This window comes from Bufo bufo, chromosome 1 (assembly GCF_905171765.1).
Source record: "Bufo bufo chromosome 1, aBufBuf1.1, whole genome shotgun sequence".
In the NCBI taxonomy this organism is placed as follows: Eukaryota; Metazoa; Chordata; class Amphibia; order Anura; family Bufonidae; genus Bufo; species Bufo bufo.
The window spans coordinates 771,094,586-771,166,674 of NC_053389.1; the positions used below are offsets into that span (position 1 = coordinate 771,094,586).

Consider the following 72,089-nt stretch of genomic DNA (forward strand, 5'->3'; position numbering starts at 1 on the left):
CCCTGCTTCACCATTCAGCCTGCATGCACAGATCGCTCTGCTGACCTGTGTGGAAGGAGCCTGCAGCCCAGGAATCTGCCTGTGCTCCTCCCAAACAGTGCTGTACAGCGATCTGTGTCTGCAGGGGGATAGCTGTAGGGGGGCATCAGGAACAGGACAAGGAGAATAGTTACTGTGAAGTGGGCACAGAGGGCATTTCTACTATGGAGGGGGCACAGAGGACGTTACTACTACAAAGGGGGCACAGAGGGCATTATTATTATTTAGGGGCACAATGGCATTATAACTGTGAAGGAAACACAGAGGGCATTACTACTATAAAGGGACACAGAGGGCATTACTACTGTGAAGGGGGCACAGAGGGCATTATTACTATAAAGGGACACAGAGGGCATTACTACTGTGAAGGGGGCACAATGGGCATTACTACTGTGAAGGGGCACAGAGGGCATTAGTACTGTGATGGGGCATAATTGTTATGGGGGCACAAAGAGACCATTACTACTGTGAAAGGGGCACAATGAGGGCATAACTACTGTGAGGGGGGCACAATGAGGGCATAACTACTGTGAAGGGGGCACAATGAAGGAATAAGTACTTTAAGGGTGCACAATGTGGGAATAACTACTGTGAAAGTTGTACTGTGAGGGGGGCACAGTGTGGGCATAACTACCATGAGGGGGCACATATCTGGACAAAACTACTGTAAAGGTTGTACAATGAGGTCAATACTACTGTTAGCGCTGTCCACACGGCTCCAAAAGCCTAACGCACCCATGCAGAGGGCCCAAAAGGTGGCCGGCAACATGAGAAAAGCTAAAACTGCGGGAACACCAGCCCCATCGCAGGCATTGCCAGAGATATTTCGGACCACGCGACAGGCTATAATGGTGGACCCTGCGTCTCCTTCACCCAGCCCGGCCTCCTCCGCTGAAAGTTGGCTCCTACCCGATGCGGCCGTAACTAACCCAGGTAAGGCTGATCTACAGTGGGATGCGAAAGTTTGGGCAACCTTGTTAACCGTCATGATTTTCCTGTATAAATCGTTGGTTGTTACGATAAAAAATGTCAGTTAAATATATCATATAGGAGACACACACAGTAATATTTGAGAAGTGAAATGAAGTTTATTGGATTTACAGAAAGTGTGCTATAATTGTTTTAACAAAATTAGGCAGGTGCATAAATTTGGGCACCACAAAAAAGAAATGAAATCAATATTTAGTAGATCCTCCTTTTGCAGATATTACAGCCTCTAAACGCTTCCTGTAGGTTCCAATGAGAGTCTGGATTCTGGTTGAAGGTATTTTGGACCATTCCTCTTTACAAAACATCTTTAGTTCATTCAGGTTTGATGGCTTCCGAGCATGGACAGCTCTCTTTAAGTCACACCACAGATTTTCAATTATATTCAGGTCTGGGGACTGAGATGGCCATTCCAGAACGTTGTACTTGTTCCTCTGCATAAATGCCTTAGTGGATTTTGAGCAGTGTTTAGGGTCGTTGTCTTGTTGAAAGATCCAGCCCCGGCACAGCTTCAGCTTTGTCACTGATTCCTGGACATTGGTCTCCAGAATCTGCTGATACTGAGTGGAATCCATGCGTCCCTCAACTTTGACAAGATTCCCAGTCCCTGCACTGGCCACACAGCCCCACAGCATGATTATATACTGGGGGCTGCTATATGAGATTATATATTGGGGGTGCTGTATACTGTGGGGTGCTGTATACTGTGGGGTGCTATACTGCTCTACTGTATACTATGGGGTGCTGTATACTATAGGGTGCTATACTGCATACTGTGGGGTGCTGGGGTGCACTGTAACGCTAGGGTGAGCCGAGCCTGAACTGCAGAGCGGTGCCCACTTCCAGCCCTGAGCACTGATCCAGAGCCTGCTGGAGTCTTCAGAACTGTAAGTATCTACAGTAATTCACTGTAAGCTATATTATATATAGTGGTGGAGTACGTGATGGTCTGCTAGGGTGTGGGAAGGCAGGATCCAGGGGGCCCAAGTAAATTCTCGCCCAGGGTCCAATCAAAATTAAAGATGGCCCTGCCCAAGCAGACCTACTACAGGCGCGCCGCGAGTCCGCACGCGCGCCCCCCTTCATCCCGCCGGCGGCAGCGCAATTTATTCACCGATACAATTTATTCACCAGAACGCCCGCTTACCACTGCAGGGTCAGGGTGACAGGGTTCTTTAAGGCTAGCGCAGAGGCTGCCTGGGTAGCGGACGTGCGTGACACACGTCTGCTACGTTACGTGACCCTCCCAGCGGGATTAATGTAGGGGAGCAAGCGTCGGCCTGTGTGACTCTGCTGCCTAAGTTCCTTTAGTGCCTTTCTGCCCTCAGTGCCCGCCCTGGTAATATATTGTATATAATTTAAAGTCCAGGAACAAATCAAGTATGCAAAGGAACAATAGTTGTAGTGCTTTGTCCCTTTGCATACTGGGGGTTGTAGTGCTTTGCCTCTTTGCATATTAGAGTCTGTAGAGTCTTGTAATGACATCACTCATTTTACCATAATATGTACGGTGAAACCAAAAAAGTTATATTAGTGGATTCTGTTGTGTTTACAATGACAGTATCAAAGAATTCATGGAGAACAAGGTAGGACTTCTAGAAAAGTAAGCTTCATGGTACAAACATTTTTTGAAATTATGACAAGTGCCCTTTTTTTTGTTAACTTAAGCCCCTGCCATTCAAAATGTCTGTGCACGTCCCTGTAGAGTCCTGTCCTCTATGGGCATTAGGAGGCGCTTTCTTCAAGCTATCCAATCTCTTTATTCCGCTCCTGAAGCTCCCTGCCTCACATACCTCTCCCATTCCGATACAAAGAGGCACACGTCAGGGATGCCCCCTATCCCCAGCTTTATTCGCTCTAGCGATGGGACCTCTCGCTACTCACATCAGAGCTCACCCAGACATTAAAGGCCTCACTGTGGGTGATAAAGAATATAAGCTAAACTTATTCGCAGATGATCTCTTACTGTCTATTACTAACCCTATTATTTCCTTCCCATCACTACTGAAAGTGTTGAATTCCTTCTCTCTAGCCTGAGGTCTACAAATTAATCATACTAAATCGGAACTTCTTCTATGTAATACTCTGTCCCAAACAAGATGCCTCCTACTACAAAAACTCCCATTTCAATATAGACCCCATCGCATCCCATACTTGGGAATCTCACTACCTACAAAAATGCATGTGGTTTATAAAACGAACTATCTCCCCCTATATCGCCAAATTAGAGAAAATCTTTTGGCTTGGAGCACCCTCCCAGTATCCTGGGTTGGGAGGATTCATATTGTTAGAATGGTCGCCCTCCCAAAACTTCTTTATTTATTTAGGACTCTCCCAGTTCCGGTTCCCAACAGTGACCTAAAATCCCTGCAAGCAGACGTGTTAAAGTTCATCTGGGCAAATAAGCGCCCCCGCATATCCAAAATAGTAATGTGTAGACATAAGTCCCAAGGAGGCCTTTCGGTCCCTGAATAAATATTACAAGGCGGCTAGACTGGCTCAGCTTTTCCTAACTGACTTAGAACCCAAAACACATCCGTTATGGGTATCACCTGGAGGGCCCTGACCTGGTCTACTCTCCACTTGCCACCTGCTATTCGCAACATCTCCCTTTTATCTTATTACTCTCTGCCTGAGGAGGTGGTGATGGTGAGTACAATAAAGGAATTCAAGAGGGGCCTGGATGTGTTTCTGGAGTGTAATAATATTACAGGCTATAGCTACTAGAGAGGGGTCGTTGATCCAGGGAGTTATTCTGATTGCCTGATTGGAGTCGGGAAGGAATTTTTTATTCAACTAAAGTGAGGAAAATTGGCTTCTACTTAACAGTTTTTTTTTGCCTTCCTCTGGATCAACTTGCAGGATAATAGGCCGAACTGGATGGACAAATGTCTTTTTTCGGCCTTATGTACTATGTTACTATGTTACTATGTTACTCCCTTCTCCTACGGATTGCTGCTAGATTTAAGTCCTCACTGCAATCCAAACACTCCCCGCTGACATATTTGCTGGGAAATCCAGCATTCCTCTGTGGGTTGCGGGCGAATGCTTTTAGGTGGTGGACATCCAACAAACTATAAAGAAAAAGGGGGTCAGTCATATAATTCAGAAAGTGCAGGTTCCACATGCAAATTCAGGCGGATCCAGCATGCATGTGGAACCTGCACTTTCTGAATTATATGGTAGCCGTCATGGCACATAACAGGTAAAATTTAGTGTTAGGAACCCGTCTAACTAGAGATCGCCTTGACGTGCGGCAGAAGGGCTCAAATAATTTTGTACAAAACGATTTGCCAAGCATCTCTAACTTATTAGTATAGCATTTGCAATTATGTACTTTACTTTGTACTTTATTTGGTTTGCAGTGAGCTGTTGCATTGCATGTTTTGTTTAACAATCCAACAAACTATGTTCTCTCCATTAATTCCTGGTAAGAGGTAAATTGACTTCCCTAGCTGACTTTAAAGACAAACATGATCTCCCCAAGATGGAGATGTTTAACGCCAATCAGATTTTCTCTTTTCTACACTCTCTAAAAATTGCAAACTACACTCTAGAATTCACGCCCTTCGAGCGTTCGGTCACCCATTCTTTATACAAACAGGGTTTACTATCCAGGATTTATGGTTTACTCAATGCTCCACCAGAAGGAACCAAATTGTCGTATATGAAATCATGGGAGGAGGACACGCATACAGAATATACACTTTCCAGATGGTACCAGCTTTCCCAGACTCTCTCTAGGGGTTCTTGGCAAATTACCTTAGCAGAGACATCAATAAAAATATTACATAGGACATATATGGTCCCGACTAAGCTGCACCGTATTTACCCTGAAGTCTCTCCCAAATGCTTCCGTGGATGTGATGAAGAGGGAACAATGTTCCACATCTGGTGGTCCTGTCCACTGGTGCGGACGTTTCGGAACAAAATCAGTAACCTATTGTTATCAGTCCTGGGATGTACCTATCCTACGTTCCCCATCTTTATGTCTTCTAGGGGACAAACCCCCTTGGTTAACCTTTGCTAGATTTAAACTATCGCAATATATACTCCACATAGCATTCAAGTGGCGTTCACATTCACTTAGCTATCAAGCAGTACTGGACAGGATTAACAGAATTCTCTTATATGAGAGAATTTTGGCGATCTGCCTGGACACATATGACATTTTTGAGAGATTCTTCGAGCCCTGGTTGTCCTTCTCTTATTCCATAGACCTCCGTTACTGTATGACATGATGATATATGAAAGATTATATATATTACAAGGACCTGGCATTATATAAGGTGACAGGATTAACCAGTGAATACCACGGCTACTTGACCCCGAAGCTGTTATTACTCTAAACTGTACCAATGTTGATACTTTACCTGTATGATCACCCAGCATTGTTGTAAAATTTACTTTATTTAATTTCCATATTTCCTTTTTTTTTGTGTGTGTGTGTGTGTGTTTTTTTCCATCACTTCTTCTGATATTTTATGCTACTACAATTTAGTACTGTATAACCTCAATAAATGAACCTTTAAAACTAAAGTATTGGGGTGGGTGCCAGAGAAATGACCCGCCCCGGGTGCCAAACACATTAGGCACGCCACTGATGCTGTTACAATGCTGTTCTAACACTTCTCCCAAGGCAGTTTATTCACACCCAATAGTGTCAGTCATGCAAATTGCAATCAACATCTTGTGTCAATTATGATAAACAGATTATACTGACTGAAGCGTCACCAGTATTTAATGCCAGAGTTTTCTTGTACAAGTCTGTATGTGGGTAAGTAACTGGCTCAATGATAGAGAACAGAGGGTGGTTATTAACGGTACATACTCAGATTGGGTCACTGTCACTAGTGGGGTACCTCAGGGGTCAGTATTGGGCCCTATTCTCTTCAATATATTTATTAATGATCTTGTAGAAGGCTTGCATAGTAAAATATCAATTTTCGCAGATGACACTAAACTGTGTAAAGTAATTAACACTGAAGAGGACAGTATACTACTGCAGAGGGATCTGGATAGATTGGAGGCTTGGGCAGATAAGTGGCAGATGAGGTTTAACACTGACAAATGTAAGGTTATGCACATGGGAAGGAATAATGCAAGTCACCCGTACATACTAAATGGTGAAACACTCGGTAACACTGACATGGAAAAGGACCTAGGAATTTTAATAAACAGCAAACTAAGCAGCAAAAACCAGTGTCAGGCAGCTGCTGCAAAGGCCAATAAGATAAGGGTTGCATCAGAAGGGGCATAGATGCCCGTGATAAGAACATAGTCCTACCACTTTACAAATCACTGGTCAGACCACACATGGAGTACTGTGTACAGTTCTGGGCTCCTGTAAACAAGGCAGAGATAGCAGAGCTGGAGAGGGTCCAGAGGAGGGCAACTAAAGTAATAACTGGAATGGGGCAACTACAGTACCCTGAAAGATTATCAGAATTAGGGTTATTCACTTTAGAAAAAAGACGACTGAGGGGAGATCTAATTACTATGTATAAATATATCAGGGGTCAGTACAGAGATCTCTCCCATCATCTATTTATCCCCAGGACTGTAACTGTGACGAGGGGACATCCTCTGCGTCTGGAGGAAAGAAGGTTTGTACACAAACATAGAAGAGGATTCTTTACGGTAAGAGCAGTGAGACTATGGAACTGTCTGCCTGAGGAGGTGGTGATGGTGAGTACAATAAAGGAATTCAAGAGGGGCCTGGATGTATTTCTGGAGTGTAATAATATTACAGGCTATAGCTACTAGAGAGGGGTCGTTGATCCAGGGAGTTATTCTGATTGCCTGATTGGAGTCGAGAAGGAATTTTTTATTCCCCTAAAGTGGGGGAAATTGGCTTCTACCACAGTTTTTTTTTTGCCTTCCTCTGGATCAACTTGCAGGATAACAGGCCGAACTGGATGGACAAATGTCTTTTTTCGGCCTTATGTACTATGTTACTATGTTACTATGTTTAAGTCATTCTAATTGAGAATTCCAGTCCAAGGACTAGCAAAATATCTTCAAGAAAAAAAATACAAGAAGTCCAGTTGCTCTGACTTACTACTGACTTCCGTACATTCTTTGCATATACGTAAAAATGTCATGTGCAAGAAGGATTACGCTTTGCAGCACATTGAAAAATGCCAGTATCACTGGACAATCGGGCAGTGTATGATTTGTTTCAGTTACACAAACACATTCACACAGATCAATGACACTGAGACAAGTTACTGGGTCTTATTTTTTTTTATTCTATAAAAAGATATTTACAATATTTACAATAATAAATAATCTTCAGTCTTGAATTGAAGTCTCAAGCCATCCATCTCCTTTCAATTTCTCAGTTATCCTTTGCGCCACTTCCCCCATTCGAATATTATACAGTTTGCTTAACCAGATGTTCACATCAAATTTTCTATCCTGCTGCAGTTTAAGCAACATGGCGTATTGCTGGTTGTAAGTGCCTATGTTGTCATGTTTTGCCCAGTCAATCTCGTTGTTTGTCAGCCCCAGCTCTCGCACAAATTTCTCAAATTCATTTGTCGGGACCAGTTCCAGAAAGTGATTGCAAGTCTTATGAATGGCTGTAAAGATTTTAAAAAAGTGTTATAAGATAGTAGCTATATTGGTAGGAGGAGGACAGAGCAATATCATCAGCTGTTTTACCAGAGAAACTCTGTGCATTATGGGGACTGATCATTGGGAACTGTGTAATACTTAATTTCTCCTCTAGAGGTGCTGCAGGAAAACTGTACATTTACTGCAGAGTGTCCTCACAGATTACAGTAGATTACTATGGGTCACAACAGTGGACATCCAGTGATCGGCTTATCATTGGTGCCGCCTTTTAACAGAATTCAGAAAACTTGTTTCATACACCCTGTTAGAAAACTTTGAGTTAGGGCTCATGCACACGATAGTGTGCCGGCCGGGCCCATGCTGTGGACTGCAAATTGCGGTCTGCAATGCACGGGCACTGACGGTAGGGCCGCCGCATGCGAATGCTGACCCATTCACTTGAACGGGGTCCGCACCACAGAAAAATAGTGCATGCACTACTTTTTTGCCGAGGTACGGATAGAAACATCACGTTCCGTGCCTCCGGGGTACGCACTGCACCTTCCGGATTGGGCCCATATTTTGAGGACCCGCTGTTTGCTGGCTTCAATACGGGTCCAGCCGGCACACGGTCGTGTGCATGAGCCCTTAAAGGGAGTCTGTCGCCAGGAAATTCACTGTTTAACCAATTAGAATCCCTTGTAGGGAGAGCTAGCTGAATGTAATGATACCTTTCACGTAGCGATCCTTTGCTTCTTTTTGGAGAAAAAGTACTGTTAATCCATATGCAAATGAACAGCTAAGTGCACCGAGGGCGGGTCCCCTTGCTCCAGATGACTGTACAGGAACGAGATGACTGTACAGGAACTTGATCCTGTCAATCTAGAAGGAGAGGAAAGCAGGCAGAGCAAGGGCGCACAGAGTGGCTTGGCTCTGCTCTCTGTGCACTTAACTGCTCATTTGTAGAGACAAGTGAATTGATTCCTTATTTGTCTTATCGAGCTCCTCGTCCTGCACCTGCGACAGGTTGTCCCCAAAGCTGAGGATGTTCCCCCCCAAAGCTTGATTGACACGGCCAGACATTTTGGCCAGACCTGACAATTTTGCAACTGCATCGCTGCTTCCAGTACTGGCGTAAGTGCAGAGGTCCTGCTTCCAGTACTGGCGTAAGTGCAGAGGTCCTGCTTCCGTTACTGGAGCAGCAACTGCACACACACCTCTACAGTTCTGGGAGATGTCCAACCCTGTCAATCAAGCATCAGGGCAGCGTACTCAGCGTTTCTTTTTTACTGATGATCTATCCTCTGGATAGATCATCAGCTTCTGATCGGCGAGGGTCCGACTCCCGAGCTGTTTGAGAAGGCGGAGGCCTTTTCTCTGTTTCCCTCAGGCCCAGTGACGTCATGACTAGTATCACTGGCCTGGGCATGGATGAGCTCTATTCAAGTGAACGCGGGCTTAGGCTACTTTCACACTCGCGTTTGGTGCGGATCCGTCATGGATCTGCACAGACGGATCCGTTCAGATAATACAACCGTCTGCATCTGTTCAGAACGGATCCGTATGTTTTATCTGTAACATAGCCATGAAGGATCCGTCTTGAACACTATTGAAAGTCAATGGAGGACGGATCCGTTTTGTATTGTGCCCGATTGTGTCATAGAAAACGGATCCGTCCCCATTGACTTAAATTGTGTGCCAGGACGGATCCGTTTGGCTTAGTTTCATCAGACGGACACCAAAACGCTGCATGCAGGGGAATGGCGACTGAACGGAGGCAAACTGATGCATTCTGAGCCGATCCTTTTCCATTCAGAATGCATTAGGGCAAAAGTGATCCGACGGATCTCACAAACGGAGAGCCAAAACGCCAGTGTGAAAGTAGCCTAGACGCGCCCAGGCCGGTGATGTCACTGGGCCTGTGGTAAACAGCGAGAAGGCCGCACCGCTCCTGGAGCGCGGATACCTTCTCAAATAGCTGATCAGCGGCGGTCAGACCCCCATCAATCAGATACTAATGATCTATCGAGAGGATAGATCATCAGTAAAAAAATAAAATGCAGAACCCCTTTAGGTGAAAGTATCATTACATTCAGCTGAACTCGCCCTACAAGGCATGGTTCCTGGTTTATTAGTGAATTTCCTGCTGACAGAATCCCTTTAATAGAAGGGGGTCCTCTGTTCAGGATCATCTCTTGGTCAGATTGTAGCTACTAAAAGTGCTCTTGCTCTGGAGGACCTGTCCTATCCTGCATTACACAGGCAACCCATTGATGTGAATGGACACTGTGTAATACCAAGTTTATCCTGTAGTGGCGCTGCAGGGAAACTGAACAGTAATAGTCGGCTTTTCCTACAGAATACAGCCGATCACTGGGGGTGTTTATTTTCGATGAACCCTTTCTAGCAAGTACGGACTGGATGTTTCTGGAAATCAAATTATTGGGATTAAAGACTCTAAGTAGGCCTCAATAAGTCGTTCATTTGTGAGAAGGGATCAAATTACGGGCGAGATCTGAAATGCAGGAAGAAGGGGTGAAATACGGGCGAGATTTTAATATTGAGCATACCTTCATTCTTCTCATTTTCCGTGGTGTTTTCCTTCCAGTGAAGCTGGGGTCTTGGCCGAGGTAGAAATGGCCTTTCTATGTCTTGTGCTGGGGCCTCATCACAATTGAAAGACACAGTTAATATCTGTCAGCAAAATACAGTTCATATCAGTGCACACACGTATGAGCTTATATCCATGGGCAGGTAAAAAATACATAATGAACTAGGCTCTTCATATCGATGACCTATCCTCAGCATAGGTCATTAATATTTAACCGGCGAGGGTCCGACACCCGGCGGCCTCCAGTGCTGACAATAGCTCTTGAATGGAACAGGAAGCTGAGCTCCGTGGCCGTGCTGGGTTACTGCGGCTTCCATTCACTTCCGTGGTAACTGAGTGGCAGTAAACCAGCGTGGCCACTTCGACCAGAGCTGATCAGTCGGGGTGCAGGGTGTCGGACCATCACCAATCAGATATTAATAACTTATACTGAGGATAGGTCATCAATATCTGGAGCATGGAAAACAATATAAAACTTATACAATAAGAAGAGGGAGGTGGCAGAGGATAGCAATGAAGTCATGCATTGAGGGAAATTTTTGAACATGCTGAAAGATAAAAAAAAATGTATCGTAGAGCAATTTTAGCAGAAATGATTGGTGTACATATAGGCCAGCCATTACGTGGTGTAAAGAAGGGAGTTGTGAGTAAGGGTACTTTCACACAAGCGTTTTTGTTTTTCTGGTATTGAGTTCCGTCACCGGAAAAGAACTGATCAGTTTTATCCTAATGCATTCTGAATGGAGAGCAATCCGTTCAGGATGCATCAGTTCAGTCCCTCTTATGTTTTTTTGGACGGAGAAAATACCGCAGCATGCTGCAGTCTTCTCTCCGGCCAAAAATACTGAACACTTGCCGGCATTAATTTACATTGAAGTGTATTAGTGTCGGATCCGGAATTAAGTGTTCCCGGCAAAACGGATCCGGCTTTACGGTCTGCGCATGCGCACACCTTTAAAAATGCAAAAAATAAATAAATACCGGATCCGTTTTTTTGGATACGCATCCGGATCCGTCTGACAAATGACATCAGTTTGCATCCGGATTGCCGGATCCGGCAGGCAGTTCCGGCGACGGAACTGCCTGCCGGAATCCTCGGCCGCAAGTGTGAAAGTAGCCTAAGGCTTCACTCATGGAGATCCGGCTGATCCCACTCAAATGCTGGCTGCCAGCTGGACAAAAAAAAAAAAAGTTGCATGCAATGGTTTTTGTCAGGCAGTAACCCAGCATTTATGCCGGAAAGCGGCCGGATGACCGTCGGACCTCATTACAGTCAGTAGGGTGAAGTAGACAATCCAGCATTGTCTGCTCTGTGCTGGGACAGCCTGAAAGATCTTCTTGACAGATGTGAACTCAGGACATCTGTTGAATTGCCCCGATATACAGGCAGATTCTCTCGAAAGAGGCTTCGAATATTCTGTAATAACTCTCAGTAGGATGAATAATCTGAACGAAACCACGTGCAAAGTACTCCTTAGTATATGGATCTTAGACAACACGGGACGCCGCCGCGACGCAGCAATGAGGTAGGTCCCTGGACAACCTCCGTTTGCGACTTCCGGGTGTATACTGCCCTATCTCTTCACTCAGTCACTTGACTTCTCATCAGGATGTACAGTGTTGAGCAACACGTCTTCATGTGTGATGTGTACCTAAACATTTTTGAACAGTTGGTGATTCAACTAGATGATTACAAGCTTACTTCCAGCAAGATGGAGCAACGTGTCACACATCGGAAAGGAACGTGGCACAAATTGAGTCCCTCTTCAGCAACAGAGTAATTTCAAAGGGACTTTGACCACCACGGTCGCCATATCTGACACCACCAGACTTTTTCCTTTGGGGTATGCTCACGGGAAAAGTCCAGATGGAGCAACGTGTCACACATCAGAAAGGAACATGGCACAAATTGAGTCCCTCTTCAGCAACAGAGTAATTTCAAAGGGACTTTGACCACCACGGTCGCCATATCTGACACTACCAGACTTTTTCCTTTGGGGTATGCTCACGGGAAAAGTCCAGATGGAGCAACGTGTCACACATCGGAAAGGAACATGGCACAAATTAGGTCCCTCTTCGGCAACAGGGTAATTTCAAAGGGACTTTGACTACCACGGTCGCCATATCTGACACCACCAGACTTTTTCCTTTGGGGTATGCTCACGGGAAAAGTCTATCTGAACAAGCCTTGCACTGTGGAAGATTTGAAGGAAAACATAAAACGAGAAATTGCTGTAATTCCCCCTGATATGCATGCCGATAGATTTCAGGAACATGGAGCTCTGTGTCAAAATACGTGGAACAGAGATCACTTCCAGCATCGCATGTAATGGAATTGATTACACACACGTCAAGATAGGTAGCATATATATATATTTTTTTCCAATTGCTTTATCCTAATGGGAGTTACAAAAGAATATTTGGGGCCTCTTTCGAGTGAATCTCCCTGTATTATGTCATGTGCACCGTATTGAAAATTTTGGTTTAGTTTCCATCATTTTTGCACATAATGCATCCGACACCATAACTGATACATCACCAATATATCATGCTTGTATGAGAAATTTGGCCGCAGATGTAGTGAAGATTCTGCCACTCTTTTGTGTATGTGATAAGATAATTAGACAAAAATCGTTTCCAATTTTCAGCTGCTAGGTGTAAAATTCCTACTGGTTGAGAATTTCCCTTTTCCTTTAGAGGGGAATTCACATCCTAAATGCAAAGGTTTGCATTGAAGAGTTGAGCCCTGATACCCCCAATATCGAATGTGAGGGGGTTGGTGCATAACAAGTTTGTCACCAAACCAATAACTGACTAGCCTGCCCAGTAAATGATACCAGACTATTGCAACTTTTTCACAAGCAGTAATAATTTTGGGAGGAATCTGTCTGCTCCTGCACAGGTTGTTATCCCGCGCTCCTTTCTGCCTGGACACAGAACTCTGTGGCTGTTCAATCACAACCTTACGACTATGTAAGCCCTGTGTGATAAACATGAAATAAGTAATCTATTAGGACCAGGCATAATTACCCCCTTGCTAACCTAGGCCACCCGGGATGCTTACATAAGCCATAGTCAATACCATAGATCCGAAGAAAATTAAATGAGAAAGTGGTTGTCTGAAGGCACATCCTAAAATCACTTTCCTTAATGAGTAGACTCTATAAAGAATGTCCTGAACATCTCCAGTAAGAGATACTGGATTAGGCCAACGGAAGTGGGCAATAGTTGTGGGTGTCCGGAACGGGACCACCGATTAGATAAGTACACTAGTTGGGGAACCTCAATTGTTGTCAGCGAAGTTCAGTTTGTTAATTTTGCCCAGGTTATGCCTTTAACCATTGCATGAATAAAAGTTCTTAGTCAATGGCTGCCCATCATTAACAGAGTGAAGGACAAGGAAGATGTGCATTGGGTGGTCAAGCCAGTGTGATACCTGTATAACATGTGCCGTGTACAGTAAGTGCACAATTTGTGTCACTAAACTCGGTCACTTACAGTTCACAATTCCTGAGTCTCACACATAAATGTATGACTGCAATAAATAGAAAGATTATGGCATGACATTAAATATAAAGAAAAGCGAGCCACCATATCAGTTCTCAAGCAGAACCACCATCGGGCTTTTGTACTTACCTTTTCTTTCCATTTTAACTCTGAAAGAAAGCGATAAAAATATCAGAATTAATTGTATTTTATCTACAATGACACAAGACATATACAGTACCTCTTACTGCACATTTCAGCCCAATACGCCTCTGCAGGTTTTGGAACTACAACTGCATGACTGTTAGGCCTTTTTCACACGGGCGTTGCGGGAAAAGGTGCGGGTGCGTTGCGGGAACATGCGTGATTTTTCCGCGCGAGTGCAAAACATTGTAATGCGTTTTGCACGCGCGTGAGAAAAATCTGCATGTTTGGTACCCAGACCCGAACTTCTTCACAGAAGTTCGGGCTTGGGATCGGTGTTCTGTAGATTGTATTATTTTCCCCTTATAACATGGTTATAAGGGTAAATAATAGCATTCTGAATACAGAATGCATGGTAAAATAGCACTGGAGGGGTTCAAAAAAATTAAAAAAATTTAACTCACCTTAGTCCACTTGATCGCGCAGCCCGGCTTCTCTTCTGTCTTCTTCTTTGCTGTGTGCAGGAAAAGGACCTGTGGTAACGTCACTCCGGTCATCACATGGTCCGTCACATGATCTTTTACCATGGTGATGGACCATGTGATGACTGGAGTGACGTCACCACAGGTTCTTTTCCTGCACACAGCTAAGATGAAGACAGAAGAGAAGCCAGGCTGCGTGATCAAGTGGACTAAGGTGAGTTAAATTTTTAATTTTTTTTTTTTTTAACCCCTCCAGCGCTATTGTACTATGCATTCTGTATTCAGAATGCTATTATTTTCCCTTATAACCATGTTATAAGGGAAAATAATAATGATCGGGTCTCCATCCCGATCGTCTCCTAGCAACCGTGCGTGAAAATCGCACCGCATCCGCACTTGCTTGCGGATGCTTGCGATTTTCACGCAACCCTATTTATTTCTATGGGGCCTGCGTTACGTGAAAAACGCACAAAGAGGAGCATGCTGCGATTTTCACGCAACGCACAAGTGATGCGTGAAAATCACTGCTCGTGTGCACAGCCCCATAGAAATGAATGGGTCCGGATTCAGTGCGGGTGAAATGCGTTTAACTCACGCATCGCATCTGCACGGAATACTCGCCCGTGTGAAAGGGGCCTTAGGGAATGCTGAGAGTTAGGCTGGGTTCACACGAGCGTGTCCGGATTAGGTCCGGATGCGTCCCGGTGTGTTGCGGCAAAACCGCGCGAGTAGGAATGCAATTGCAGTCAGTTTTGACTGCAATTGCGTTCCGATGTTCAGTTTTTATCGCGCGGGTGCAATGTTTTTTGCACGCGCGTGATAAAAAACCGACACTGGTACCCAGACCCGAACTTCTTCACAGAAGTTCAGGTTTGGGTTAGTTGTAGTGTAGATTGTATTACTTTCCCTTATAACATGGTTATAAGGGAAAATAATAGCATTCTGAATACAGAATGCATAGTACAATAGGGCTGGAGGGGTTAAAAAAAATAAACTCATTAACTCACCTTCTCCTCTTGATCTCGAAGTTCCCGGTCTCTTCTTTACTTGAGTTGTGGGCTAAAGGACCTTTGAGTTGAGTTTACTGATGAGTTGTGGGCTAAAGGACCTTTGGTGACGTCAGATCTCATGCTCCAATCACATGGTCCATCACCGTGGTGATGTACCATGTGATTGGAGCATGAGATCTGACGTCACCAAAGGTCCTTTAGCCCACAACTCAAGTAAAGAAGAGACCGGGAACTTCGAGATCAAGAGGAGAAGGTGAGTTAATGAGTTTATTTTTTTTAACCCCTCCAGCCCTATTGTACTATGCATTCTGTATTCAGAATGCTATTATTTTCCCTTATAACCATGTTATAAGGGAAAGTAATACAGTTTATAGACTGTCACCTAGCAACCATGCGTGAAAATCGCACCGCATCCGCACTTGCTTGCGGATGCTTGCGATTTTCACGCAACCCCATTCACTTCTATGGGGCCTGCGTTGCGTGAAAAACGCAGAATATAGAGCATGCTGCGATTTTCACGCAACGCATAAGTGATGCGTGAAAATCATCGCTCATCTGAACAGCCCCATAGAAATGAATGGGTCCAGATTCAGTGCGGGTGCAATGCGTTCACCTACCGCATTGCACCCGCGCGGAAATCTCGCCCGTGTGAACGCAGCCTTATAGTATCATAACAGCCCAAAATCGACAGTCTGTGGTCCACTGCACTAAGCTAAATAATAATATAGAGTTTCCTTAAGACACTTACGATTACATTTCTTCCCGAAGCAGAAGTACCAGACACAGAATGCAGCAAACAAGACAATGAACCCAATAGGCAGCAGGATGGCAACTGAAAAAGAATAGCGCAATTGAATATCAAGTGCAGCAATAAAAAAACATACCCTACAGAATGTCATCCTATGTGATTTCCTGCTAGGAGAGAGGGAGCTGCCTCATGCATAGTCTGGACACAGAGCTATTCTCACTGACTAGCAGTAAAGCATACAAAAATACAAGGGTTTTGCGCCATGCAGCAGATTTGCTGGATGTAATTCAAACTGCTGATTGGTGTTTGAGATCCTACATGACTTCCCATTACAAAAAGGAGAGGAGGAGCTGCCTCATCCATTGTCTGGACACAGAGCTATTCATATTGATTAAGGCTGCGTTCACGCGGGCGAGATTTCCGCGCGGGTGCAATGCGGTAGGTGAACGTATTGCACCCGCACTGAATCCCGACCCATTCATTTCAATGGGGCTGTTCAGATGAGCGGTGATTTTCACGCATCACTTGTGCGTTGCGTGAAAATCGCAGCATGCTCTATATTCTGTGTTTTTCACGCAACGCAGGCCCCATAGAAGTGAATAGGGTTGTGTGAAAATCGCAAGCATCCGCAAGTGCAGTGCGATTTTCACGCACGGTTGCTAGGAGACGATCGGGATGGAGACCCGATCATTATTATTTTCCCTTATAACATGGTTATAAGGGAAAATAATAGCATTCTGAATACAGAATGCATAGTAAACTAGCGCTGGAGGGGTTAAAATAATAATAATAATAATTTAACTCACCTTAGTCCACTTGATCGCGGCCCGGCATCTCCTTTTGTCTCCTTTACTAAATAGGACCTGTGGTGAGCATTCATTACAGATCAAGGACCTTTGGTGACGTCACTCCGGTCATCACATGAGCCATCACATGATCTTTTACCATGGTAATGGATCATGTGATGACCGGACTGACGTCACCAAAGGTCCTTTACCTGTAATTAATGCTCACCACAGGTCCTGTTCAGCAAAGGAGACAGAAGGAGATGCCGGGCTACGCGATCAAGTGGACTAAGGTTAGTTAAATTTTATTTTTATTTTTTTTAACCCCTCCAGCACTATTTTACTATGCATTCTGTATTCAGAATGCTATTATTTTCTCTTATAACTATGTTATAAGGGGAAATAATACAATCTACAGAACACCGATCCCAAGCCCGAACTTCTATGAAGAAGTTCGGGTTTGGGTACCAAACATGCGCGATTTTTCTCCCGCGAGTGCAAAACGCATTACAATGTTTTGCACTCGCGCGGAAAAATCGCGGGTGTTCCCGCAACGCACCCGCACATTTTCCCGCAACGCCCGTGTGAACCCAGCCTAAAGGAGACAAGAATACAAGGGTTTGCCTGCATGCAGCAGATTTTCTGGATGTAATTCAGGCACTGATTGGTGAATTACATTTTCTGATACTTCCTGCTAGGAGAAGGAGAGAGGGAGCTGCCTGATTCATAGTCTGGACAAAGAGTTAACAGTCTGGGTATCTTATTGTGCAGACTTCTTTTTATTTTACAATTCAACAGACACATTTTTAGTAACGTGGAGCAAAAGGAAGACATATATATCATAACTAACTAGAACAATATAGCTTACGTAGCATTTTGTTGGCAGTTTTTGGAGGTCCACATTCTATATCAGATGTCGAGTTGCAGGGTGTCTGTATCTCCTGGTTTGGTGGACAGCTGAGGAACAAGAAAAGTGTTGATCATGATGAACACACATTGCCAATTTCTATTCGCCAATTTCAGTTTGAGCATTCAATGATCTCGCATATGGGGCCTTCCAATTCTCAACCAATGACATCAGTCATGTCATCAGGCATGTTGGATTTCAACATTTAGTAGCTTAAAGGGGATGTCTGTCAGAATTAGGCTACATTCACACAAACGTATTTTGTTTCTCTGTCTGTTCCATTTCTTTTGCGTATTGATGAGAACCCATTCATTTTAATGGGTCTGCAAAAAATGCAGACAGCACACCGTGTGCTGTCCACATCCATATGTCTGTTCCGTAGCCCCGCAAAAAATATACAGCATGTCCTATTTTTGTACGTTTTGCGGACAAGGATAGGCATTATTACAATGGATCTGCAAAAAAACGGATGCAACACGGATGTCACACGGACGTCATCCGTATTTTTTGCGGATGCGCATTTTGCGGACCACAAAATACATACAGTCGTGTGACTGTAGCCTAAGGGTCAGAATATGTTTAAAAAAAAATTAAACAAACATTACTTCACTGATCCCCTTCTGACGCATTCCCCACTGGTCTCTACTTTGTAGTCCTACATTGGCACCCAGGAAATGCCCACTTAGCCAATCGTTGGTGACTGGCTGAGCTAACCTCTCCTGCCATTTGTCGAGCTGGAACTAGAAATTGGAGACTTGCAGCAGAACTGCAGCAGTGGGGGTTTGGTGAGAGTAACCTGTTGTTTCTCTGCTCATCTGCCTCTGTCCCAGTGGCTCTGACCCACCTCCCACTCGCCTCTTCTTCAAAGCAGGTCCAGCTGTCAGAGTAGCACTGTCCCTCCACACAGGCTGCGGCATAGCCTCTCTCACACTACCTGTAGGAGATACATGTGCTCTCCTCTGGCTCTTAAAGGGCAAGAATATCTGCATGCTAATCTTCATCATATGGAAACCATTGGCTGGCAACCTTTGGGTGCTTAAGGCACCTTCCCGTGTGGGAAGGTGCCTGAGCAATAGGTTCTAGTTCTCTAGTGTCTTGCTGTTTTGTGTTTGTCTGCCCGTGTACCAACTTTTGCCTGTTTTCTGGATTTGATGCTTTGCTGCCTAACCTGACCTCTACCTTTCCTCTGTGTTGATCCTTCGGTACCTGACCAGACTGTTCATTGGATTGCATGTATTCTGCCTGCCCTGACAGCAGCCTGTCCCTGAGTAAATTTTGGCCTGACCCCTTGGTGCTCTGCACCAGTGTCTCCTGACCCCCATGGGGACCACACAGGGACTACTCCAGGCTTGTAGCAGCCTGGTGGTTCTGCTGCAGTGGAAGTCCAGATCCCTATACACGTGTTAAAGGGTGAAAACCAGGGGAATGCCATTAAGAGTAGCAAGTCAAGTCTGTTTAGGTGACACTGTGGTTCCATATCCACTGTGTAACATGTGTCTTATTTTTAACCCTTTAATAATGGCACTTAGTGAAAAACTTTGGATCACCTTATCTATGAATATTGCCAAAGATCACCAAAAGAAAACTCAGATTTTGCCCAAAAGATGCCAACCAGAGTTCTCTTATAAAGCCATATAGATCCCACAATCGACTAGGTCTTCTCCTAGAGATCTACTGACCACTAACTGGCATGTTATATACCATAGGGGTTTCATTTCATGTATATGTCCATGTATAATAAAGTAATAAAGTGTTTGGTGTGTGTATGCCAGCCCCATGGTATGGTATGCCCTCACCTTGTTGTACATTTCTGGCAGATCTCACAAGGCTCATCACCAGAACAATAGGTTCCTTTCTTGCAGCGGCATACGGTGTTCTTTTTCACCATGCATGGAGACACTTCTTCTTCATCTGCAAATGACAACTGTATGAATACTAATAGTTTAACAGAAGTTTAGCAAAAGGGGGCATGCCAGGGAAATGTCCCTGGTGCTGGGAGGGGTGCCAACTGCATCTGCCAGGTCAAGACGGAAACTAACCAAGCAGGAACAATTTTTTTTTAATCAATTCTCTTTTTATTGAAGAAAAAGGTAAATTTAAATGATATACAATCGTAAACAATAAAACATCTTAACCAATAATCGGTACAAATAGTAGTACATGTCATATCTCAATATGAATAAGTACTTGAGTGACTCTTCATTAGAGATAGTAGGAATTACAGCATATGACAAAAGACGGGTTTACAAGAGCCAAATATATATGCAAAAGACCTTAGAGAGATGAGATCATGGGTGCAGGGGTGGGGAAGGGGGGTTATATGGGGAAGATTAGAAAAAATGTAGCCTTAAATTTAAGAACAATAGGCATTGACATTCACAGCTTTTTTTCTGATTTTCAAATCGTAGAGTGTTATGAAATTTGTGGGATGTGTGTCTCAGGGTACCTAAGATCATGGTCTTTGCCCTTAAAATGGTTGGCAATCAAGGCATGTAATGCTATAATCTGGGACTGTGTCCTTTATACTATACTTGGGGGGTCGCAGAGACGTAATTGCTTTCGAGAGGTGGCAAAGCGCTATGTATCAAAACCCCTAAAAAGCTTCCAAGGGTTCCATGTCTTCAGGAACTTCAGTCGGGTGTGAGTTTCCCAATGGGCTAATTCTTCAAAACGGTATAACTGATCTACTTTATCTATCCAACCAGATATAGTAGGAGCCGAGTTGCTTCTCCATAGATATGGAATAAGTAGGCGGGCTGCTGTGATGAGCATGGTAGGGAGGTTATGGTGATTTGGTGTAAGGGTTTCGTTTGGCCACCATAATAGGATCAATTTGGGATCTAAGGTAATTTTTGTAAGGCATATTTGGTTTATCAAGAAGCTCACCTCCGACCAAAAAGGTTTTACGCTGGAGCAGTGCCACCAGATGTGAGGGAGAGAGAGCCTACCTCCGTCTCTCCTCTCCAGCATAGACCGTGAATCTCCGGATTAATCATGTGTAGGAACTCTGGAGTTTTATACCACCTTGTCAGAACCTTGTATGAGTTTTCTAGGATTTTGATGCATCTATTAAATCTGTGTGAGTGGGTTAAAGGAGGAACAATTTGGGAGAAGTAACTTACCTGCACGACACACTTTACACTGAAGGCATTCAGTTAATCCTGTAAGGTGTTCACTGTATGTTTCTCCAGGGAGACATGACTCACAAGTGCTCGGAGTGTCCTGGATGGTGCAATGCTTCACTACATACTCGCCTACAAGAGACAAATTGTTAAAGATATCAACCCAGACACATTGTAAACTATGGTACTCACATATGGAAACTCATAATAATAACTTGCACGCTAGATATATAGATATATATATATGCCATTATCATGTGTCTCCTATCTGCAAGAGGATATATTATTCCATAAATTTAAATACGAATGTCCTATTTATTCTAGTTCATTAAAATTGAATCTAAAATTCACTGCTTACTAATTCTATAATATATCTTTATGGTGGCTTTTCTGTTACAGAGCCACAAATGCCCTAGTTAAATAGAAACATAGAATGTGTCGGCAGATAAGAACCATTTGGCCAATATACTGAATACTATGGATAGCCCCTGGCCCTATCTTATATGAAGGATGGCCTTATGCCTATCCCATGCATGCTTAAACTCCTTCACTGTATTTGCAGCTACCACTTCTGCAGGAAGGCTATTCCATGCATCCACTACTCTCTCAGTAAAGTAATTATTCCTGATATTACTTTTAAACCTTTGACCCTCTAATTTAAAACGATGTCCTCTTGTAGCAGTTTTTCTTCCTTTAAATATTATTTCCTCTTTTACCTTGTTGATTCCCTTTATGTATTTAGCAGTTTCTATCATATCCCCTCTGTCTTGTCTTTCTTCCAAGCTATACATGTTAAGGTCCTTTAATCTTTCCTGGTAAGTTTTATCCTGCAATCCATGTACTAGTTTAGTAGCTCTTCTCTGAACTCTCTCCAAAGTATCAATATCCTTCTGGAGATATGGTCTCCAGTACTGAGCACAATACTCCAAATGAGGTCTCACTAGTGCTCTGTAGAGCGGCTCCCTCTTCGTACTGGTAATGCCTCTCCCTATACACCCCAGCATTCTGCTAGCATCTCCTGCTGCTCTATGACATTGTCTGCCTACCTTTAAGTCTTCTGAAATAATGACCCCTAAATCCCTTTCCTCAGATACTGAGGTTAGGACTGTATCACTGATTTTATATTCTGCTCTTGGGTTTTTACGTCTCAGGTGCATTATCTTGCACTTATCAACATTACATTTCAGTTGCCAGATTTTTGACCATTCCTCTAGTTTTCCTAAGTCCTTTTCCATTTGGTGTATCCCTCCAGGAACATTAACCCTGTTACAAATCTTTGTGTCATCAGCAAAAAGACACACCTTACCATCGAGGCCTTCTGCAATTTCACTGATAAAGATATTAAACAATATGGGTCCCAGAACAGATCCCTGAGGTACCCCACTGCTAACAAGACCATGGTCTGAATATACTCCATTGACTACAACCCTCTGTTGCCTGTCCCTCAGCCACTGCCTAATCCATTCAACAATATGGGAGTCCAAGCCCAAAGACTGCAATTTATTGATAAGCCTTCTATGTGGGACAGTATCAAAAGCCTTACTAAAGTCTAGATAAGCGATGTCTACTGCACCTCCTCCATCTATTATTTTAGTCACCCAATCAAAAATATCAATAAGATTAGTTTGACATGATCTCCCTGAAGTAAACCCATGCTGTTTTTCATCTTTCAATCCATGGGATTTTAGATGTTCCACAATCCTCTCCTTAAGTATGGTTTCCATTAATTTCCCCACTATTGATGTCAGGCTTACTGGCCTATAGTTGCCCGATTCCTCCCTACTACCTTTCTTGCGAATGGGCACAACATTTGCTAATTTACAAATAAGTCTGTTAATGGTTTTGCTAGTTCACCGCTAAGCTCTTTTAATAGCTTTGGGTGTATCCCATCAGGCCCCTGTGACTTATTCGTATTAATTTTAGACAGCTGACTTAGAACCTCTTCCTCTGTAAAGACACATGCATCAAAAGATTCATTAGTCTTCCTTCCTAACTGAGTTCCTTTTCCTTCATTTTCCTTTGTAAAACTGGACAGAAGTATTCATTGAGGCAGTCAGCTAGTTCTTTATCTTCTTCCATATACCTTCCTTCTTTTGTTTTTAATTTGGTAATTATTATTAATAAATGATACATGCAGGCTGTCTGCAGCCACCACTAGGAGGAGCTTAAGAGCTTAGTGAAGACTGTAGTGTCATTGAAATCAAGGCATAAATAGTATGCAGCGAGCTCCTAGCCTCATCCCCCAAGTGGCGGTGGCACTGAACTGCATCATTTATAATATATCCGTGCAGGGGAATTGCAGAAATCGAGCACTGACTGCTAAAGAGATATATTAAGAACTTATTGTGTTGGAGTTGGACCTAAAATCGACACAAGGAAGCTGCCATGTCGGTCATATCAGTATCCAACCATTTTTCCCAGAAATGGATACACCTAAGAAAAACGAATTAGGATGTAGGAAAAGGCTGCCTGTGCCTTTAAATTTAATGCGAATTCGGATAGTGAGGGATGTGGCAGGGCTAATATCTATGCAGATCTACGCAGATATGTGCCAGTGGAGAACATTGCCAGCTATGTCCCATATTTCCACAACCTGCGTAACGGCACCGTGCCACCTACAGGAAGAAAATCTGGAATGACTTATACAGCCTTTCAGCTATGCTTGTAAAGAACACACCCTGAAAGTGGTGTGATTTCCGGTTATGTAACATTCATTGCCAGTATTGAATGGAAATTTTACAGCTTGTTAGAACCGATATATAGAAGATGATCTATCGTGCCATAATTAGCTGCCGAGCCTTGCCCAAAGAGAAATGGTGCCTAACCCTATGTTCTACTACTCAATTTAAGCAAATGATGGGGTCTCAACATCAAGACCGCCACTGATATAATCTTCCGACGTCCAAATTATTTGACTCTCTAATGCAGGGGTGCACAACGTTTCCTGGTTGGGGGCCACATTGCCAGACTGAACCAATGACGAGGGCCGAAATTAAAATTTAAAGGTGTATTAACAACTGAAATTTGGAAATATGGCATATTGAACACACATTATATACCATTAATGTCAAGTTACACTTCCAGGACTCCCATCTAATGGGAGAAATGCATGAAAAATACATCTGAGCAGCCACAAGACATAGACATACATGTCTGTTACCAGATGGTTGGGGGCCGCACAGAATGGTATCAAGGGCCGCAGGTTGTGCACCCCTGCTCTAATGCATTCTTTCAGAGGGGGTACCACGTTACTACACAATAGTCATATTGTGTTCCCTTCTTCTCAGGGGTCAAGCTTAACCGCTTAGTGACCAAGTGATTTTTTATTTTTGTACTGTTGCCTTCCAAGAGCTATAACTTGTTTTATTTTTCCCTCTGTGTAGCCATATGAGGGCTTGTTTTTTGTGGGACAAGTTGTAGTTTTTAATGGTGCCATTTTGGGGTACACGTAACTTACTGATTAACTTTTATTAACTCTTTTTGGGAGGGATGGGAAAAAATAGCAATACTGCCATTGAGCTTTTATGCTATACATTTGGCGGCGTTAATTTTTTTGCATAAATAACATTTATTCTCTGGGTCAGTTTGATTACAGCGATACCAAATACATATAGCGTTTCTTTTATGTTTTACTACTTTTTACCAGTTAAAACTCTTTTTGAAAAAAAAGAAAATGTTTTTGAATCGCCGCAGAACTTATTTTTGTTCTCTCTACAGAGCTGTGCAAGGGCTTTTGGGGCACGTGGCAATTTTGATTGCTTTTTATTTTTTTTATGAGTATCTGTACTGAGTAATTGTGTAGCGCAGGTCATTACGGACGTGGTGATACCAAATATGTGGAGAAGATTTTATTTTAGCAATTCTTTCCATTAAAAAGTATTTTTAACGTGGAATTTTTTATTTAATAAAACGTCTTTAATTTTTTTTAGCTTTTTTAAATTTTAACTATTTACTAGTCCCACAAGAGGACTTTAATAGGCGATCTTGTGAGCGCTTCTATAATACATTACATTGCTTAAGCAATGCAATGTATTATTCTGTCAGTGGCTGAGCCTGCCATGCACAGACATCGGTACCCCGCAATATGGGGTGCTGATAAGAGACAGGGGTTGAAAGCATTTGCAATAGCCCCACTAAAATGTTGTGTAGTTTAGTTTCACAAACTCCAAAACCCACCCTTGCTTCTATTCTCATAGCCATGGACTAAACTCTAAAATTATAAACTCTAAAACTGTGGCTGCCAGAAACCACCACTAGAGGGAACTCACTACAGTAGAGCAGATTTATACAGTTTGACAGTATAGCACCTAGGGAGGGATCTGCTAGAAGTCTGAATTTTATTTTCTCAGACTGTCTGATTCCCATTCATGAGATGGGCAGGCAGTTCCTATATTTGACCAGACACAGAACTGATGTGTGCCCTAGATTCACAATTTACATATGATCCTGAGCATAACCTTCACTCCCTCTGACCTATTTCTCCAGTAATGTCATATAATGATCTGTTGCAGTGTTGAATAGTAACATCATGTTTTGAGGCCACATGGCATTCCGTTCATGTCAGTGCCAAAAAGATACCCAGCCCAAGATAGGCGTGTATTATTCCTCCAAGACCTGCACTGGGCAGTGGCGTCTACCTGCACCCATATGGAGGTGCACAGTCACTCGGTATTCCCTAAAGACAATGCTTCAGTACAGGCCCATAGAATTCCATGAGCACCGTATTCTAAATCTGTGTTGGACTGGGATTCCTTGGGCCCACCAGAGGAAATTATTCTCAGGGCCCAACCTCCATATTATCAATAAAGTATATTAGGTTACGTATCAAAGAAATAGACTGGCTCCAAAGGCAGCTCCAAATTGGATTTTTCTCCTAGACCACTTGGGCCCACTATGGCTTCAGGGACTGGGCCCACTGGAGAATCCTCGGCTAATCTGGTGGGCCAGTCTGACCATAGACATAGGATATGGCTGTGTGCATGACCCTTTAATGTCAGGGAAAATAAAACAAATTCTATATTACTTATATATTTAGGCATACATATGTGTATTTGGTCTATATCTTCTAAATTCTCCATATGCCTTTAAAGGGAATGTGTCATCAGAAAATTATTTATTGTTTAAATCACATTTTTAACACATTTTTAAAGAATTTGTGATGATGATTTCACTATATTTAAAACAAAAACAATAAAATCCTGCCGTTTTCCCACTGGCCACTAGGCCTAATAACAGGCGCCACTTCTTGGTCTGTACAGATCACTTTATTGCAGTTATCTGTCATTCTAATCCTGCCTGTAGTGATATCACATCATGTAGTGATGTGTACAGATAAGACAGGTGTCACGGGGCGCCAAAGGCGCACTTGGTCTTCCATCAGCCGCAGACCTGCTGCTTAGCTTCGTGAGCGAGGATCTGTGTTTGGACTCGTTCCCAGGGCGGCTTTGCTAGCTGGGAGGCTCCCTGCTCCTAGGTCTGCCTTGAGCGCCGAGCTGATCACTCGGTGCTCGACTTGTCTGTCTGTCGGTCATGTGACGCTGGCCACATGACCCTCAGACCCCACTATAAATACAGGCAGCCTGCTGGCCACAGGTTGCCTGTTAATTCTAGGTTCCTGGCTATTTGTTGGACTACTGAATACTCACCTGATCCTGTTCCCTGACGATCCTTTGCCTGCTCCTCCTGTACTGCGCATCCCTCCTGGTATTGTGACCTCGGCTCCCACCTGACTACTTTGCGGACTCCTCTGGTACTTCTCTACTCTCCTGGTATTTGACCCCGGCTTCTCCTGACCATTCTTTGCTTAACCCTTTGTACTGCGTAGCTCTCTTGGTTCTGACCCGGTCCGTTCACGTTCCGTATTTTGTCTTGTCTGTCTTCCCTGCACATATCCTAAGTAAGGGACTGTCGTCCAGTTGTCCCCTGTCATCAGGACTCGTGAGGCAAGTAGGCAGGGCCAGGGGTGAGGGTGGAGCGCAGTGGTCACTATCCTCCCCCCTGTGTGTGTGTGGACGGGACCGTTACAACAGGATCCACCATTCACAATCGGCGACTGTCAGAGCTTATCTATTCTTTCCTTGTACAATGACCTCTGCACAGGACACAGAGCATGTCTAGAAAACTCTCCCATAGAAGTCAATGAGGTCCCCTCCTGACCTTGTGTCTATGGCCCATGGGGCTGCCGTAAAGCAATGCTTTGTAAATGCTGTTAAGAACAGGTCAGGCAAGATGGCCGCCCCAATAATCGTGTTCAGGGAATAGAATATAAAAATCTAAAATCAGAATATAAAAACAGATTAGAAAGAAAGGAGATGTTTTGCTATCTAGTTTTCACTGGCAGAGAAAAGAATTTGATGACACAATCCCTTTAAGAAGCCGGTTTTACAGCGGAAACCTAGATGACGCAAAACAGGAAATTCCCGTCTTTCCAGAATCAAGTCCAAATTCCTCTGATAAGCAGAAGTTTCCTTCCTCTAGAGAGCACAAGACACAGGGTCCGGTCATGTGTGCAACATGCAGGGTCACCGTCTGTAATCAGTATGTGACACTGGGGTCTTCCAGCTGATCTCATAAAGAATCGGCGCTATGGGGGTGGGCTTCACACCCAGATGCAAACATTTCTGCAACTGGAAATCAGTTCCATTCATTTTAGCGAGGTTATATTATAGCACATGGATTTCTGCAAGCCCCATTCAGGGGAAGGGAACCGCGGCTGTGTGTGAAGGGGCTCTGCATGTGCGACATAGGGGAATGCTTGTGCAGGATTAAAGGGGAAAGAGTCTCCTACGTCATAGGCACAGGCATAGCTATAGGGGGTGCAGAGGTAGCAGTTCCAGCCTGGCACTTATGGGGCGCCATTTGTTCACAGTGCATTTTGTGGCACAAAGTGCATTTTGTAGAATTCTAGGTCACAAAATCCACACATTCCACACATCCAGAATCCACACATGTGATACACATTCAATTTGTTGCAGAGAATGGTATTTTGCGACGGAATGTCATTTTGTCCTACAGATTTTTATTTTGTCGCACAAAATTTCATTTTGTCGCATAGAAACAATTTGTTGCACAGAATGTCATTTTGTCCCATAGAATTGAAATGAACTGTGAACAAATGGCGCCTCATAGGCTGTAGCGCCTGAGAGGAACCAAGGACGCCTCTTCCACTTAGGCCTATTGCACATGACCTTAGGTGTCCCGTGCTGCGGAACGCATATGCGGATCTGCAACACACGGGCGCCGTTCCGTGGGCATTCCGCATCACGGATGCGGACCCATTCACTTCAATGGGTCCGCAAATCCGGAGATGCAGAACGGTGCGGAACGGAAGCACGGGACGGAAGCACTACAGAGTGCTTCCGTGGGGTTTCGTGCCGTGCTTCCGTTCCGCAAAAAGATAGGACATGTCCTATCTTTTTGCGGAACGGGTGGATCGCGGACCGATTAAAGTGAATGGGTCCGCGATCCGCTGCGGCTGCCCCACTGTCGGTGTTCGTGCAGCACGGCCACGGGGCAGAAGGCCTTAAAAAGACACATGATAGTCTATGGTGTCGCACTGTCACAAGCGACATGCTGCGACTGCGAAGTGACAGTAGCAAAAAATCCATTCGAAATGGATTTTTTTTGCGACTGATGCATCGCAGTTGCAGCATGTCGCAGAGTGACACCATAGACTATCATTATAAAAACTGTCGCAGTGTAGTTGTGCCCTATCTGTCGTCGTGTAGACCTAGACTTAGTTACAATGTGTCTATGGGGGTGTAGTATGGAGGAGCTCTGTCCGTGAGGCCTAAGTCTATAACCATTCTTAAAGTTTGATTTATGGGGTTGTTCGAGTAATTTTTTTTAAAGGCAGGAAAGTTAAAAACGTATACTCATCGTCCCAAACCCCTCCATTCCCGCGCAGCTCCTATCCTGTCCACAACTGTAGTGAAGACGTCATGAGACGTCTCTATCTTTATTACCTTTCTTGCTGCTTTCTTTTATGTTGATTTTACCTTTATACTCCACAAGATAAAGACACGCCCAATGATCATAATATGAACTTTCCAGAACATTTAAGAAATGCAAAAGAAAAAAAACGCCTTCGTAGTCGCATGATGTTATATCTTGACGCTTGCGACCAAAATCTAGTAGTCCAGGGGACAGATAATGAGGGATAAGAGTTTGTCAGAGTAAAGGGTCCATTCACACGACCGCAATTCTGTTCCGCATTTAGCGGAACGGAATTGCGGACCCATTCATTTCTATGGGGCCGCGCTATGTGCTGCCCGAATCCGGAAATGCGGATCCACACATCCGGGTCCGCATTTCCGTTCCCGAAAAAAAATAGAACATGTCCTATTCTTGTCCGCAATTGTGGACAAGAATAGGCATATTCTATTATAGTGCCAGCGATGTGCGGTCCACAAAATGCTGAACGCACATTGCCGGTGTCCGTGTTTTGCGGATCCGCAGGTCCAGTGACGTGACGTGACGACTTGTTTCAATGGCCTGGGCGGGACTAAGCTCTGTTCACTTGAATGGCGCTTAGCCCCGCCCAGGCCAGTGATACTAGTCGTGATGTCACTGAGCCAGCGGTAAACAGTGAGAAGGCCGCGGCGCTGCTCCCTCTCACAGCCGCCTCCAACATACAGTCCCATGTAAATAACAAAATTATAGAGTTTCACCTATATATTTAGGTTTTGTTTTCTTAATCTTGCATTGTATTGCATCCTATTATATTCAGGCAGATACAGTCCTAACATGGCAGGGCTGGGAGCAGTCACATGTCCCCACCATTGCATCATGGCCGGGGAATTGGGCTACAGAGGGAGTTCCATCCCTCTGTCTAATCTCTTATATGATACTGACTGCAGCATCTGAGGGATTACATTGCCGGGATTGGAGTTCTGTCCAGATTGGTCTGTTGCAGGCGGGTGTATAATACAGCTGACACTCCCTTGCAAGGAGCTGGCTCAGCTCATGAACCTCCGCATACATTCCCTGCATACCGAAAACATACGGTTACGACATGGTGCACATATGGGTTAAGTATAGTAGCTGTTGCTATTGATTTAAAGCTAAGGGACAAAGTGTACTCGCTTGCAAACTCCTTGAACTTCCTCTTAAAGGGACACTACAATCATTTTTATCACGTATTAGCCTATATGTCGACATTCTATGTCATTTTTTTTAAAAATAATACTGCTCTTCTGGGCATCTTTAGGCTACTTTCACACTCGCGTTTGGTGCGGATCCGTCATGGATTTGCACAAACGCTTCCGTTCAGATAATACAACCGCATGCATCCGTTCAGAACGGATCCGTTTGTATTATCTGTAACATAGCCGAGATGGATCCGTCTTGAACACCATTGAAAGTCAATGGGGGACGGATCCGTTTTCTATTGTGCCAGATTGTGTCAGTAAAAACGGATCCGTCCCCATTGACTTACATTGTGTGTCAGGACGGATCCGTTTGCCTCCACATCGTAAGGCGGACACCAAAACGCTGCAAGCAGCGTTTTGGTGTCCACCTCCAGAGCGGAATGGAGACGGTACGGAGGCAAACTGATGCATTCTGAGCGGATCCTTATCCCTTCAGTATGCAATAAGGGCAAAACTGATCAGTTTTTGGACCGCTTGTGAGAGCCCTGAACAGATCTCACAAACGGAAACAAAACGCCAGTGTGAAAGTTTTAGCTACGCCAATCAAGAGAAAATAGAGCTCTCAGCCCAATGATACACCTACTATTATCATGAAGAATACCTTGCAGATAATATCTTTCCCTCACAGCAGATTCTTAAAATTAAGCCATACACTGTTCTAGACCACCAGGGATAATACAACAAGCTCCGTCATTGCCTTATAAAGGGAACCTGTCACTTGCTAAATGCATGTAAACCCGCCAGCAGTACCTCAGGGTAGCCTGCAGTGTGATCTTAATCATACTTTTCATCCTGCAGTCCAATGCTGCATAAGGTTAGAAAACGATCTTTTATCCTCCGTCCGTGCTAATTTGCATGTCAGCTTGAAGTCAAGGTAACCACGCCCCCTCTTGCCTTTGAGTGACAGCCCAAAATTCGGCCCTGACATGGGATCGCGCAGTAAAACAGAGGGCACCGCACATATTTTACTAAAAAGAAGAGTACCTGCAAGGCATCTCAAGCACCTGGTGCTTCCGTTCATGTAGTAGCTCTCATTTGTATTGTCGTCACTCTTTCCACTCTTTCCAGGGTGTACAAGCACCTGAGGAAAAAAACGTATCAGTGTTAGAATTTTCCTGCAGTGTGTATTAAAGGGTTTGTCCCACAAAGAATATTCTACAGTTTTCAAACCAGCACCTGGATCTGAATACTTTTGTAATTGCATGTAATTAAAAATTTTGTATAGTCACTGAGTTATTCAATAAAATGTATTTGTATAGCGCCACCTGCTGTTTGTTATTTCTTTGACCTGCTCACTGAGAGGGCCGCACATGCTCAGTTTCATCCTTCAACTGCCTCCTGAGCTGTGATAGGTAGAGATGAGACACGCCCCCTGAGCTGCAGCAGTAAAGACACTCCCCTTGATATAAATCTAGCAGAGCAATGAATGTGGAGATCTCTGGATCCATGTGAGGTACAGGGCTGGTTCTAGCTTTGTTAGAAAGAGATTGGCATGTACTATATGATGTCTGATTTTCATTTTTTACATTATTCATTACTTTAAATCACTTGTATATGAAATTTTGTAATATATCTTATTACAGACTAGTGGCTTCTAACATCCTGTAGTTCCCAATCCCCTGCCCAGAGGTGTTCTGAAATCTTTTTAATCACCAAACAATAGCTGAAACCAGTAAATAGAAGAAGGAGAAGGTTGAGGTGCAGCTACAGTCTCTTTAGTGTATGTGAGACTGCATGCTGTGAGAGGGGAGAAGGAGCAGCATACGGTACCACCAGCAAGAGTCCATCCACTCAACAGGCATAACAAATTTGTTACACAACATTTGACCGCTGTGATATGTTATTATGTGAGCAGATGTGTTACACAAATGTCCGTTGTTTCCTACGCACAGTGCAGCACTATGGGGTCTAGATAGCAAAAACCTCTGATGGTCACCACTCGAAACACACGCTCTTACACAAAATTTTCTTCAGAACTGTCCATGAAGCTGCACGTAGAAGATCTCCATCAGTATGCAATATATACCACAACCCCTCTAGAACAGATCAGTTTCACTCCTCTGATTTCATAGGGCCTCAATGAGAGGGTGCTTAAAGGGTGATCTGACACACCGTGTACATGGAGCCTCGTGCTACCATTACATCTGACTGTGTATTATCTCACAGATCAATTACAAGAGTGTGGTGTCATGTCAGGCATGGGTGCTGCTCCACTCACCCTGTGTGCCTTCATTGAACCTCACCTCCTTCTGAAGTGCTGTAAGGGTTAATCCCCTACTTTGCTCTGTGTGCTTTTGCTAGATTGTTTCCAATTTGCTAATCGGCTTCTGCTATATATGCTGTGCTGTTTGACCAATTCTCTGCTTGGGAAATAGTCCACTAATCTGCTAGTTCCTGCTTAGGGCTCTTTCACACTTGCGTTCTTGTCTTCCGGCATAGAGTTCCGTCGTCGGGGCTCTATGCCGGAAGAATCCTGATCAGTTTTATCCTAATGCATTCTGAATGGAGAGAAATCCGTTCAGGATGCATCAGGATGTCTTCAGTTCCGGAACGGAACGTTTTTTGGCCAGAGAAAATACCGCAGCATGCTGCGCTTTTTGCTCCGGTCAAAAATCCTGAACACTTGCCGCAAGGCCGGATCCGGAATTAATGCCCATTGAAAGGCATTGATCCGGATCCGGCCTTAAGCTAAACGTCGTTTCGGCGCATTACCGGATCCGACGTTTAGCTTTTTCTGAATGGTTACCATGGCTGCCAGGACACTAAAGTCCTGTTTGCCATGGTAAAGTGTAGTGGGGAGCGGGGGAGCAGCATACTTACCGTCCGTGCGGCTCCCGGGACGCTTCAGAGTGACGTCAGGGCGCCCCACGCGCATGGGTGACGTGATCGCATGGATCACGTCATTCCATGCACATGGGGCGCTCTGACGTCATTCTGGAGCGCCCCGGGAGCCGCACGGACGGTAAGTATACCGCTCCCCCGCTCCCCACTACTACTACGGCAACCAGGACTTTAATAGCGTCCTGGCTGCCATAGTAACACTGAACGCATTTTGAAGACGAATCCGTCTTCAAATGCTTTCAGTTCACTTGCGATGTTACGGATCCGACGGGCACCTCCGGCAAATGGAGAACACGACGGATCCGGACAACGCAAGTGTGAAAGAGGCCTTAGGCATGCAGTTTATGATTGTCTGCCCGTGTACTGACTTCTGCCTGATTCCTGGACCAGTATCTCTAACCCTTGAGGGTCAGCTGTCAACCACACCGGGACTACTCCAAGAGGTAGCGGCCTGTTGTGTTCCCTGCAGTGAAGTCCAGATCCCTGTATAGGGGTTAAAGGGGTATACACCAGCAGACTGCCAGGATAGCGCTCCTAGGTTTAAAAAAGAGTTGATTAAAGGGGTTTTGTAGTAAAAAAAATAAATGGAAAAAAGGCAGAGAAGGTGTTAAAATGAGCTATACTCAATCCCCCTCCATGCCAACACCTCGGGTGCATACACGTGACTGCTGCAACCAATTACTGGCTTCAGCTATCTGGTGATATATACCTCTGAAGCCAGTGATTGGTTGCAGAGATCCACTGCAGCAGCGGGGAGGATTGAAGGACCTTCCCTGCCTTTTTCCATTTTTTTTTAAACTTGTATGACCCCTTTAGGCAAACTCTAGAGTGATCCTACTTATCTTCTTTACAGAATATAAACATATACACTGATAAACAGACTTATTGTGTAAATGAGATACTCTTTGCATAATTGCGGACTGTCTTCTACTATTGCATGAAAAACAAATATAGGAGAACCAGCTTATTATGTAATAGGTTCTTGTAGTAGTAAAACTACATTCTTCTGAGAAGTACAAATAGAGGCAGAGTTCACGCCTCGGAAGTTTTGCAACCGTGATCTTCAGAGTGAAACTCTTATGCCTCATTCACACAGTCAGTGTTCGGTAAGTGATTTCCTTTAGTGATTTTGAGCCCAAACCAGGTGCGGCTCTAAACACAGAACAGGTGCAGATCTTTCCCTTATACCTTATGTCTGTGGAGGCTCCAATCCTGGTTTTGGCTGACAATCACTGATGGAAATCACTGACCAAAACACTGACGTGTGAATGAGGCTTTACTATAGAATTTAACAGTAACTAAAATGTATAAAGATACAATGGTGCTTGAAAGTTTGTGAAGCTTTCAGAATTTTCTATATTTCTGCATAAATTTGACCTAAAACTACATCAGATTTTCACACAAGTCCTAAAAGTAGATAAAGGTAACCAAAAGAAACAAATGAGTCAAAAATATAAATCTGTCAGCAGATTTGTCCCTAGGACACTGGCTGACCTGTTACGTGTGCACTTGGCAGCTGAAGGCATCTGTGTTGGTCCCATGTTCATATGTGCTCGCATTGCTGAAAAATGATGTTTTAATATATGCAAATGAGCCTCTAGGAGCAACGGGGGCGTTACCATTACACCTAAAGGCTCTGCTCTCTCTGCAACTGCTGCTCCCTCTGTACTTTGATTGAAAAAGCCCAAGTGTGATGATGTTTTCACTGCCTGGCCCTGTCAATAGGTTTTTTTTTTAATTGACAACTTTCCCACTATCCACTGAAAACTGCCAATATCCCTGCTACTTAAAAGGGTCTGAAGAGACCCATCAGCAGGAAATTCACACAATGCCTTGTAGGACTAGTTCAGCTGCATGTAATAATGCCTTTCATTTAGCCATTTGTTGCTTCATTCTAGAGAAAATGCACTTTAAAATCATATACAAGTGAGCAGTTAAGTGCACTGAGGGCGGGCCCAAGCCACTCTTTGCACCCTTGCTCATCCTGCTTACTCCCATCCATCCATCTCCTCTCCTCAACTGAAGGCCCAGCTTCCTGCATAGTCCTCTCAATAAACATAGAAAGGAAGGTGTTGGCAGAGGAAGCAGGAGGGGCAAGGGTGCACAGAGTGATTGGGCCCACCCTGGGTGCACTTAACTGCTCATTTGCATATCAATTTAAAGTACTTTTTCTCCAGAATGAAGCTCAGTTGAGCTCGTCCTACAAGGCATTGTGCCTGGTGTATGACTAGAACAGTACCATTAAATACCCATGATAAGGGCTCAGGAACCTTAAAGGGGTTGCGCCACTAATAAAACTTGTTCCCTACCCACAGGATAGGGGATAAGTATTTGATCGCTGGGGGTCTGATCTCTGGGACTCTTAGCAATGAAGAGAAAGGGGGTCTGCAAGGCCACCAAACTGCCCCATCAGAACGGAGCGGTGGTGTGCCTGTGCGCCCTCTGCTCCATTGTCTTCTATGGGACTCCTGCATTGCGCTATACTTGTGGTGGAACAGGCACTCTATCACCCGGAGTTGTTAATAGAAAATTTATATTTTATTGATATATATTCATGGTTAAAATTCCCCAAAAATATACAGTAAGTTAAAAAACATACAACATAAGTATAGGATGTATTCCAACAGACACCTCCCGATGAGGGCTGTGTCTGTAGGGATAGAGACAGTAAATTAATTTGTTTAGTTGTTGCAGATGTTATCCTCAATGGACATAAAAAATAAAAAGGAATAAACAATCTATAAGAGTGAACAATAAAAAGTGTTGGAATAAAAATATTGGAATAAAATTACAGGATACAAAAGACAACCATAATGGGTTATCAGTCCTGCTAGCTCCTGGGGTCATAAAGTATTGAGACAGCTATAGGCTGAGTTATTGTATTATGTCCCAATGGTCCTCCTTTATATGAAAGTCATATCGAGCCACTTTTCTGTATGATACAGAAGATAAGATGAAAATACATCGGGTTGTAGGATATCAAGGGCAATGTGGAGTTAGTTAATCAGTCAAATCTCCTATGACCCAATGTGTCTTGATATGTCTATTTCGATAGTATTAGCAGTATTTGCGGTTTCACATAGTCCATTGGTTAGTACCGTTTAGTACAATATTCAGTTATGTAGATATTCCTCCTTGTCCAACAAGGTTAAGGTTTATAGGAATAATTACAGCAATGATTAATTGATTTGATTTTACCGTGTCCTCTGGGTCTCTTTGAGCAGATATTGTCCGGCCTGCTAAAGCTCCACTCTCTGCAAAAGCCAGGGCTTGTCTTGCAGTCTGCGTGTAGTCCGGCGGGTCACGTGGCGTCCCACGTGACAGGTTTGTGTGCCAGGATTCAAATTGGCCAATTGCGTTATCCCAAGAAACTTTGACATTTAATGTAAACACTGTGACCAAGTAGTTACAAGCCGGCAACAGTGCGCTGAAAAATTTGAATTTTTTATTTTTTATGTCCATTGAGGATAACAGTGGCCGCCTCTGTAATGGTGACCATCCCTTTAACAGTGAATTTCACAGTGGCCGCCCCTTTAATGATGACCGCCCCTTTAACTGTGACTTTCACAATGATCGCCCCTTTAACAGTGACCACCCCTTTAACGGTGATTGCCGCCCCTTTAACAGTGAGTTTCACAGTGGCTGCCCCTTTAATGGTGACCGCTCGTTTAACAGTGACTTTCATAATGGCCGGCCCTTTAACCGTGACCACCCCTTTAACAGTGACTTTCACAGTGGCCGCCCCTTTATCGGTGACCACCCTTTTAACAGTGACCGTCTCTTTAACAGTGACTTTTATGGTGGCTGCCCTTTTAACAGTGACTTTGACAGTGGCCGCCCCTTTAATGGTTACCGCCCCTTTAACGGTGACCGCCTCTTTAACGGTGATTGCCGCCCCTTTAACAGTGACTTTCACGGTGGCTGCCCCTTTAACAGTGACTTTGACAGTGGCCGCCCCTTTAACGGTGACCGCCCCTGTAACAGTGACTTTGAAGGTGGGCGCCCCTTGAACGGTGACCACCCCTTTAACAGTGACTTTCACGGTGGCCGTCCCTTTTATGGTGACCGCCCCTTTAACTGTGACTTTCACAGTGGCCGCCCCTTTAACGGTGACCGCCCCTTTAACAGTGACTCTTTCACAATGGCCGCCCCTTTAACAGTGACTTTCATGATGGCCGCCCTTTAATTGTGACCGCCTGTTTAACAGTGACTGTCACAGTGGCCGCCCCTTTAACGGTGACCGCCCCTTTAACAGTGACTTTCACGGTGGCTGCCCCTTTAATGGTGACTGCCCCTTTAACAGTGACTTTAACAGTGACCGCCCCTTTAACAGTGACTTTCACAATGGCCGCCCATTTAATGGTGACCGCCTGTTTAACAGTGACTTTCATAGTGGCCGCCCCTTTAACAGTGATTGCCCCTTTAACAGTGACTTTCACGGTGGTCGCCCCTTTAATGGTGGCCGCCCCTTTAATGGTGACCGCCCCTTTAACGGTGACCGCCCCTTTAATAGTGACTTTCACGGTGACCGCCCCTTTAACGGTGACCGCCCCTTTAACAGTGACTTTCATAGTGGCCGCCCCTTTAACAGTGATTGCCCCTTTAACGGTGATTGCCCCTTTAACAGTGACCGCCCCTTTAACTGACTTTTCCGGTGGCTGCCCCTTTAACGGTGACTGCCCCTTTAATAGTGACTTTCACGGTGACCGCCCCTTTAACAGTGACTTTGACAGTGGCCGCCCCTTTAACAGTGACTTTCATAGTGGCCGCCCCTTTAACAGTGATTGCCCCTTTAACAGTGACTTTCACAATGGCCGCCCCTTTAACAGTGACCGCCCCTTTAACTGTGACTTTAACGGTGGCTGCCCCTTTAACGGTGACCGCCCCTTTAACAGTGACTTTCACGGTGGCCACCCCTTTAACAGTGACCACCCCTTTAACAGTGACTTTCACGGTAGACGCCCCTTTAACAGTAACCGCCCCTTTAACAGTGACTTTCACGGTAGCCGCCCCTTTAACAGTAACCGTCTTTTTAACAGTTACTTTCACAGTGGCCGCCCCTTTAACAGTGACTTTCACAGTGGCCGCCCCTTTAACAGTGACCGCCCCTTTAACAGTAAACTCCACAGCGCCCACCCCTTTATCAGTGAACTCCACAGCGGCCGTCCGTTTAATAGTGGCCCCTTCCCCCCATGCATGTAGCAGTCTAGTTGTGCCGTCATACGTCATATGACTGAATATTTAAGGACCTGTGAACTGCTAAAACCTGTGATCAGTTGTTATGGCAACCTGGAGTAGGACCTGCGAGCTTCTATTGGCTGATAAGGGACATGTGACCGTGTGTATGGCAGTTGGGATATGAAGAGAAAGACTTGCAGGCTTGTATTGGATAATGTAGGAAATGGGAATATCTCAGGAACGGTACGTCCTAGAGAGCTGAGACCCCCGCAAGATTTCTTTCCAGGTAGCAAGGGATGTGTATACCAAGTTTCGTTGAAATGGAACTGTGACTTTCATAGTGGCACCTCTTTAACGGTGACCGCCCGTTTAACAGTGACTTTCACAGTGGCCGTCCCTTTACCGGTGACCGACCCTTTAACAGTGACTTTCTCAATGGCCGCCCATTTAACGGTGACTTTCACAGTGGCCGCCCCTTTAACAGTGACTTTCACAGTGGCCGCCCCTTTAACAGTGACTTTCATAGTGGCCGCCCCTTTAACAGTGATTGCCCCTTTAACAGTGACTTTCATGGTGGCCGCCCCTTTAACGGTGACCGCCCCTTTAAAAGTGACTTTTAACGGTGGCCGCCCCTTTAACAGTGACTTTTACTGTGGCCGCCCCTTTAACAGTAACCGTCTTTTTAACAGTGACTTTCACAGTGGCCGCCCCTTTAACAGTGACCGCCCCTTTAACAGTGACTTTCACAGTGGCCACCCCTTTAACAGTGACCGCCCCTTTAACAGTGACTTTCATAGTGATTGCCCCTTTAACGGTGATTGCCCCTTTAACAGTGACTTTCACAATGGCTGCCCCTTTGGCAATGACCGCCCCTTTAACTGCGACTTTCACGGTGGCCGCTCCTTGTTGAAATGGATGGCTGCGTTTTTGAATTTTCTCGGAACATACATACATACATACGTCCTTTTTTATATATATAGATTGTATGTTGTATGTTTTTGAGGAATTTTAACCGTGAATATAGCAACAATACAATATTAGTTTTCTATTAACAACTCCGGGTGATAGAGCGCCTATTCCACCACAAATTTATTAAATGTTATTCTTTGAGAGGACTGTGGGGCAGTCCTGGAACATGAGCACCTAGGTCCACTAGTTGAGTGGGGTGAGCCGCTATCCATAAATTATATGCGCTATACTTGCCAGTCCTATAGAAGTGAATGGAGTGGAGGGCGCACAGGCACACCACCGCTCCATTCTGATGGGGCAGTTCGGTGGCATTGCAGACCCCCTTTGTCATGATCGCTGGGGTCCCCCAGTAATCAAACACTTGCGGATAGTGGCACAACCCCTTTAAGTTATCAGTCTGGCTGTACCTAAAGGGGCTGTCCGAGTTATTTTTTTGCTCTTTCTATGTTCCTACTATGCAAATGTAACAGCTTTCCAATTAACTTACTTTATCTCCAGTGGCTCATTTCTCAGATTTCACCGAGGGTCACATGACCTGTGACGTCAGCTTCTCTCGCTGCTCTGATAATGTTCCTGCAAAAGCCTGAGAGATCTGTACAGGAGAGGTCACTGTGCTGGCCACGCCCCCCTGCACTGCAGGCTGCTGCTTATTGCTCTCTCCCAGGATTCTTAACCCCTTCAGCTGCACATAATCAGGGCTGAAGTGTTTACTGTGTAGCTGCAGGCAGTGAGGAGACAAATGTTGGGCACAGGAGCTGAAAGAGAAGTTCTGCAGAGCATTGCAGGTAGGGGAAGATCGTGTGTGTATCAGCAGTGTCATTGTACAGCTAGGACTTGTAGTCCTATACATATTACATGCTGCTGAGTCTCCCAGCATTATACAGCTGGGACTTGTAGTCCTACACATACAACATGCTGCTGAGTCTCCCAGCATTATACAGCTGGGACTTGTAGTCCTACACATACAACATGCTGCTGAGTCTCCCAGCATTATACAGCTGGGACTTGTAGTCCTATACATACAACATGCTGCTGAGTCTCCCAGCAGGCAGACATGTCACTCAGGGCAGCTCTTGTATCCACTCCCTTAGCAGTGTCATTGTACAGCTGGGACTTGTAGTTCTACACATACAACATGCTGCAGAGTCTCCCAGCAGGCAGACATGTCACTCAGGGCAGACATATTCACTCCCTTAGCAGTTTCATTATACAGCTGGGACTTGTAGTCCTACACATACAACATGCTGCTAAATCTCCCAGCATTATACAGCTGGGACTTGTAGTCCTACACATACAACATGCTGCAGAGTCTCCCAGCAGGCAGATATGTCACTCAGGGCAGCACTTGTATCCACTCCCTTAGCAGTGTCATTATACAGCTGGGACTTGTAGTCCTACACATACAACATGCTGCAGAGTCTCCCAGCAGGCAGACATGTCACTCAGGGCAGCTCTTGTATCCACTCCCTTAGCAGTGTCATTGTACAGCTGGGACTTGTAGTTCTACACATACAACATGCTGCAGAGTCTCCCAGCAGGCAGACATGTCACTCAGGGCAGACATATTCACTCCCTTAGCAGTTTCATTATACAGCTGGGACTTGTAGTCCTACACATACAACATGCTGCTAAATCTCCCAGCATTATACAGCTGGGACTTGTAGTCCTACACATACAACATGCTGCAGAGTCTCCCAGCAGGCAGATATGTCACTCAGGGCAGCACTTGTATCCACTCCCTTAGCAGTGTCATTATACAGCTGGGACTTGTAGTCCTACACATACAACATGCTGCAGAGTCTCCCAGCAGGCAGACATGTCACTCAGGGCAGCTCTATTATTCACTCCCTTAGCAGAGCGGGGGGAGGGGCAGAGATTGTTGTTATTGCAGGTAAACAAAGGGCGAGAAGAGAACCAGGGAAATGCGGAAACAGATATTTTCTGCCTAAAACTTGCTTAGCTCAGTTATATATCGCTGGACATCAGATTTACAGTGCTATATCTTTTTTTTTTCCATAACTCGGACAACCCCTTTAAGATTCAGAGAGCTGAAATAAGTGCTGAGTCACAAAAAGCATGTTTAGTCCTTTGCTATGGAAACCTGCGATATCATGATGATGTCATCGGTTTCTGTATGTCACATGGGTGGGGAAGACATTTGTCATCCATCTTTTCCTCTCTTTACTGATCTGCTACTTGTGACTTGTATTCACTGCTATGTGTGATCAGTATATAACAGTGGTGATTCCTTTATTTGGAAATAATTCAGATCATTCCTTGTGTCTCGCCCTTTTGACACCCCCCGCGGTGCCCCCAGCATGCCGTAGCACTGTATACCTTTTTTTCCTCGTCCCATATCACTTCAGCAGTTCACTGGTGTGTACCGAGTTCTTGGTTTGGGGAGCTGCCTTCTTCCATACATCTACCTACTTTTTCAGCCACCATTTTCGCTCATCCACCTTTCCGTGGTATCCTTTGGCGCCTCGCACCTGGTTCCCTTCTCCCTCAACTCTTTTGTACCTCTTCGCTCGACTCCTTTTTTTCATTTTATTTCCATATGTTTTAGTCACTACTTGCATTTCCCAGACAATAACAATTCTGGAGCGTCTATTCTTCTAGTTCTATTTTGCGCCATTCCTCTATTATCCCTACTATGAACGAATTGCTAACAGTCTGCAAAAAAAGGTCCATCTGGGTGTTACCAGTTGGGGGTGTATCCCTGTACAGTCTGACACTAGCAACACTGATTGGGCAGTATCAGACTGTGCAGGGATACCCCACAACCGGTAACACCCATCTGGACTTTTACTGCCGAGGGCTGGTAATTAATTAATTTATCAATTCTAGTAGGAATAACAGAGGAATGGCACAGCATAGAGTCATAAGAATAGATGCTCCAGAATTGTTATTACATGGGGAATGCAAGTAATTACTGAAGCAGACATGTCAGGACACGTCCTCTTTAACCAATCTCCAAGTATTCAGATGACCTAATAACAGCGTTAATCGTGTGTTCTACAGAGCGTGTAATGAATTGTACTAGATCTGAAGGATCCATCATGACCAAAGAAAAGCTTCAGGAAGTACATTCATTGCCATAATAAATGAGGTTACAAGGTTAACCATCTATACACCAGAAAATGCAGGGACGACAAAACGTGTGTCACCCCTGCATTCTTACTACCATTGTCAGCTTCAAAGGAAATGTGTCACCAGCGACCTCCCTATCCAACTGTTTGCATCAGACACACAGCTGTGGTTCGCCTGATTAAAACGAGGCTCCATTCCCGAGTTATTATACTTTTTCTTAATATTCAAATTAGGCTCTTGGTGCAATGAGGGTGTCGCCCTTTCTCCTGTTGCACCCCAGATCCACTCATTTCTGTGGCCCTTCCCTTGCCGCTCTCCCACTGTCTGGCCCTGTCAATCAAAGCAGCGAGGTAGAAGCTGGCCACACAAAATAACAGAGCTTGGGTGCAACAAGAGCAACGGCGATGCCCTCGTTGCACCAGAGGCCTAATTTGCATAATAAGAATGATGTTGTAACTCAGGAATGGAGCCTTGAATCAACAAAAGAAAAACAACGTTTTAATCAGGTGAACCAGTTGTATAGGGAGGTCACTGGTGACAAATTCCCTTAAAATGACCTGAAATGTGGAACCTGTTCAGCAAGTCAATTACAGATCAGTGTGATCATGCCGATCGCAGACATTTAACCCCTGATGCCTCTGAGAGGTGAAACGCTGGAAGAGCCGCACTTCTGGGCCTGGAACGGCTTCCCCACGTGGCAAACGGGGTAGCTGTTAATTTGTTGTGAAAGGCCAGAGCCTGCTGGAGGCTTCAATGCCTTTCACAGGTATATTCCACTGTGGCAGGTGGCAGCACTACATCGGAATATATCGAATTTTCAATTTGGCAGTATATTTAAATCCATTGCTAAGTAGAAATAGCAATCTGACAATTGTATGTTGTTAGGCACTTGGGGGTCTTTAAAATGTCAAGAAAAAAGATTAAAAAAAAAATAAAAAAACAGAAATCATATAGAAATTCAAATCAGCGCCTTTTCACCAGAATAAAAATAAATTTAAAAGATAGATGTCATGGGCATCACCGTGTCCCATAACACCCGCACTATTAATAGTTTACCCCATACGGCGAACAGTGTAATGGACAAAAAATATTAAAATGGCTGATTTGACATTTTTTCATCACTTCACCCCCTAAAAAAAAAAAATGAATGAAAAGAGATCAAAAAGTAATAAAAACCACTCCAAAATGGTATCAATAAAATCTGCAGGTTGTCCTGCATAAAAAATGAGCCCACACACAGCTTCATAGACATAACTATAAAAAAGTTATGGTGGTCAGAGTATGGTAAATAAAAAAAATAAAAAAAATTTTTTACAAAGTTTTAATTTTTTTTTCAGCATCAAAACACAAGAAAAACTATATAAATGTGGCATCACTGTAAACGTACTGACCCGGAGAATGAAGGGAACATGTCAGTTTTACCACATAGGGAATACCGTAAAATCAAACCTCATAAAACTGCAGCAGAATTGCATTTTTTTTTTTCAATTCCACAACATTTAGATTTTTTTTTTCCAGCTTCCCACTACATCGTAGCCAATATTAAATGGTGCCATTAGAATGTACAACTTGTCCTGCAAAAAACAAGCCCTCGTACAGCTGTGTGAATGTGATGGCTCCTGGAAGGCAGGGAGTGAAAAACAAAAACAACGGTGTGACGTCTGCTGGCGCCCGCTATATCATATTTCAGAAGTTCCACTGTTAACTGCACAATAAAGAATGACTTGCACTTTTTAATTCTAGAACTTCCAGTATGTCGTAACTCTTGCTTCAGAAGTATGAAACATAGAAACATAGAATGTGTCGGCAGATAAGAACCATTTGGCCCATCTAGTCTGCCCAATATACTGAATACTATGGATAGCCCCTGGCCCTATCTTGTATGAAGGATGGCCTTATGCCTATCCCATGCATGCTTAAACTCCTTCACTGTATTTGCATGAAGCTGGTATGAGCAGATATGTTCTACTGGGAATACGACGGCCGATATACACGGACAGGAGCGGACTCACAGCTACATTGTGGGTAAATCATGGAGGAAGTTGAGGCTAAGGTCTTGGTCTGGTCAGCATTATGCATTAGGATTCAATTAGAGTTTATGGAGGCTCCTAGGCAAAAAGAAATTGGTAAGGGTTCCAGTCCCACTCGACCTTCTACTGCATGTGCATGGTCCTCTCCTCTATGGAAAGTATGGAGATGGCCAAGCTGATGGCCCCATAAACAACTTTGGAACGGGTTCTCCTCCCCTAATAACTGCTACCGACAGTACCAATATAACAGACGGTTAGTAACTGAGGACTGTACTTGTGTAACCGGCAGATTGTGTCACCATTCAGTAATTATCTTTATATATATATATACACACATACAGTCATGGCCGTTGTACAATCACCTATTTTTTTTCACAACTAAAAAAAATTAAATAAAAATTCTTATATATCGTACTTAAAACCATGTCATTGGTGCCTATTCGGGGAGTCCCTATAGCGCATCCTCTTCATATGATTTTTACGGATACGACCTCTGTATGAAATCACCGGTACCAATGTGTCTTGCCGAATGACAAAAAAACTTCACTTTTACTCATGACGCCAGATGAAAAAACACGATTTTTATTTTTTTACAAAGTTGGTGATCTAGCGCCTCTCATATCAGGATATTTTTCAAACCAAGAACCAAGGTAAGAAAGGAGCCATCTGTATGTGGCGGTACACTATGGGCCCATAGGTCGGGTATTACCTACGGTCGTTTACATGAGCCTTTACTACATTTCACTTCTATAGTCTATTCTCAGGTAGAAAATACCCGCAATGTACATTGTCTTTTACGAATTAATCCAATTAACAAAAAAGTGCTAGAATTACCCAACAATCATAAAATGACCTAAAAACATATTTTTTTTCCTTGACCGAATACAATTGTTACAATATTTTTCCTCATATTCCGTATCTTGTTAACAGGTAATTACTCACTTCATTCAGTAGAATTAAATGACATTGAAAAAATTACACATAAAAAATAGATAAATAGATTTAGGCATCTATCAATCAAGTGTCGCCGCCCTGACATTTAGCCAAGTTTTATGCCAGTTATTTCAGTGAATCCGTATTTTTGTCTGAATGGTCATCGCTCTATTTCTTCCTGTACCACGGAGACAATACAAATCCATGATATAGAAGCCATAAAAATATAAAACATGGATCCAACAAAAAATATACTTTCACATTAAGTTAAGTCGAGAAAATGTATAACTAACTTCAAATGTAGAGTAAAAAAAAAAGTTTACCAAATTTTGCAAATGTAAAAAAAAAGGTACCGTAAGTAGATAAAAAAAAAATAAAAAAATTGTGTAAACGTCAACTTTTAAATTCTACACAGTGAAAGGAAATTTATTATTATTATTAATGTAAACTCACCAGCAGGAAGAAGATGAAAAGGAGGAATCGTGGATTCATAGTCCGCAGTGCTGGGGTCATAACCAGTAAAACAGATTTGGCCTTCCCCCCATATGGGGCCATAAAATCAAAGCGTTTATAATCCAGTGTTAGTAGTAGGAGAAGTACAAGGCTGTCAAATGCCTTTCTGAGCAATCCAGACTTGGCTCACAGAATTTATAGACATGGAGGCCCCTCCCTCTTTACATACAGTCACGTCAAGCAGATCATCTAAAACGTAAGAGCTCCCCCTGCTGGCAGCAGGTGTAATTACAATAACCATAAAGAACTCGTGACTAACGTATTGTATGCAGATATGTTCTTCCGTAAAAAGAAAGTAAAATTGTAAAAGTCGACAAAACTAAACGAACTTAAACAGAGTTTATCAGAAGGCACTCCTTTCCGTTTCGCTACGTTCCCATGGGGCGCACAACGCGATGCAAGCAGCGTTTTTGTGTGTGCCATGTGATACTGAGCGAGATGCCATGAAACACAATGTAAGTCAATGGAGACAGATGCGTTTTTTCGGACACAATAAAAACCGGATCCGCCCCCCCATTGACTTACAGTGGTTTTAGGGACGGGTCCGTCTTGTTCATTTTAGAGATAATACAACCGGATCCGTTCTGAACGGATGCGTTTTTGCTGATGCCCTGACGGATCCAACAAAAACGCAGATGTGAAAGTAGCCTTATACATGTGTTAAAGGAAATCTGTCACCTAGATCATTGCTTTTAAACTAAAACTATTGCCATGTAGCACTTACTACCAGGGGCTTACATAAAAATCATTGGGCCCCATAGCAAGAATCAGAATTGGACCCCCTAACTCCGCCCATAACCCACCCCTGGCTCCTCCCCAGACACACCCATTTGCTAATAAATAAATAAATAAATAAATACAATGTATAAATAACCTTTTGAAACCGTTACGGATAAATCATAATTTTTTTTATTAGAGGGAACCGCATTCCTCCGTCTTCACTCACAGGTGCCGCGATCGGCATTGATCGTGGCACCTGAGGAGTTAAATGATGTTCAGAGACATTTACATCCTATGTGACTGATATCAGCCGCTCCTCTTATAACGCTCCAGCGCTGATATAACCTCCAGACACATTACATCATACGTGGGGAATGAGGGCTGGGAAAATTGGGAAAATTTGAAATGCCACTGATGGGGGAGGGGGGGGGGAGTCACTGGGAGACATAACGTCTTAGCTCTGCATGAAGTATAGGTCAGATAGTTGGAGGGCAGAGGTCTGTGAGGGGCTGGAACAACAGGGGGACACAAGATGTGCAGGACTCTAACTTTACTGCTGTGTAGGAGGACCAGAGAGGGACTGCACTTTATACTGGAGGCACAGTGACACAGGAGGTCAGAAGGAGCAGTGCCTCCATTATCTCCTGCTGCTGCCTCGGCTCCTCCTCGCACTGCAGAGACCCCACATGTCTGCTCATGTGGAGACAGGAACAAGCCCTGCAAGGTGCTGTGCTGTCCCTTTCACCAAAGTAAAACTAAATGCCGTCCAGCAGCAGAGAAGAGCGGGTGGTGGGAGCTGGGAGCCGGCCCTTGCTTCCTTGCAGTACAGTATGATAGAGAGGATGGGCCGGCAGTGTTATCAGTGTGTGATATCGCAACCTGGGCTGGTGTTCTGCCAGATCTCTATAGCTTGCCGAAAGTCTATAGCGGAAGTGACGTGGTGCGCTGCGCAAGCGCACAAGCGCACTTCCACAAATCATCCGAATCATCATCTTAAAGTGACAGTCACCTCCAGTAAAATACAGCATCTACATTAATTTGTACCCTCGCAGGCTCACTTCGCTCGCCACGCATCGGGCTCGGCCTCGCTGCGCTCGGCATTTAGTAAAACTAACTCTATGCCGCCATTGATAGTAAAGAAGGAAATGGATAGTAAAGAAAGAGACTAACCATCTCTTTCTTTACTATCCATTTCCTTCTTTACTATCAATGGCGGCATAGAGTTAGTTTTACTAAATGCCGAGCTGTATTTTAATGGAGATGACTGTCACTTTAAGAAATCTATACCCTTAAGTGTGCGCACGCGCGGTGTGCATACTACTGCAGTGGAGGCTGCAGGAACGCTTCGCTGAAGTACGCTTGTGCGCTTGCGCAGCGCGCCACGTGACTTCCGCTATAGACTTTCGGCAAACTATAGACTTTCGGCAGAACACCGGTGTTCTATAAAAAAAAACTACCCCGTGAAAATACCATACCCCACGTGACTTCCGGTGAAGCGATCAGCTGGAGAAGGGGGTGTGCGCCTCAGCGCAAGTGCACTATCGGCCAGGGATCGCTCGCACAGCGAACCACCATCCGAACTCCCTACCCCTCTGTGGACTCACGGACACCGCGTGTGCGTCCTCAGGGGTAAGGAGATCTGATGGTTGTTTATCTTCTGAAATCTCCTTACCCTCACACTGCGCAATCTGGGGGGGGGGGGGGGGTGGATGCAGCATATTGGGGGGGATTTAAGCATTTAAGCAGCTTATTGGGTGGGATTTGAGAAGTGTGAGGGTAAGGAGATTTCAGAAGATAAACAACCATCAGATCTCCTTACCCCTGAGGGTGCATGTGCAGTGTCCGTGAGTCCACGCGTGCGCACTGAGGGGTAAGGAGATCTGATGGTCTCTTCGCGGTTCGCTGTGCGAGCGATCCCTGGCCGATAGTGCGCTTGCGCTAAGGCGCACACCCCCTTCTCCAGCTGATCGCTTCACCGGAAGTCACGTGGGGTATGGTATTTTCACAGGGTAGGTTTTTTTGATAGAACACCGTCGGTCTGATCAGATAGGGATGGATTGCCTGGCGATAACTGCAGAGCAGATGTAGGGGGCGGGACCTTCCATGCACTCCGGGGCCCCCCCTCCCACGGGCCCCATAGCAGCTGCGTGGTCTGCCTATATTGGCGGTAGGCCACTGCTTACTACCTTATTTTTGTTCAAAGGTGCCCAGGAACGCCCCTATCGAGTGCCCAGGGCCACCCTCCAGCAAAGCCCAAGCACGCCTCTCCTCGGCTCATACTCTACACCCCCAGAAGCGCCATTGAAGCCCCCCCGCTACGTCACTATCAGCGGATAACCTCGCCCACCCTTGCCTACAGCATCGTCGACAAATCTTGCAGCGCTTCTTCTCTTCCAGCAGAGGGTGAAAACGTCACTGGGCTCGGGGCTTGCGCAGTGAATCTGATGCCCTCAGTTCTGAACACTGCCTCAACCGAGGGCATCAGCTTCAAATGTTTCTCTGGGCATGCGCCAGGCCCTGTGACGTTTTCATCCTCTGCTGGAAGAGAAGGAAAAGAAGCGACGCAAGATTTCTCGGCAATGCTGAAGGCAAGGGTGGGGTTATCCGCTGTTAGTGATGTAGAGTATGAGCCGAGGAGAGGCGTGCTTGGGCTCTGCTGGAGGGTGTCCTGGGGCATCTTTGAATGAAAATAACACCCTCTGGGCATCTCGCTGGCTCATTCGCATAAGGAGTAAAGTGGATATTCTCAAGATAGAAACCGAGCAGCAAGGAAAGAAAATCACATCCGTAAAGAAGGTACAAAGTGCTACAAGGCAATAGTTTTCGTTTTATAGCGATGATCCAGGTGACAGATTTCCTGTAATGAAAAAGTCCCAAAAATTTGGCTTCTTGGAATCGGACAAAAAAAAATAAATAAAAAGAAAAACGTGACGGTTGTAATGGAATTCACCTGAAATTCAAATGTTCTGTAAGGCTACTTTCACACTGGCGTTTCGGGGTCCGCTTGTGAGATCCGTTTCAGGGCTCTCACAAGCGGCCCAAAACGGATCAGTTCAGCCCTAATGGATTCTGAATGGATAAAGATCCAATCAGAATACATCGGTTTGGCTGCGTTTGGTCTCCGTTGTGCCTGTACTCTACTTTTGAGGCGGACACTAAAATGCAGCTTGCAGCGTTTTGATGTCCGCCTGGCGGTGCGGAGCCAAATGGATCCGTCCTGACTTACAATGTAAGTTAATGGGGACGGATACGTTTTCACTGACACAATATGGTGCAATTGAAAACGGATCCGTCCCCCATTGACTTTCAATGTAATTAAGGACGGATCCGTTTTGACTTAGACTTTTTTTTTAATGAATAATGCAAACGGATCCGTTCTGAACGGATACCAGCGTTTGCATTATCGGTGCGGATCCGTCTGTGCAGATACAAGACGGATCCGCACCGAACGCAGGTGTGAAAGTAGCCAAAGCCGGCTCTTCCCAGACACAGACCTGTACCATGTATTAGTAATATCAGCCCAGTTATAAACAAGTCGCAGGGCAGCCCTTCCTCCCCCCCCCCCCTTATAGCCCCCGACAGCACCTCAAGTGTACACATGGGTGCAGAGATAAGCGCTGCTCCCACGCCCTGTGGACTCCCACTTCATCGCACTTTGTTCTCTGCTATGGATAGATTAGTAAAGAGGAGAAGGAACGACTAAGGGCTCTTTCACACTTATGGGAGAGGCTTAACTGTGATGAGAGGGTGAAGCGCTTCCCCTAACCTAGCTGGCTGTGTTGTGCCGGAAGCCAGGAGCGAGGGTAAGCCTAGTAGTGGGCAAAAATAAACGAGGAGAGCAGAGTAGTGACCAAAGCCTTTAACACCACTCAGAGAGCAAGGTTACAAAATGCCTGGGAAATCTCAACATGCGGGTTCGGGATGTATCTCGTGAAGCAAGAGGAGCGCCACCTACCCATGCACTTAATCACATGAGCCGGGACCCCGTTTTTTGATGCTGAGGACGCGGCTCCGATTCGGAGCGAGTGTCCTGTGATGGCCAGCGGGTTATAACCGAGACCTGAGGCCAGCGTTCTGATGTGGGCCACAAACTGGATGCTGTTCTGGTCAGGGGCCGAAGGCAGTAGCTGGAGCAACCTGGAGGTGAAAGCCCTGCCCTGGGGCATAATTCTGGAGGCGAAGTTGAAACGCCCCAGCAGGGATTGGCGCTTCACCCTGGACAGATAGCCTACGGACATGGCGTGGGAAATTGCCGCACGGCAACTCGCCAGTTTTTCCTCCGGGAGGCTGGCCTCCATCCGGATGGAATCCAGGGTGATACCGAGGAACGTCACCCTGTGGGCGGGGCCCTCAGTTTTTGCGTGGGCTATCGGGACCTGTAGGCTGGAAAAAATCTGAAGAAGAGTAGCCAGGTTGCCCGACCTGCCTTGTGGACCCTCGATGATCAGGAAGTCATCGAGGTAGTGGATGACCGTTGGTAATCCGCCATGGTGGACGAGGATCCAGTGCAGGGCCTTGGCAAATTGGTCGAACAACCAAGGGCTACTCTTCGACCCGAACGTAAGCCTGTTTGCGAAATAATAGCGATTGGCCCATCTAAGCCCGTAGTAACCCCATAAGTACGGTTTGACGGGGAGGAGCTTGAAGGCGTCTGAGATGTCCGCTTTTGCCAACCAGGAACCCCTGCCGGAGTTTACTATACCTTTAATCGCCTCGTCTATAGAGGAATATTTAATGGAGAACTCCTCGGATGGGATGAGCGAGTTGAGACTGGGGACGGCAGAGGCATGAGGCGCGGACAGGTCATAGATTAACCTTTTTTTATTCGTATTTTTTTTGGACACCAGGCCAATGGGATTGATGCGCCAGGAGGAAAACGGTATCGACTCAAGTGGCCCGATTAGGAACCCTTTGTCAACCTCTGCTTGGAGCAACTCCTCAACCGCTGCCGGGTCTTCAGAAGCCGACCTCAGGTTGCCGCCCTCCCAAGGCGTCTGCGGCAGAGCAATGAGGCCCGTGTGAAATCCCTCTGTGAAGCCGGACAGCAAAAACTGCACAAACCCCCTGTCGGGGTGGCCCTGCAGAAGGATTCCAAGGAGGTCGAGGTCAATGTCGGCTAGTCATAGCTGCTTCGCCGACCCCTTGGGACAGGCGGAACGCGGGTGAGCCCTGAAGCACTGTGAGCAGACATGGAGGGCCCTGCAACTGTTGAAGCCGCAGCCATGCCTGTTGTAATTATTACAGACCTGGCTCTTGCCCAGGTACACGATAGGCCTGCCCAGTTTGTCCACTCCGGGGGTGCCCAGTTGGAGACCTGAGGGACCAGGCAGGGACCTACGCTGGACAGGGTTGACCGCGTTCGGACACCAGTCCGCGGAATGGAAGATGGATTGGCACCCTGAGCAGGACGGGGCCCTGAGGCCCGCGAAGTGGCGGCAGAACAACTCCATGTCTATATTTGCCCAATTGGTGACGAACTGGAATTGAGCCAGGGCAGCCGCAGCCTTCGCAGAGAAGGAGCGGTGATAGTCATAAAATGACGCGCCACCGTACTTATGCCCCAGATCGGTGACCAGATAGAGGTAGGAATCTAGTTCCTCCCTTCTTGTGGGCTGGGCCGAGCACACGACATCCCTGAACAGGCTGAACGCCAAAACAAATTCCGGGATAGTGAGCTTTCGGTTCAGCCTTGCGTCCTTGGCCCTCAGGACAAGGGAGACGTCACCACAGTTGATGACCCTGTTCTCAGGGAGGTCCTATGAAACGATAAGGATGGACGCCAAGTTCACATCCTTTCCCGCCAGAATCTCCTTCTTAATGCCGTCCGGGATGAAATGAGCCGGGGCCACCCTGGGAGTGAAAATGGCCGTACCTACGGAGGCCGTCTGAGGAACCACGGACTCGGCCGGGAGGTATGGAGCCTGGGGGGGAGGGGTCGGGGCCCGGGACTCCAGTACCGAAACCCTGGACTGGGCATCAGTCACCATGCCGACCAAGGAGTCAATGGTGGCTTGCAGATGCCTCAAAGACTGTTGAGTGTCCGTGGTGCACGGCTGGACGCCTGACGGACCCGGGGTGGTCATCAGCCGCTTGTACAGCTCTGCTTTGCGGGCAGAGGCCGGGTGAGGGATGCCCCTTTTATTGAGTTCCGCGATGAGCCTGGGAATCGTCCAGCTTCTCAGGGACGTGTTGCCCGGCTGGCCTGAGACGGACGTTCCAGGGAGAGACATGGTGTCCTCCGTGTCAGAAACATGTGACATGCTTAAACCTGTAAAGAAAGAAAATGGTCCCGAATAACTAACTGAGACCGGAACGTAGTACGACTGGTGCCTATGAGAAGGCTTGAGTCGGTCTGGGCAACGTACCTGGCTTAGAGGCTACTACCTGTATCGATGTGTTGGGTCACCTGACCTTGATCCCAATGTCGTACCAGAGAACGATCAGGACACGTTCCTGAGAGGGCAGATCATAAGGTTCGGAAGGAAAAGAGAACATAACTGAGGAGGGTGACGGGACTGGGTGAACCAGGAGATCGAGGTAGGTATGAGCCTGGGTGATCCAGGAGACAGAGGTAGGTATGAGCCTGGGTGATCCAGGAGACAGAGGTAGGTATGAGTCTGGACGATCCAGGAGACAGAGGTAGGTGCGTGCCTGGGCGATCCAGGAGGCAGAGATAGGTGCGTGCCTGGGCGATCCAGGAGGCAGAGATAGGTGCGTGCCTGGGCGATCCAGGAGGCAGAGGTAGGTATGAGCCTGGACGAACCAGGAGACAGAGATAGGTGCGTGCCTGGGAGATCCAGGAGGCAGAGATAGGTGCGTGCCTGGGAGATCCAGGAAGCAGAGATAGGTGCGTGCCTGGGCGATCCAGGAGGCAGAGATAGGTGCGTTCCTGGGCGATCCAGGAGGCAGAGGTAGGTATGAGCCTGGACGAACCAGGAGACAGAGATAGGTGCGTGCCTGGGCGATCCAGGAGGCAGAGATAGGTGCATGCCTGGGCAATCCAGGAGGCAGAGGTAGGTATGAGCCTGGACGAACCAGGAGACAGAGATAGGTGCGTGCCTGGGCGATCCAGGAGGCAGAGATAGGTGCGTGCCTGGGCGATCCAGGAGGCAGAAGTAGGTATGAGCCTGGGTGATCCAGGAGACAGAAGTAGGTGTGAGCCTGGGTGATCCAGGAGACAGAAGTAGGTGTGAGCCTGGCGAACCAGTAGATGAGACAGCAGCATATAACGTGACGTACATACATAACACAAGGCACTGTCGCCCCCATAGAATAGGTGACTTGCAGCGAGCGCTTTAGTGACCGCTGAATGGGTATGGCGTACAATGATGACCTGGCCTACTCGTGGTGAGACCCCGGTCTCCCTGAACACCGTGCAGAAACTAGGTCCCTTCCACCCAGCAGCGACCCCGGGGGCCCTCCCCCTGAATGAGGAAACCGCGGATGACTTGCCTTCCTCCTGCTGCGGCACGGCGGAAGTGCGTATGTAAAGAATACCGATTCAGGTGTATATGTATATATATCTATACATACACACACATATGCATATCCACATATATACACACAAACCCCACACATATATACCATCAAAGAAAAAAGAAAAAGAAAATCCTCCCCATTTTTTTATTTTTTATTATTGTCTGTGGGCGTGGGCCGACGTTGCCCAGGGGCTAGAGACCCCTGCTTGCCGCGTGTGGCCAGTTTCGACGGGGGTGCCGTACTGGGGGCCGTAGACCTAATAGTGAGGCCAGAATCAGTTTGACATGGAAGAAGGGGAGGGACCCAGAGGGGGCAGGGAAGACCTAGGTAGGAGCCAGGCACCGGAGCCGTCATGGCATGCATCGGCCGGGCCTGAATGGCGATTCCGGCGTGCGCCCCAGCCTGGAACGCACGCCGACTCCGCGACCAGGCCTCGGCCCGGCTGAGGGACTCCGGCGTGCGCTCCAAGCTGGAACGCACGCCGACCATGTGATCCGGCTCATGGCCGGCGGCGGACTTCCGGCGTGCGCTCCACCCTGGAACGCACGCCGCACATGTGACCCAGGCCAGGCCCGACGGAGGCACTCCGGCGTGCGCTCCACGCTGGAACGCACGCCGATTACGTGACCAGGCCCATGCCTGGCTAAGGGACTTCCGGCGTGCGCTCCATGCTGGAACGCACGCCGGCCCGCAGCGAAGCCCGCAGTAAGGACGGGGGAGGCCGTGTGGAGGGGGGGACCCGAGGGACAGACCCTGCCCCCCCCTGTTTGTCTCGGGAGGGGATGAGTGGAAAGACAGGGGACAGAGAGGGAGAGGGGGAAAAACATTTTTGGGCAGAAAATGTGTATCGGCATGCGTTCCACGCTGGAACGCACGCCGACTCAGGGGGCCGGAGGTATGTGCCGTCGCTGATTGGGCCCTTGTGGCGCATTTGTTTGCACAGAATTACCTCTCCTGAAGACGTGACGGCAGTGTATGAAGACGAAACGGACGAACCAGATGAAAGTAACTCACGACGTGCACGGATGCAGTACCAGAGCAAGCGACTCCTTATCCAGACTGTGAACAGAAGCGCCCTGAGGAGCTGGGGGCTGGAGCTTAAAAAGGTAAGATGCCCCTCCCACAAATTCAGGCTGACTTTTCAGCCTTCCACTTGTGTTCTTTTCTTCCGGCATAGAGTTCCGTCGTCGGGGCTCTATGCCGGAAGAATCCTGATCAGTTTTATCCCCATGCATTCTGAATGGAGAGAAATCCGTTCAGGATGCATCAGGATGTCTTCAGTTCCGGAACGGAACGTTTTTTGGCCGGAGAAAATACCGCAGCATGCTGTGCTTTTTGCTCCGGCCAAAAATCCTGAACACTTGCCGCAAGGCCAGATCCGGAATTAATGCCCATTGAAAGGCATTGATCCGGATCCGGCCTTAAGCTAAACGTCGTTTCGGCGCATTGCCGGATCCGACGTTTAGCTTTTTCAGAGTGGTTACCATGGCTGCCAGGACGCTAAAGTCCTGGCAGCCATGGTAAAGTGTAGTGGGGAGCGGGGTAGCAGTATACTTACCGTCCGTGCGGCTCCCCGGGCGCTCCACGCGCATGGGTGACGTGATCACATGGATCACGTCATCCATGCGCATGGGGCGCTCTGACGTCATTCTGGAGCGCCCCGGGAGCCGCACGGACTATAAGTATACCGCTCCCCTGCTCCCCGCTCCTACTATGGCAACCAGGACTTTAATAGCGTCCTGGCTGCCATAGTAACACTGGACTCATTTTGAAGACGGATCCGTCTTCAAATGCTTTCAGTTCACTTGCGTTTTTACGGATCCGGCGGGCACCTCCGGCAAATGGAGTACACGCCGGATCCGGACAACGCAAGTGTGAAAGAGCCCTAATGTAGGCGCTGGAAACTTTTACTGCAAAGTATTTTTACCAGTTCAAGACTGGATCATTCACCTCTTCCCCCCCCCCCATCCTGACCAAATGCATTTTCAGGTTTTTATATATATATATTTTTTTCCATTACAAAAGTTGTGCGGGAGTTTTTCAGTGATTACATGGGACTTTTTTATGTCATTTTTATTTAACTTTTCTATTTTACTTTAAAAAAAAAATTTATACCAAGTAAAATGTAAAACATCTCTTTTTATATATATTTTTTAGACTTGTGCCCTCCATAAGATCATACATGACCTTTCAGGAACATTATTATTATTTTTTTATTGCTGAGTTCTCCTGTAGAGGGGGCTGACATATTAGCCATAATTACAATGGGGATACATCCTCCCAGAGAGGTTGTACAAGGATGTTCAGCCTTAGGCCTCTTTCACACGGCCGTTTTATTTTTTCCCATTTACGGGCCGTTTTTTGCATTCCATATACGGAACCATTCATTTTAATGGTTCCGCAAAAATGACGGAATGTACTCTGTATGCATTCCGTTTCCGTATTTCCGTTTTTCTGTTCCGTTGAAAGCTAGAACATGTCCTATTATTGCCCGCAAATCACGTTCCGTGGCTCCATTCAAGTCAATGGGTCCGCAAAAAAATCGGAACACATACAGAAATGCATCCGTATCTGTTCCGTTTTTGCGGAACCATCTATTGAAAATGTCATGCCCAGCCCAATTTTTTTCGATGTGATTACTGTATATGCCATACGGAAAAACGGAACGGAAAAATGGAACAGAAATGGAAGCACAACGGAAACAAAAAACAGAACAACGAAAACAAAACCGTGAAAAAGCCACGCGGTCGTGTGAAAGAGGCCTTAATGAGGATCTGGTCTGCTAAGACCCCGCAGCCTGTGCTGATACTCTGCCCCCAACCATCACATGGTCACTAGCACTGGAGCAGGTATCGGTATTGCCACTTCCTAATCTGTATACACAGTGATCATTGACTACTGTGACAGTGATGGAGAACATAGGGGCAGTAAAATACTCTCCCTGACTTCTCTATGGAGAGCCCAGCTATCATTGACAGAGGGCTCCTCGCTCCCGCAGCTGTACGATCTCTGTACAGCCGCTAAATCTGCATGGACGTTAAGAAACATCCTTTCAGATTTAAGAAGTAGGAGCCTGTCTGTCACAGCTGATAAGAGCATGGCTGTCTATAATGCCTCTCTCAGTGGTGTATCTTCAATTAAAGGGACTGTCACCTTGTTCAAGTGTATCTAACAAATGGCAATGCATATTAGTTCATTGTACCATCATCACAGCCGTACCTTTGTTAGATAAAGAGCTCCATTTTCTGATACAGTGCTTTGAATTTTCTGTGTAGGCATAGAGTTAAATAATAACATTCTGCCACCACTAGAGGGAGTTTACAGCATGCTGGGATATTATTGAGTTCAATGTATAAACGGTATGCAGCTCCCCCTAGTGGTGGCAAAATATTACAATTTAAAAGGGTCTCCCTGGAAATCGTACTATGCCGTTCCAGATTTATACTATTATGTTAGCCGCTGGAATATATCTACTTTGTCTGACTATATCGCGGTCTGTATATTTGACTAGATATTACATTTATTGTTTGCTATATCCTGTTTCTATCTTTTGTGTATTCACCCCCTGTGTGGGGTGCATTGGCGGTATGTTGCCGACATTCATTGCTTTAAAGCCCAATAAATACCTTTTGAAACTAAAATATTACAATTTAGCTTTATGGCTATGCAGAGTATTTGGAGCTCTAAAACAGGAAAACAGAACTGCATTCCTTTAAAGATAGTTCAAGATTTAAAAAATCAAAGGCGGACATTCACTTGAAAGAAAGACTCTGGCTTGGGGCAATCTGTACAATAAACTGAGAAATGAGAAGATTAGTGACTCGTTTCTCCTGGAGTAGTCAAAGTTCACAAAGTGGCAAGGCATATCAGATGGGTTGTAGAAACATGGTCTGAATGGCCTTTTTAGTCTACAGTACTTTCTCAATTCCGCTATTGAGATGCGTCATAGGATCTCAACAGCGGAAGAAAACACTTCAGTTTGTCCCCATTCATTGTCAATGGGGACAAAACGGAACTAAACTAAATGGAATGCTACAAAATGCATTCCGTTTGGTTGCGCTCCCATCGCGGACAGAATAACGCTGCAACAAAATGCATTCAGTTCCGTTTGGTTGCATTCTCATACCGGAGAGCAAACTGCAGCATGCTGTGGTTTTCTTTCTGTCATGGGATTGCGGAGCAAGACGGATCCGTCATGACCCACAATGCAAGTCAACGGGGACGGATCTGTTTAACTCTAACACTATCTGATACAATAGAAAACGGATCCTTCCCCCAGACACAATAGACAATCCGTCTTGGCAATGTTAAAGATAATACAACCGGATCCATTCATAACGGATGCAGACGGTTGTATTATCAGTAACGGAAGCGTTTTTGCTGAACCCTGCCGGATCCAGTAAAAACGCTAGTGTGAAAGTAGCCTTAGTCTGCCCTTCTACTTACTGTTTTTTTGTGTATACCTAGTCTAAGGGCTCATTCAGACGGCCGTATGCTGTCCGCAAAAATACTGAATGCTATCCGTTTTTTTGCGGATCCGCAAAAAAAATGAAACATGTCCTATACTTGTCCGTGAAAATCAGGACATGGCCCCATTGAAGTCTATGGGTCCGCAAAAATACTGAATGCTATCCGTTTTTTTGCAGATCCGTTTTTTTGCGGATCCGCAAAAAAACGGATAGCATTCAGTATTTTTGCGGACAGCATACGGCCGTCTGAGTGAGCCCTAAGTCATCTTTCTGGAAGTCCCTTTTTTTCTCAGTTCTCATAATTGTCTTCCTCATCTGTGTTGACACTGTCTACCACAATATGTGACTTTGTACCGGGTTCTGCATATTTTTGGATCGCAGTATAGTCGTAAATAGCAGGAGGCACTCAGCACAGAAGATCTCCACTTTGGCTGATTGAGAAGGTCTCAAGTGTAAGACCCATATCTAAGATGTTCATACATCATATTATTGCATATAGTAAAAGTAACAAAACTATTATATATACCATAAATTATTTTAAGTATTACATCGTTATTTGTTCTGAGTTAATCCTTCATCAATTATTTGGAGCGGCCAATGATGGACACCAACCACAGAGGAATCCGGTAGAGGAACAGTATTTGGGCTCCATGATTTACAACGGCTAATTTGATGATGCACATGGTATTATATGTACAATCCTGTGGCACTGACCCTGTTCGAAAAATGTCTGAGGGCCCTTTCTACACGGGCCGAGCGATTGTTCCCAATTATTGTGCCTTGTATACAAGGCTACAAAACCGAATCACAAACACCACACATGCAATACAAAAGCATCTTTATTGTGTCACATCAAAAGACAAACATCAAATAGATGATAAAGGTAATAAAATAGTCCGAGCTTTAGGTGCTGAGCGGATGACACCCCCCAGTCACTAGGTCCACATGTGTGACTCACTTGTAAGCAAAGTATTCTGGTAATGAGAAATGACATCCCCAATGTTTCTATATCAATGCAGTCACCCACCATTGTCAGTATATAATCAATTACCAACAGGTGTTATTCTATGTAGGCAGATATTTAAGCAAGTCATGCACATATCATTAACCCTCACAAGCTGGGCTAACCCCACATAAATCCACAATGGTCCCAATAACACTCAAAACAATTTTAAAGTGAAGGCAATAAATATTAGACATAAGGTGGAAAATCATACAGACCAAGAAAGACCCCCCCCAAACAGAAAGAAGTTGTGGGTCAAAACAAATTCAAGTAACGACAAAACAAACTTACGCTTATTGTTGTCCACAGTGGTGGTCTGTAAGAAAAATATCGGCACCCTTGGGGCCATTTTTGTGTCTAATTGAGGTGTATAGTGATTCTACATAACATGTCGCCATGATCATATCAGGTTCAAGTTGGATCTCCTCCACTTTTTTAAAAACAACCAAAGGGTGTAGGAAAAACTCCACATATTTACTAATCGGCTCATTCAAGCCATTAATGCCTGATACTATTGGTCTCCCCGGAGGTTGTTCAATGTTTTTATGTACCTTTGGAAGAAAGTACAGGGTAGGAATTACTGCGTTTTCCAACATTAGATATGAATACTGTTTGGTAGATATTATACCTTCATCAACCCCTTGATGGAGGATGTGGTCAAGTTCCTTAGTCAATTTGGCAGTGGGATTATATGTTAGTTTTTTTTATAGCAATTAATATCATTTAATTGCCTCCATGCCTCTTTTTATACATTGATTTGGGCCATATTACAATATTGGCACCCTTATCTGCTGGTTTTACTACTACATCTTTCTATGCTTTCATTTACTTAAGTGCCTTCCGTTCTCCTTTTGTACAGTTATCATACCTTATAGTGATGGGGATCTTAGATAACTCCGCACACACTAATTGAACAAACAGTTCGATATTTGGAAAAAAACTGTGCAGGAAATTTTGAAGATTTATTAAATTCTTAGGAAACTCTCCGGGTCTATTTGGTTCTTCTTGTTCTTCCAAAAGTGTAGTAAGGGTTATGACAGGCGCAGCACAATGACGTGCCTTTTTGCGCTGTGGCATTTTAAAAATTTGAAACCTCTAACTTTTTAGTCTAACCAGACTGACTGTTACTCTGCTTTAATTCTTCCGTTCTATGGAAACAGTAGGATTAACCACCTCAGCCCCCAGTGCTTAAACACCCTGAAAGACCAGGCCACTTTTTACACTTCTGACCTACACTACTTTCACCATTTATTGCTCGGTCATGCAACTTACCACCCAAATGAATTTTACCTCCTTTTCTTCTCACTGATAGAGCTTTCATTTGGTGGTATTTCATTGCTGCTGACATTTTTACTTTTTTTGTTATTAATCGAAATTTAACGATTTTTTTTGCAAAAAAATGACATTTTTCACTTTCAGTTGTAAAATTTTGCAAAAAAAAACGACATCCATATAGAAATTTTGCTCTAAATTTATAGTTCTACATGTCTTTGATAAAAAAAAAATGTTTGGGTAAAAAAAAAATGGTTTGGGTAAAAGTTATAGCGTTTACAAACTATGGTACAAAAATGTGAATTTCCGCTTTTTGAAGCAGCTCTGACTTTCTGAGCACCTGTCATGTTTCCTGAGGTTCTACAATGCCCAGACAGTACAAACACCCCACAAATGACCCCATTTCTGAAAGTACACACCCTAAGGTATTCGCTGATGGGCATAGTGAGTTCATAGAACTTTTTATTTTTTGTCACAAGTTAGCGGAAAATGATGATTTTTTTTTTTTTTTTTTTTTTTCTTACAAAGTCTCATATTCCACTAACTTGTGACAAAAAATAAAAAGTTCTATGAACTCACTATGCCCATCAGCGAATACCTTGGGGTCTCTTCTTTCCAAAATGGGGTCACTTGTGGGGTAGTTATACTGCCCTGGCATTCTAGGGGCCCAAATGTGTGGTAAAGAGTTTGAAATCAAATTCAGTAAAAAATGACGAGTGAAATCCGAAAGGTGCTCTTTGGAATATGGGCCCCTTTGCCCACCTAGGCTGCAAAAAAGTGTCACACATCTGGTATCCCCGTACTCAGGAGAAGTTGAGGAATGTGTTTTGGGGTGTCTTTTTACATATACCCATGCTGGGTGAGATAAATATCTTGGTCAAATGACAACTTTGTATAAAAAAATGGGAAAAGTTGTCTTTTGCCAAGATATTTCTCTCACCCAGCATGGGTATATATAAAATGACACCCCAAAACACATTCCCCACCTTCTCCTGAGTACGGAGATACCAGATGTGTGACACTTTTTTGCAGCCTAGGTGGGCAAAGGGGCCCATATTCCAAAGAGCACCTTTCGGATTTCACTCATCATTTTTTACAGAATTTGATTTCTAACTCCTTACCACACATTTGGGCCCCTAAAATGCCAGGGCAGTATAACTACCCCACAAGTGACCCCATTTTGGAAAGAAGACACCCCAAGCTATTCCGTGAGGGGCATGGCGAGTTCCTAGAATTTTTTATTTTTTGTCACAAGTTAGTGGAAAATGATGATTTTTTTTTTTTTTTTTTTTTTTCATACAAAGTCTCATATTCCACTAACTTGTGACAAAAAATAAAAACTTCCATGAACTCACTATGCCCATCAGCGAATACCTTGGGGTCTCTTCTTTCCAAAATGGGGTCACTTGTGGGGTAGTTATACTGCCCTGGCATTCTAGGGGCCCAAATGTGTGGTAAGGAGTTTGAAATCAAATTCTGTAAAAAATGACGAGTGAAATCCGAAAGGTGCTCTTTGGAATATGGGCCCCTTTGCCCACCTAGGCTGCAAAAAAGTGTCACACATCTGGTATCCCCGTACTCAGGAGAAGTTGAGGAATGTGTTTTGGGGTGTCTTTTTACATATACCCATGCTGGGTGAGATAAATATCTTGGTCAAATGACAACTTTGTATAAAAAAATGGGAAAAGTTGTCTTTTGCCAAGATATTTCTCTCACCCAGCATGGGTATATGTAAAATGACACCCCAAAACACATTCCCCACCTTCTCCTGAGTACGGAGATACCAGATGTGTGACACTTTTTTGCAGCCTAGGTGGGCAAAGGGGCCCATATTCCAAAGAGCACCTTTCGGATTTCACTCGTCATTTTTAACAGAATTTGATTTCAAACTCCTTACCACACATTTGGGCCCCTAGAATGCCAGGGCAGTATAACTACCCCACAAGTGACCCCATTTTGGAAAGAAGACACCCCAAGCTATTCCGTGAGGGGCATGGCGAGTTCCTAGAATTTTTTATTTTTTGTCACAAGTTAGTGGAAAATGATGATTTTTTTTTTTTTTTTTTTTTTCATACAAAGTCTCATATTCCACTAACTTGTGACAAAAAATAAAAACTTCCATGAACTCACTATGCCCATCAGCGAATACCTTGGGGTCTCTTCTTTCCAAAATGGGGTCACTTGTGGGGTAGTTATACTGCCCTGGCATTCTAGGGGCCCAAATGTGTGGTAAGGAGTTTGAAATCAAATTCAGTAAAAAATGACGAGTGAAATCCGAAAGGTGCTCTTTGGAATATGGGCCCCTTTGCCCACCTAGGCTGCAAAAAAGTGTCACACATGTGGTATTGCCGTACTCAGGAGAAGTTGAGGAATGTGTTTTGGGGTGTCTTTTTACATATACCCATGCTGGGTGAGATAAATATCTTGGTCAAATGACAACTTTGTATAAAAAAATGGGAAAAGTTGTCTTTTGCCAAGATATTTCTCTCACCCAGCATGGGTATATATAAAATGACACCCCAAAACACATTCCCCACCTTCTCCTGAGTACGGAGATACCAGATGTGTGACACTTTTTTGCAGCCTAGGTGGGCAAAGGGGCCCATATTCCAAAGAGCACCTTTTGGATTTCACAGGTCATTTTTTACTGAATTTGATTTCAAACTCCTTACCACACATTTGGGCCCCTAGAATGCCAGGGCAGTATAACTACCCCACAAGTGACCCCATTTTGGAAAGAAGAGACCCCAAGGTATTCGCTGATGGGCATAGTGAGTTCATGGAAATTTTTTTTTTTTGTCACAAGTTAGTGGAATATGAGACTTTGTATGAAAAAAAAAAAAAAAAAAAAAATCATCATTTTCCACTAACTTGTGACAAAAAATAAAAAATTCTAGGAACTTGCCATGCCCCTCACGGAATACCTTGGGGTGTCTTCTTTCCAAAATGGGGTCACTTGTGGGGCAGTTATACTGCCCTGGCATTTTCCAGGGGCCCTAATGTCTGGTAAGTAGGTAAATGACCTGTGAAATCTGAAAGGTGCTCTTTGGAATGTGGGCCCCTTTGCCCAGCTAGGCTGCAAAAAAGTGTCACACATCTGGTATCTCCGTACTCAGGAGAAGGTAAGGAATGTGTTTTGGGGTGTCATTTTACATATACCCATGCTGGGTGAGAGAAATATCTTGGCAAAAGACAACTTTTCCCATTTTTTTTATACAAAGTTGGCATTTGACCAAGATATTTATCTCACCCAGCATGGGTATATGTAAAATGACACCCCAAAACATATTCCCCAACTTCTGCTGAATACGGAGATACCACATGTGTGACACTTTTTTGCAGCCTAGGTGGGCAAAGGGGCCCAAATTCCTTTTAGGAGGGCATTTTTAGACATTTGGATACCAGACTTCTTCTCACGCTTTGGGGCCCCTAAAATGCCAGGGCAGTATAAATACCCCACATGTGACCCCATTTTGGAAAGAAGACACCCCAAGGTATTCAATGAGGGGCATGGCGAGTTCATTGAAAAAAAAAAATTTTGGCACAAGTTAGCGGAAATTGATTTTTTGGATTTTGTTCTCACAAAGTCTCCCTTTCCGCTAACTTGGGACAAAAATTTCAATCTTTCATGGACTCAATATGCCCCTCAGCAAATACCTTGGGGTGTCTTCTTTCCAAAATGGTGTTATTTGTGGGGTGTTTGTACTGCCCTGGCATTTGAGGGTCTCCGCAATCATTACATGTATGCCCAGCATTAGGAGTTTCTGCTATTCTCCTTATATTGAGCATACGGGTAATGAGATTTTTTTTTTCCGTTCAGCCTCTGGGCTGAAAGAAAAAAATGAACGGCACAGATTTCTTCATTCGCATCGATCAATGTGGATGAAAAAATCTCTGCCAAAAAAAGAAAAAGGAGGGGAAAGGCGTCTGCCAGGACATAGGAGCTCCGCCCAACATCCATACCCACTTCAGCTCGTATGCCCTGGCAAACCAGATTTCTCCATTCACATCAATCGATGTGGATGAATAAATCATTGCCGGGATTTTTTTTTTTATATATACAAAGTGTTTGCCAAAGTATATGAACACCGCCACCTCCTCAGCTCATATGCCTCGGCAAACATATCTTTTACTGCAGAGGAGAATTCTCGTCTTGCAGCGCCGCATACACCGACTTGCGTGTAATCTGACAGCAGCACAATGCTTCTGTCCGAATGCACATCAGTGCTGCAGCTGGTCGATCGGTTGGTCCACCTGGAAGGTAAAAAAAACAAAACAAAAAAGAAAAAACCAGGCCGCAAAGCAATAACTTTATTAACTTTAGAACAGAACATATTAACTTTTTTAAACTTTTTTAACTTTTTTACTTACCGGTAATTTTTTTTTTGTTTAGTTTTTTTTACCTTTATAGAACAAACCTCTCCTTCCCCATGGGACAATGTGCAAAGCGCAAATCGCCCAAAGATGTGGCGAAGTACGTTATGCACTTTATCCCAGGTGAAAGGAGAGGTTTGCAGCAGCTGAGAGTAAAAGGGCCCTAATAGCCCTGTGTGCCTGTCCTGTGAGATGCAATCCCTATGCTAGGTGTACCTGTGTGTGGTACTTCCGGAAACACTCTCCATAGCATAGGGCAGGGTGGTCAGCACAGTCAGGACAGAAATAGCGGGTGTCACGCCTTATTCCACTCCTGCTACAGACACGACATCTTTTTCGGGGTGACGGTTGGGTTGAGGTACCAGGAACGACACTGGGGAAATGTCGCTCGTGTAGACGGCTAACTACACTGGGGGATGGGGCCACGGAACCTCCTGGGTAAAGGAGGTTCTCGATGATCTCTTCCTGGAATTTGAGGAAAGATCGTGTTCTCCCAGCCTTACTGTAGAGAACAAAACTATTGTACAGCGCCAATTGAATTAAATATACAGACACCTTCTTATACCAGCGTCTGGTTCTGCGGGAAACTAAATACGGAGACAACATCTGGTCATTGAAGTCCACCCCTCCCATGAGCGCATTATAGTCGTGGACACAGAGGGGCTTTTCAATGACACGGGTTGCTCGCTCAATTTGGATTGTCGTGTCTGCGTGAATGGAGGAGAGCATGTAAACGTCACGCTTGTCTCTCCATTTCACCGCGAGCAGTTCTTCGTTACACAAGGCAGCCCTCTGCCCCCTTGCAAGACGGGTGGTTACAAGCCGTTGGGGGAAGCCCACGCGACTAGTTCGCGCGGTGCCACAGGCGCAAATCCGTTCTAGAAACAAATGCCTAAAGAGGGCCACACTTGTGTAGAAATTGTCCACATAAAGATGGTACCCCTTGCCGAATAAGGGTGACACCAAGTCCCAGACTGTCTTCCCACTGCTCCCCAGGTAGTCAGGGCAACCGACCGGCTCCAGGGTCTGATCTTTTCCCTCATAGACACGAAATTTGTGGGTATAGCCTGTGGCCCTTTCACAGAGCTTATACAATTTGACCCCATACCGGGCACGCTTGCTTGGGATGTACTGTTTGAAGCCAAGGCGCCCGGTAAAATGTATTAGGGACTCGTCTACGCAGATGTTTTGCTCGGGGGTATACAAATCTGCAAATTTCTGGTTGAAATGGTCTATGAGGGGCCGAATTTTGTGGAGCCGGTCAAAAGCTGGGTGGCCTCTGGGACGGGAGGTGGTGTTGTCGCTAAAATGCAGGAAACGGAGGATGGCCTCAAATCGTGCCCTGGACATAGCAGCAGAGAACATGGGCATGTGATGAATCGGGTGCGTTGACCAATATGACCGCAATTCATGCTTTTTTGTCAGGCCCATGTTGAGGAGAAGGCCCAAAAAAATTTTAATTTCGGAAACTTGGACTGGTTTCCACCGGAAAGGCTGGGCATAAAAGCTTCCCGGGTTGGCGGATATAAATTGTGTGGCATACTGGTTGGTCTCTGCCACGACTAAGTCCAAGAGCTCCGCAGTCAAGAACAGCTCAAAAAATCCCAGGGCCGAACCGATTTGAGCCGTCTCAACCCGAACTCCAGACTGGGCGGTGAAAGGGGGAACTACAGGTGCGGCTGAAGTTGGTGACTGCCAATCAGGGTTTGCCAGCACCTCAGGGATTCTAGGGGCTCTACGGGCCTGTCTTTGCGGTGGCTGCGACGGGGTAACTAGTGCACGTGCCACCGTACCAGCTTCAACTGCCCTTCTGGTGCTCGCCACGTCACCATGTTGTACGGCAGTGCTGGTACTAGGTCCAGGGAGGGCTGCGCTGCTGGTGTATGCCTCACCACGTGATCCGGCAGCGACAGCCCCACTCTGCTGCTCTTGAAGCGGATCCTGCATAACCTGTGGTCTAGCGACATGGGGCCGGGTACGCCTGGTGCTGCCAGGGACCTCCACCTCCTCGTCCGAACTTTGGGTCAGAGAGCCACTGCTTTCCACAGGTTCATATTCTGACCCGCTAGATTCATCAGATGAGGGTTCCCACTCCTCATCCGACTGGGTCAGAATCCTGTAGGCCTCTTCAGAAGAATACCCCCTGTTTGACATTTTGGACTACTAAATTTAGGGGTATTCCCTGAGACTACCCAAGAAAAAAAGCAAACCTGTCTTACAAAGGGGAGGCTAGCGAAGTACCGGAGGCCGCTGCGGTTGATAAAAAATATCAAAACTGATTTTTTTATCGCCGCAGTGCGTGTAAAATGAATGTGCAGTGATCAAAAAATATATATTTTTTGTCACTGCGGTGGGGCGGGCGTGGGTGAACGCACGTGTGGGCGACCGATCAGGCCTGATCGGGCAAACACTGCGTTTTGGGTGGAGGGCGAACTAAAGTGACACTAATACTATTATAGATCTGACCGTGATCAGTTTTGATCACTTACAGATACTATAAAAGTACAAATGCTGATTAGCGATACGCTATTCAGCGAATAAAAGTGACTGCGGTGCGGTGGGGTGGGCGCTAACTGACGCTAACTACCTAACCAAGGGGCCTAAACTATCCCTAAAACCTAACAGCCAATACTAGTGAAAAAAAAAAAGTGACAGTTTACACTGATCACTTTTTTTCCTTTCACTGGTGATTGACAGGGGCGATCAAAGGGGTGATCAAAGGGTTAATTGGGGTGCAGGGGGGTGATCAGGGGCTACAGTGAAGTGTTGGTGCTACTCACAGTTCAGTCTGCTCCTGTGCTGGATCCAACCGACGAAAAGGACCAGCACAGGAGCAGAGAAGCCATATAACAGATCATATTTACTAATATGATCTGTTATATGGCTTGTGATTGGATTTTTTAAAAATCGCCAGCCTGCCAGCCAATGATCGTTGCTGGCAGGCTGGTGACTAACTTGTTCTTTAACTTTTGCCGGCCCGCGATGCGCATGCGCGGGCCGGCTTGGAGCGAAATCTCGCGTCTCGCGAGATGACGCGTATATGCGTGACTGTGCGCAGCGCTGCCACCTCCGGAACGCGAATCTGCGTTAGGCGGTCCGGAGGTGGTTAAAGAGCACACCAAATGCTTAAAATAACTTCTTTATTAACTTCAACTTTTCTTCATATAACACTGCCGCCTCCGCAGCAGATAGTCCATGTACAAAACACGTGTTGCATAAAGTATCACAAAATGGCGGTATGCATAAGATGGTGGTTCAACTGTTCAATCTTGTCATTCAACATAAATGGTGGATATATTTCTCTCTTCAGTATCTGTACTCTCAGCACGTTATATTCTCTCTGAGAGGCATATCTGAGATTTGCTATTGGTTTGTTTGATTCACTCAGTTTGCGCAGTTTTCTTTTATGGTTTGGTTTGCTTTTATGGTGGAACTGTAAAATGAACATATAACTGGTTCAATATACAGTTCTAATCACAGTGTTAACAATATGAACATTATATATTTGGCCTCTTGTTCCTATACAACACAGCTCTGACTGGATGTGACTATTCAGCTCCTCTGCTCTTGTCTATACTGACTCCAGACGATTTTGCTAGGGGATTTCCCACACAGGCTCAGTGTGAGGTTGGCTGTGATTGGCCAAGACTCCTGCTCAGTGTGAGGCTGGCTGTGATTGGTCAAGACTCCTGGGCAGTAACAACAGTCTAACTCTATGCTATGTGTTGATAATTCTGCTATGTTATTGAGCTTACCTTACATTCATTTACTGAATCTTAAAGGTATATTATCTTTTCTGCTTCTGTAAACACAATACATAGCTGTTATATGACATCCAGAAACATGAGGTCATTGTAAACAGCTCTATTTTTGTGTCTAACATATAAACATAGGAACTGTATTAACATTATTGGCAGGTCTAGCTGTATAAACATGTAAGCCATATTAGCAACCTAATAGTACCATGCAGATAGTCCTTCCCATAGTAATAGTGCTCCCCAAAGTCCCAGCCAACAGCAATAATTCTGTCCCAGAGTGCCTTCATTAGTAATAGTGCCCCCTACAGTGCCTCCAATAGTAATAATGTTCCCCAAAAGTGCCCCATTAGTAGCGCCCTCCATACTGTGCCCAATAATAGTAATGCAGATATAATGCCCCTTTGTAGTGACCCCAGTTTTTTTGTAGTGTCCATGTAGTTTATGGCCCAGTAGTACGCCCTAGTATTTATAAGGGCCTCCTGTAGTGCCCCAGTATATATAATTCCTCCTCTAGTTTCCTCAATGTATATAATGTCCCAGTAGGGTCCACTCTCCAGTATTTATAATGGACCTCCCTATAGTGCCCTCACAGTGTTTATAATTACTCCAGTATGTATAATTTTCCCCTATATTGCTCCTAATATTTATAATGCCCCCAGTGATTACAATGCACCCTGGTAGTGCCCCCAGTATGCATAATGTCCCCTGTAGTACTGCCAGCATTAATAATGGCCCCATGTAACGTCCCCAGTATGTATAATATCCTCTGTAGTGCCCTCAGTATATATAAAGCCCCTGGTATTTATAACCCAGTATGTATAATTTCCCCACAGTAGTATCTCCAGAATATATATTGCCCCCTCTGTTGTGCCACCAGTAGTAGAAAGAAAAGAAAAAAAGTACTCACCTGCCTTCCGCTCCATGCTGCCATCTGCGATGCAGGCTGCAGGTCTCTTCCGGCCTGCAGCTTGAGTTGCCTGTACCAGGCCAGGCATCTTGAAGACATAATCCTGACCTCCTATGCACAATGATGTTGTTGCCTGACACCTGGCACAGGGGGTTGTTATGATGTAATTTTAACAGCCTGCACCATTCTGCTGCCTAGGCTTCAGGCCTAGTGGCCTGAGGTGTTGCGTAGGGAATGGTGGAGCCCTGTACTCACCCATACCACTGTTCCTACTCTAGGAAGGCGCAAGGGTCCGTCGTTGACGGAAGGTATGTGTCACTGAGGTTCCTGGCCTCGGTGAAGTAAGGCTGGTATTTTTAAAGGGCTTCTGTCACCCCACTAAAGTGATTTTTTTTTTTTGGGCTAGTTAAATTAGTTATATAGCGATATATGAAAATATACACTGCTCAAAAAAATAAAGGGAACACTTAAACAACACAATGTAACTCCAAGTCAATCACACTTCTGTGAAATCAAACTGTCCACTTAGGAAGCAACACTGAGTGACAATCAATTTCACATGCTGTTGTGCAAATGGGATAGACAACAGGTGGAAATTATAGGCAATTAGCAAGACACCCCCAATAAAGGAGTGGTTCTGCAGGTGGTAACCACAGACCACTTCTCAGTTCCTATGCTTCCTGGCTGATGTTTTGGTCACTTTTGAATGCTGGCGGTGCTTTCGCTCTAGTGGTAGCATGAGACGGAGTCTACAACCCACACAAGTGGCTCAGGTAGTGCAGCTTATCCAGGATGGCACATCAATGCGAGATGTGGCAAGAAGGTTTGCTGTGTCTGTCAGCGTAGTGTCCAGAGCATGGAGGCGCTACCAGGAGACAGGCCTGTACATCAGGAGACGTGGAGGAGGCCGTAGGAGGGCAACAACCCAGCAGCAGGACCGCTACCTCCGCCTTTGTGCAAGGAGGAACAGGAGGAGCACTGCCAGAGCCCTGCAAAATGACCTCCAGCAGGCCACAAATGTGCATGTGTCTGCTCAAACGGTCAGAAACAGACTCCATGAGGGTGATATGAGGGCCCGACATCCACAGGTGGGGGTTGTGCTTACAGCCCAACACCGTGCAGGACGTTTGGCATTTGCCAGAGAACACCAAGATTGGCAAATTCGCCACTGGCGCCCTGTGCTCTTCACAGATGAAAGCAGGTTCACACTAAGCACATGTGACAGATGTGATAGAGTCTGGAGACGCCGTGGAGAACGTTCTGCTGCCTGCAACATCCTCCAGCATGACCGGTTTGGCATTGGGTCAGTAATGGTGTGGGGTGGCATTTCTTTGGAGGGCCGCACAGCCCTCCATGTGCTCGCCAGAGGTAGCCTGACTGCCATTAGGTACCGAGATGAGATCCTCAGACCCCTTGTGAGACCATATGCTGGTGCGGTTGACCCCGGGTTCCTCCTAATGCAAGACAATGCTAGACCTCATGTGGCTGGAGTGTGTCAGCAGTTCCTGCAAGACGAAGGCATTGATGCTATGGACTCGCCCGCCCGTTCCCCAGACCTGAATCCAATTGAGCACATCTGGGACATCATGTCTCGCTCTATCCACCAACGTCACGTTGCACCACAGACTATCCAGGAGTTGGCAGATGCTTTAGTCCAGGTCTGGGAGGAGATCCCTCAGGAGACCGTCCGCCACCTCATCAGGAGCATGCACAGGCGTTGTAGGGAGGTCATACAGGCACGTGGAGGCCACACACACTACTGAGCCTCATTTTGACTTGTTTTAAGGACATTACTTTAAAGTTGGATCAGCCTGTAGTGTGTTTTTCCACTTTAATTTTGAGTGTGACTCCAAATCCAGACCTCAATGGGTTAAACAATTTGATTTCCATTTTTTTCTTTTTGTGTGATTTTGTTGTCAGCACATTCAACTATGTAAAGAACAAAGTATTTCAGAAAAATATTTAAGTAATTTAGATCTAGGATGTGTTATTTTTGTGTTCCCTTTATTTTTTTGAGCAGTGTAATTGTGTTCCTTACTTTGATCCAGCAGTTTAGTCAAAAAACGAAGTTTTATCATATGCAAATTCGGTCTCTACCAGCAAGTAGGGCGGCTACTTGCTGGTAGCTGCTGCAGAAATCCGCCCCCTCCTCTTGTTGATTGACAGGGCCAGCCGGGATCTCCTCCTCCGGCCAGCCCTGTCGGCATTTCAAAAATCGCGCGCCTGTGTTGAATCGGCGCAGGCGCTCTGAGATGAGGAGGCTCGTCTCCTCAGAACTCCCTCAGTGCGCCTGCGCCGATGACATCATCGAAATAGAAGACGTCATCGGCGCAGGCGCACTGAGGGAGTTCTGAGGAGACGAGCCTCCTTATCTCAGAGCGCCTGCGCAGATTCAACACAGGCGCGTGATTTTTGAAATGCCGACAGGGCTGGCAAGAGGAGGAGATCCCGGCTGGCCCTGTCAATCAACAAGAGGAGGGGGCGGATTTCTGCAGCAGCTACCAGCAAGTAGCCGCCCTACTTGC

General features: G+C 45.3%; 1 protein-coding gene across 4 annotated transcripts; it reads right to left on the minus strand.

The window, feature by feature from the left end:
• Positions 1-7,268: 7,268 nt before the first annotated feature.
• On the minus strand, positions 7,269-45,687 carry LOC120986301 (tumor necrosis factor receptor superfamily member 26-like). 4 transcript variants are annotated; one of them, XM_040414800.1, is made up of 9 exons: positions 45,523-45,687; positions 31,013-31,109; positions 20,880-21,011; positions 19,554-19,668; positions 17,719-17,807; positions 16,066-16,149; positions 13,832-13,851; positions 10,155-10,248; positions 7,269-7,610 (listed from the first exon to the last, which is right to left on the minus strand). In XM_040414800.1, the coding sequence occupies exons 1-9, from the start codon at positions 45,622-45,624 to the stop codon at positions 7,321-7,323; spliced, it is 1,023 nt and encodes a 340-aa protein (XP_040270734.1). In that variant the 5' UTR covers positions 45,625-45,687; the 3' UTR covers positions 7,269-7,320. The 4 variants fall into 4 exon arrangements, with proteins under 4 accessions (XP_040270734.1, XP_040270733.1, XP_040270736.1 ...); XM_040414799.1 differs by having other exon boundaries at positions 10,155-10,278; XM_040414802.1 differs by lacking the exon at positions 7,269-7,610 and adding an exon at positions 13,694-13,730.
• Between the last annotated feature and the right edge of the window lie 26,402 nt (positions 45,688-72,089).

What these genes read in the sequence shown, in the direction of transcription:
- LOC120986301 (XM_040414799.1), bottom strand. Translation starts at nt 45,624, where the DNA reads ATGGCCCCATATGGGGGGAAGGCCAAATCTGTTTTACTGGTTATGACC. An exon ending in CTTCGGGAAGAAATGTAATC is followed by an intron (nt 13,852 to 16,065) that starts GTAAGTGTCTTA and finishes GCTTTCTTTCAG; the next exon opens with AGTTAAAATGGAAAGAAAAG. An exon ending in AGTTAAAATGGAAAGAAAAG is followed by an intron (nt 10,279 to 13,831) that starts GTAAGTACAAAA and finishes TTTTGCTGACAG; the next exon opens with ATATTAACTGTGTCTTTCAA.